This window comes from Silene latifolia, chromosome 3 (genome assembly GCF_048544455.1).
Source record: "Silene latifolia isolate original U9 population chromosome 3, ASM4854445v1, whole genome shotgun sequence".
In the NCBI taxonomy this organism is placed as follows: domain Eukaryota; kingdom Viridiplantae; phylum Streptophyta; class Magnoliopsida; order Caryophyllales; family Caryophyllaceae; genus Silene; species Silene latifolia.
In genome coordinates this window covers 48192031-48264119 of record NC_133528.1, presented here as the reverse complement: position 1 = coordinate 48264119, position 72089 = coordinate 48192031, and the positions used below count along the sequence as shown (strand labels likewise).

Here is a 72089-nt window from a genome sequence, read left to right as displayed (position 1 = left end):
CCTCGACTCCAGAACCCAAACAGACCTTCTGACCTCTAACATACTCGACCGAGCAGCCCGGCTACTAGATCGAGTGACCCCATACTCGATCGAGTGCCCAAGGTACTCGATCGATTGCCCAAAAACACGATTCTGGATTCAAAATCATCATATACCCACTCGATCGAGTTAAACCCACTCGACCGAGTATCTCACCTACTCGATCGAGTATCCCCCTACTCGATCGAGTCATGCTGACTCACATAAACTACCCGCATGTTATCTCACATCTCCCAACATACTAAGCAACATTATAAATGCAACATGTGATATAGCTAAGCATGCAATTCTACCAAGCTTTTCATATAATCAACGAAACAGTTATATCATATGATCAATTGCCACATAGTAAACATCCAACATGCTTCTTATTCCAACACAGTTCTATATGTCTCATCAATCTTTCATTCATATTCTCAACCTTCTACTCCAAGCATTCAACAATTACGACATACTTCATCACATCCACACACAAGCTGACAAACAACACATACGACTTGACATACATCCCCCCCCATGTGACCGGTTCAAAATTGTAGGGCGATTTCGCGACTTTAGGACGTCTCCCAAGCCTTTGCATTAGCTCCTACAACCTTTACCCCGGGTTCATTTTAATTGACTCCCTATATTCATTGGGTTCATTGGTTACAAGTTTCAGGATTGTCGCTCTGATACCATTTTGTAACACCCCCATACTCCAAGTGCCTTACCAGGACCACCCAGGTATAAGGATGTTACCATCTCGGTTACCCGAGGCAATGATGATCAAATAAACAATAAAGAAACAATGTTTAAATAGAAATACTTAGTGAAAGGTTACAATCTCGAAACCAAAACCAAAAGTACAAACACATGTTCTTAAACTGACTGTTTACTGATCTAACTAAAATGTTATGAAACTACTAAGCTACAGCGGAAGACTTCTATCATCATATCATGGCACATCCCAGCTATCCCAGTACTCATCTCATACCTGCTCAATATCTGCTCACCATCCCCGAATGGATCACCGCAGGTTTTAAAAACAATAAATCGGGGTCAGTACTCTTTACACAATTTATATAATCAACAGTACAGTAAACAACACAGCTCAAACAGTCACACGCAATCACCCACTCCAATCAACTCCGTCTCCGACTGTCCACTGGACCAGCCCTGCCAGTGGGGGACCGCAGCCGTTCCCACCTAAGCCCCGCTCATCATACCGAGCGATAACCCTGTCCCATTAATGTGCACATCCCCTCCCGTGGCGGGTTCCACGGAGGGCGAAACTAGGGCGTGAAGCCACTCCCGCAAGTGACTCCACTCAGCCGAGAACGCATCTCGAGAACCAGAGACAAACAATCACATCCATCAACAATAATCAATCAACAACCGTCACGAAACCAATCAACAAGCACTAATTACAGCACAATCACCACACATTATGTAACTAATACTGAGTAGGGAAACCCTACCTGGAAAGCACAACAACCAGACAATCTCACAGCTGATATCAAAAAGCTTCCTCTACGAATCCTCCTCCTAACATACACACATATAATCACTACCAAGCATAACATACTACAAAACCCCCAATTCCCAAATTAGGGTTTAACCAACTTTAAAGAAACATTATAAAAATGGTATATAGGTCTTACCCTTGACGCAAGGATCACAACGGTATAAAGAAAGGTGAAATCCGACCTTCCAAACTCCGGGATTTGCTAACAATGCAATTAAGGTGATGAACGTACTTTGCTTTCTCTCTTGACAGTAATTTAGGTTTTGAAAAGTGTTTAGAACAATGACGGAAAAGATTATATACCTTAATCGCATAATTAACAAAACCCGAGAAATAACTTCCCGTAAACCGGCTACTCGATCGAGTAGCTAAGGTACTCGATCGAGTATCATAGTTACTCGATCGAGCACCCAACAGGCCAGAAACTATTTTAAAACGCAACTCACCCTTACTCGACAGAGTAAGGCCTACTCGATAGAGTACCCAGAGACTTATAAATACGGAGTATTACAACTTCAAAGTTTTCAAATTAGAACTATGATTTTTTTAATTTAAAACCCAACAAGTTCAAAGTCAGAATAACTACTTATTTGTCATTTAAAATTCAAAGTGTATAATACCATCTCCCTAGTTGTCTTATTAAAACCAAAAATTGGTATTGTTAATGGTGGTGGATAATAAGTCGTAGAATTATGAAGAGGTGTTGTCGTTGGTTATCTAGCTGGGAAGTTGCAGACTGCAGCAAGTAGTTTTTCTTTTTAGGGTGTAATTTATTTGGGCTTTTATTAGTGGGCTGGTCTTATAGTAAAAGACTGTCTTACTTAACAATTTGTGAAATGTCATTATATGGTACACCTACCAACCCACAATTAAACCCACATTTACATGACCCATTTATTTTTTACCTATTTACCCCTCCTTTTTCTACCTTTTCTTAAATTCTGCATTTTTTTTCCTATGTTACATTTGGTCTATGTCGGAGGAAGTATAAAATAAAAACGGTCGGTGAATTTTATGGGTTAAAGAACTAATTGAGATGATTTTAATCTAGTCCATAAATTGAGAAAATGGAAGTCGTATGGCTATCCAAAATTGGGTGACTTACATTTTCTCATGAATTGTCAACTCCTCCATAACGAAGAAATTGAATTACCTAGCCCCCTACGTAATTGTAAATTTCGGCACGCATTTAATTCTATATGCCAACCAACCTCCTTTTGAGCAGTTCACATGAATTGTTCAATTCATATATATATATATATATATATATATATATATATATATATATATATATATATATATATATATATATATATATATATATATATATATATATATATATATATTCTAAATTTATGGGAGTTTAGTTCTCATATGACACCAAACGAGCACTAGATGATAATTTTTTGGGATTTTCTACCATATACCCTTGTGTTTTAAAATTTTCTACCATATACCCCTATTGTTTCTAACTTTCTACCTTATACCCCTCAACCTTCCAAATTTCTATCATATACCAATTTCACCAATTAACCCAACATTCATACTCCTCATCAACTTACAACCACAACCACCATTTGTGGTCCAGATTGGCCCCCTAACCACTCGAAATCACAGGCACTACTCCTTACCTACGCCACATCCACCCAAAACCACGACAAGCCAGGCTCCAACCTGATCACAACCCAACCATTGTGTCCAAGATTGTGTCATTGACGTTGTAAGAGCGCTGAAAACTCCCTCATCTGCCTTAAAAATCGGGTTGGGAGAGGTAGTTACGACGGTTGCTGGTGTTTGGATGGGCGGAGATTTTCATTTTTACTATTATTGATGTTGGCCTCAAAGATAAGGAAGTTTTTGGTGTGTTCAATGTGAGGTGGCGGTAGCTAGGCTGTGGCCTGGACTCGTCCATAGGGAGAGATCACGCGTTGCCGAGGGAATGTCAGCATTGCCGCATTGGTACTGGTCTGATTGTGGTAAAGGTGTTCGTCTCGGTTGTGTTTTAAGAAGTTGGGTGGTTTGTGGTGTTGGGATTCATTAATCTCATTTGTTTACATATCCAATATATGATAGTTTAATTTAGTCATAAAATTAAATCGGATCTTATGCATGCAAAACAAATACAAGAGTAAGGAGAAAATCGGTTCCTTACATTTGATATTTCGGATATATGTGCACTAGTAAGGTTGCCTACCTTAGCTACTTCTTGAGCTTTCCTTATGGATGAACAAGATTCAAGTGTAGAATCTCTCCCCAAGGATTGTACCAAGATAATACCCTTAATAGTTTAAATTAATATGAGACTAGTATTAATAAAAACTACCTTAAAAATTTACACAAAATAATTGTATTATACTCTTGAATATTTCGGTCAAGAGGGAGGATTTTGTGAGATTATTATTTTGTTCAACAACAAAAAACTAGAGAGATAAGTTAATCACCAAGTGAATTAACATATAAGAATGAAGTATCAAAAAAGAGAAGAGAAAACTCTCTTTTCTTTAGGGTGGGCGGTTGGTCTAGGGTAGAATGCCCAATACCTTTTAATGCTTGTTCTTCTCAAGAAGTAGGCATGCAAGCCTATCATTAGTAGGTTATAATTATGTTTCCTTTTAATTAAATAATCAAAACACAAGTAACCCCTAAACTTTCCATTAAATCGGCACACCCATATAAAATGGGTCCATTTTAAGTTTGTCAAAATGTCAATTTTTGTAATGTGACACATTGGACATGTTACTAGACATGTTAATTAAATAATGCATTTTTAACAAATTAAAAATCATTATTTTAACAAAATAAATCACATAAAAAAAATTAACTAGTAATTCACAATTACAATTACTTAAAATGGGTCATAGAATTATAAATCACAACTACTTGTATTTACAATAACCATTCATTCTAATACTAATTGTTTCATAAACAATAAATAAACCTAAGTAATAAAACAATTTAATTACTTAATACGAACCTTATATAATCGAATTACAATAAGATACGTAATATCACTCACAAAATCATTTGTTCAATTTTAAGGAATTAATTAACTCGTATCGTCATACAATTAATTAATTGATCAATTAAGAGCATTACCCTATAGGTATGACCTTAGGGGATCAATCTGTCACCACCGTCGATGACGTAATGTCAAACTCTAGTCAGCCAATCATTACCGATATGTGTGGACCAGTTGACTAAGAAGTATTACTTTCCCTCATGTATTCTTAATATGAGATTTAAACATGTGATCTCAATATGATCAACAATGTGATCGCATTATTATCGGGGACACTCCAACAATCTCCCACTTGTCCGCGACAAGTGTGCGTCACCAATTCTCTTGTCCTATTACTATCTCCCATTCAATGCAAGATGTCTTGCAGGTCATACTTGCATTTGATCATATCTAGAGTGGTTTCCTCGATCTGGAGAACAACTATCTGGCCGGAGTTATCTACCATAGATACCTTCCTAGCGTGGCCACGCATTTCCAGTTCATTACTCCTCGAGTGGCCCTGAGATATTGTTTTAACCCTAACAAGGGGGTGGACAATTCCTATCGCACTATTCCCTTCGACTAGCCACAGCTCATCATAACCCAAATAAGCCCTTTTAACCCCATTTACGAAGGTCGTAGGAATATAAATCAAAGTTACTCTGAAACTGTGCCACCTTGAGCGAACAGTCTTTAGTCAAAAGAATCGACTCATTATAATACTATAGTAGCTCTCGCCACGACCAGGCTATATAAATTTGCCAGAACTCTATAAGCGGTCATTAGCCCGACATAGTGTTCCAAACCGTCTGCCTATGTGATCGACTAGTCATCTCTTATGACTCTATGGCACTTGAACTTTCCATCAATCGCATCACACTCTAGTCACTTCGAGACGTCACCTCATACAAGTGACTATGGGCGAATACTATGTTAATCCTCATTCACTTTAATGGGGTTCAATCATTGTCTCTACAACCCATTTGGATGTAACAAAGTAATAAAAGTGTTTTTAAAGTAAAAACTCGGACGACAAATGTGATTATCACATATGAATAGTCAATACCTGATTACTACTTCATATTCTTATAATCTAATTTGATCATGTATGTAGTTGTACATCTCAATCCATTTGAAATGACATGACTCATCATGTTAAGCCTATGAGAAGGCTTTGGTTAGTAGGTTTTATCAACTTCTTGTACCTTACTTAACCTTACTACATACTCGTTTTCCTTTGTAATGTATACATTTGCATTACAAAACTTTCTGAGTACGTGTTTAGATCCAATCTAAACATAAGCTCTCTAGACTTAGAATAGCTCCCACTGTTTTCACAGTGTACGGGACCCAACCCTCTCGCACATCTCATGATTGCAAGTGTACTCAATTTCCATTGTAACTTGTAAGCATCTCTCATTGTTCTTTATTGCCTAGAACGATTCTAACAAATCCATTTCTTAAATAACATAGCCACAATGGTTCCTTAACCATCTTTAGGTGTTTTGAATACGGTTTTTGTCCGAAACCTTATACAATCTCAATAGTCATTAGTGTAAGCCTTTACACAAATTAGTGAATTATATCAAAAACACTTAACTTTACATCCTTAATGCTTCCTCAAGCACTTAAGGATAATCTATATGGCTACTAGGTAACTATTACTTAAATTCGATTTGAAACAGTTCATCATACTCAAAGTATATGAAGTGTTATACATCATTACTCATTTAATTAATCCGGCAGCGGAAGCAAATGGAATCAATCAAATATGTTCAACTCGATTGAACTAATCATGAATCTTATAACATAAGACTTCTTATTTGGCGCTAATATCATGTGGATTTATCTCCATAAATCCGGATATAAAAGATGTATTATATTACTCCAAAAGTCTTCCCAATGATCAATATGTCATCCACATATAATATTATTCAAAATTTCCGTAACTTCCACTAAACTTCATGTATAAACACAACTTCTCGACCCATCGAGAAAAGTTTTATAACATGATCAAAACATTGACTCCAACTCATTGATGTCCTACTTAAGACTATCTCTTAAGTTGCACATTGTCTTAGGATTGTAAGAATCTATAAAACACATGACATGTATCGAATACATTCCTTCTTTAAAGAAGAAATGGGTTTTAGATTCACTCGCTATATATATATCATCATAATGAAACACAATCCCTAAGATGATCCGAATAGTGCAAAACACTTTGCAACTAATCAAGCTTTGATATCTTTCTTTGATATCCAACAATTCCACTTGGAATTTATTTCAGATTTTCATGGCTCTAAGCCTTGTATTGAGTTGTGACTTAAACACTCTCATGTAAGTCATATGTTCATTACTTTCCAGAAGTAACTTGAATCAAACAATTTCTTTGTAAGTTGCAAGCTCTTTACTTTCTGAAAGTAACACGAATTTCTCATCTTCAACAAGTGATGAGTTCAACCTCCTAGGTTTCGAAGAAACAACGTCATGTAGCCAAGAAAGACCAGTTTCTTGCGACATACAATTTTTAACACAATTCTTTTGTGGCTCTTGAATATTTTCTCTCACTCTGTCTTCTAGAAATAAACTTGTATTCTAGAAAGACAGCTTCACGAGCCACAAACCCGTTGTACTCGTGATTATTGTAAGGAAAAATGAGCATTTGTTTCTTGTGAAAACTTACAAGCATGGTACCCTTCTTTTTCATATCTCATATGAATCGTTTTAGATTTAGTGGAAAAATAATTTAGACAAAATGATAAAATCCCCAAAAGGATCAAGTAACTCAAAGTAACTTGATTAAAGTCCAAACCATATCGAATAAGGTTTGATATCTTCATTTAACCACACATTATCCCATAATGCGTGCTAAGAGAGATTAACTTGTGATACTATATCACATTTCCTTTGGCTTATATCAAAGTCTTCACTTAGATAATCCCATCACGACTAAATCGTGATTCCTAGAACTCTTTGAACTTCTTCAAAGATTTCTCTTTTTACCTTATTAAGTGAACACATTAGTGTCAACTTAAATCGTTGGTAAAAGAAAATGATCAACCTATTCTGAATCAATGATTTATATCCTCGATCTCCTTTTCAACCAAAAGGCACGAGACATCTTGCTTTGAATACAAGATACGCATATACCATAAGATTAAAATTTAATGGTTCAAAGAGTACTCGCTAACTCTTTGTGTTCATCATTCCAGAATTTAAAGTTTAATCTTGGGTTACCAATTTGAGTCTTGCATCATCTACATGATATATCATTCTAGTTTGGTTTAGAATATAATCACCTTGATAATGGGCTAGCCATACATCAAATCGTGGTGTATAGGGTCACAAAAGTGAAACCTCTTTTGTATCTTAACAAGATTATATTCTTATTTAGAATTTATGCACTTAATAGTCATAATTAAGTACAACTTTAAACCCAAAAACTAGATTGAGTACACAATGACTCTATCTCTCGACATTATTTGATGCTAGTCGTCATATTATAATCATCTTATGTATCGAATACAATGATGAAATTCACCACCGGTTTCTAATATTGACGAAGTAGTACTAGTAAAATTTATATCAATCAAATAACCATTTAAAGAAGAAAGTCCCATTAGATGTCCCACATCTAACTTGTTGATTCTTCAATAATTTGGGGTAGTTTCCTTTCAGTGTCCAACCCTTCCAAAATGGAAACTTTATCGGTTGAGATTGATAGGTTTAGTATCGTTATTCTCAATAACATTACTTTTATCATTACCTTGTATCAATTCCATTCTAATTTTATTTCTTTGAACCTCGTCCTTTTCTTAACGGTTAAGAGAATGCTCCCACTCATTTTAATGAGTCTTTGCTTGGAGAAGCAAAATTTAATTTCATGAAGACTACTCTTCAATTCATTCGTTTAGTCTTAAAACTTCCATTGAAGTGGTTGCGGTATTTTGGTCAATTTCGATTTCTAACAAATCTAGTCACCAAAATGATTTAACGTTTCAAAGTACTTAACTTAATTAAGCACATGAGAAACAATCCATTGTAAGTAGATATGTCAGTCAAGAATTAAAAACCCTTTTGATCACGGATAACTTTTATCTATACTCTTCACAAGAGATCCTTGCAATGGTTAAAATGAGTTTTTAGAAGAAAATTCAATTTTTGTCTTTAGTTACGATGTTTTAATGGAGATTTGAACTAAAATCGAAATGATATCGTATATAATTTGAAGTAAAGAATTAGAACAATATGATAACGAAATAATGGAAAAATTAAACATTTATCGTTAAAATAATACTTGTAAACATTTTAAACACGTTTTAAGCATTTATATAGTGACCTCCAGCCAACTATTATAAATGAACTCGAGATCCAAATTCATATCAACTCAGGCACGGTGAGCCGATTCATCCCTTGTCAATATAACTCGGTGGATTAACTCTTTAATCGATTCTACTTCTAGAACTCTCGGTCGATAAAATTACTCTAATATTTATCTTTAGCCCGGAACACATGCGACTACGGTCACGAATACTTCCGTTGAGCTCAATCCAAATTTCGATGTAATAACATTTTACTACCCACTTACCCAACGTAACAAGGTTTGTATTACGGTGAAGCCAGATTAACTCCCTTATGAAATTGGGATTCATGGTTTCTACTATTTAGTAAGTGTAATACTACGGTTTTATGAGCCTCTGGGTACTCTATCGAGTAGGCCTTACTCTGTCGAGTAAGGGTGTGTTGCGTTTTAAAAATAGTTTCTGACCTGTTGGGTACTCGATCGAGTAACCTTGATACTCGATCGAGTACCTCAGCTACTCGATCGAGTAGCCCGGTTTACGGGTAATGTTTTGACAAGTTTTATTAATAATGCGGGAATGATATATAAGGCTTTCGTCACTTTTCTCAAAACACTTTTACAATCTAAAAACCTTCAAGAGAAGATTAGAAGTTACGTTGAATCATTCTCGCCGCATTATTAGCAAATCTCGGAGCTAGAAGTGTCGGATCCTGTCGTTCTTTATATCTTTGTGATCCTTGCGTCGAGGGTAAGATCTACGTACCGAATTTGTTATATCTAATTAAGTTTCGTTAAACCCTAATTTTGGGATTGGGGGTTTTCTGTGTTTATGTTGATGTGGTAGTGATTGTATGATTATGTGTATAGGAGAAGGGTTCGTAGAGGAAAGGTTTTGAGACAGCTGCTAGATCGTCTGATGATTGTTTTGCTTTCCAGGTAGGGTTTCCCTACTCAGTATTAGTCCCATAATGTGTTGTTGGTGCGTTGTGGTTGTTAAATATTATCGTATTCGTATTGTGACGGTTGTTGGTTTTGATTGCTGTCTAATGGTTGTGATTGTTTGTCTCTGGTTCTCGAGATGCGTTCTCGGCTGAGTGGAGTCACTTGCGGGAGTGGCTTCACGCCCTAGTTTCGCCCTCCGTGGAACCCGCCACGGGAGGGGATGTGCACATTAATGGGACAGGGTTATCGCTCGGTATGATGAGCGGGGCTTAGGTGGGAACGGCTGCGGTCCCCCACGGCGGCTGGTCCAAAGGACGGTCGGTCGGTGACGGAGATTGATTGGAGTGGGTGTGATTGTGTGTGTGACCGTTTGAGCCGCTTGTTTCTTGTGTTGTTGGTTATATAAATTGTGTGATTAGTATCGACCCGTTTAATGTTTTAAAAACGTGGTGATCCATTCGGGGTAGTGAGCGGTTATTGAGCAGGTATGATATGACGCGTATGGGATAGCTGGGATGAGTCATCACGTGGCAGTTAGAAGTCTTCCGCTGTGTCAGACGATGTTTTATAGCTTTGATAGTTTTAGCAGTAGACCGTCTGAGAGTCTTGTATTTCTTTTTATTAGTTTTGGAGTTGGTATGTAATCACTTTAAACATTATTTACTTTTAAGTATGTTTCGTTATTGTCTTATGATTATCATTGCCTCGAGAAACTGAGATGGTAGTACATCCATGCCTTAAGTGGTCCTGGTAAGGCACTTGGAGTATGGGGGTGTTACATAATGGTATCAGAGAATGAAAGGATTGAGAGTAAGGATGTGGATAGTGGCAACTTGAGATGTGTAAAGAATCATGGAGAGAGATGGTTAGGAGTCGTGTGGGTTAAGAATATACCTAGTGAAAGTTCGTTTTAAAGGGGTTGAGAAGAGTAGTATATAGTGAACTTTGTGGAGACATGTCGCGAGGTGGATTTGTAGATAGTGAGTTAGTTTGGGAGATTTGGTTTATTAAGAGATGAAACTACTGTGTGATTTCCTTGGGCAAATAATGGTACGAAAGGAATTCTGATTTCTAGAGAGGTACAAAGGAGATGCAATTGTTTGAACAGTGAACGTTGATTTTATGGATAGATTAGTGGCAAGTGTGAGTGATAGCATAATAAGAGAAGATCCATGGTAAGAAAGAGTGAGATGATATCGGTATAAAATAATGGAATTTGAGTTTTGGAGCAACGAAAGGGTAACTGGATTACTAAAGAGTTAGCTAGAAGGAATAAGGAGTTGAACTATTAATTGGTATTATTGAGTGTAAAGAGAAAAGAAGGATAAAAGTAAGCTGAGAAAAATGTTGACCAGAGTTATGTGATATAGAAGTAAGGAATTGTCGAGATGTACGATACTATCATGAGGATTTGAGTTTACAGTATATAGAAGTTCCAGGACAACATGATAATCATGAGTTTCGAGGAATTAAATAAAGTAAAAGTTGGGTAAAGAATTTGCACGATATGAGACTTTGGTGGTGAGTCAGGTGACTATATAATTAAGGATGGAACTGGAAATAGTGTTTAGGTGATTTTTGTTGATGTATGTGATGTTCGTTATTTGGGATGACAACCAAAGATAGGAAAGAAATCGTGATGTTTAGAGATGAGTGTAAGAGGTTTGATGTCCGGACAGTGGTAGTGTTGAGGTGTTATCACTAGTGGTTAAGGGTGATGATAAATAAGAAAGATAGCAATTCTGATGAGGTTGATTTTGTAGAGGCCGGATTGATATGTATGGTTGTAAGGAAGTATAAGATGTGGTTAGATGAGGCGGGTGCTAATAGTTGAATAGTAATGGTATGGTTATACTTGGCATGAGGTGATGGTTATGCGAATGGGGAATATGGTATGAGGGGCATATGAGTTAAGCTCGGGCGACAGGTAACCTTTATCGAGTGGTAACTTACGTGATCAGGACTGACTAATTGGATGTGATTACGGGTCTATGATGTGTATAAATGTTTGTGCGAGGTTCTGACCTCACGGGAAGTGGTATGGTGTGATAGTTATAAAGCTGTTATCTGAATGTTCTGTAATATATATTGGACACGGTAATTTAAGTGAATGATATTCAAAAAGGTAATAATTTGATTGATCTAGCATGACTGGTTATACTTGTATGTATTCATGATATATGTTATTCCGTGATATGGTAAGGGGATGATATTCATGAGGTTATTATCTGTTTAATTCATATAATATGTTGCATTCTGACTTAGTAAAGTGGATTTGAGTAAGTTTTTCTTGTCCGAGAAGTTATGTTGAATCAGTGTTTATGGGATTGTGTCTGTTGTGATGTCTATCGGTGTGGTTGTGGTGCCTTGGGTGGTGATCCGGGCACGGTACTTAGTGTTGAGATGTGGGTATTTTCGCACTGCGGTGTGGCTGTTGGTGGCGGTGTTGCGATGCCATCACCGGTTGTGGTGGAGTAGGCGAGATGATTATGATGCGAGTTTTCAAAAGTACATACCAGTTAAACATAGATTGTTGTTTTGTTTGCTGCTTTTCCTTGTGAGTTTTGGTTGAACGCGTAGACTGTTGTTTTGTTTGTTGATGTTTCTTACCAGTTTCAACTTGGGTGTGAGGGTAGAGTATGATATGAAAGAGAGTTGTATATGTTTTCGTTGTTGTCATGATATAGTGATATTCTGTTGATGGGACATAGTTGTGAGAAGTTGTTACAGTAATTTTGATCTTGTTTTAAGATGAGGCATCGGTAGTCATAGTCATGGCAAGTGATTCGTGGAACATGTGTTGTAATGATCTGAAAGCGGCAGGTAGTTCATAATCTTTGTTGAGATAGTGAGTGCAGGGTATTGGGAATTGGTGTCATGTTAAGTTATGTATGAGTTTTGCGGTAATGAAAGAAAAGAACTTGAGGATCTAGTGTGAGTGTACGTAACAAGTGTGGATCGTGAGTTATGCTTTGACGATGGGAGTTTTATATAGTTTATATAGAGAGGTATGTCCTGTTGCGGTAATGTGGAAGAGTTGAAGTTTTGGGTTAAGCTAAAGATTTTGAGGTATAGGTTAGGTGGTGTGACGAGTGAATTGAATTATGAGAATTGTTTAAGTAAGAAAGCCTTAGATATATGCATGGCGAGTGTTTCGAGTATAGGTGGTTAATTTTGACATGCGGTGGTGATGAGGATAAGGAGAAGATATAGTTAGGATTTAGTATTAGTGAGTTACGAGGACGTAACATTTGCCTTAAGAGGAGTAGGATGCGATAAAAGAGATTTTGATGGTTGTGCATATGGTAATATATTTGGAAGTTTGAGTCTTGATTAGAATAAAAGATTAATTCGTGTTGTGGGTGATTTTATTAAAGGTCATGACCGTGCTTGTAGTAGCGTGATGTTTAGGAGTGTGAGAATATTTCACTAGTGTTGACAGTTGGATGATGAGGTTATGAGTGTGAGTAAACTTTGAGGACGAAGTTCCTTTTAAGGGTGGTAGAATGTAACATTCCGTTTGATGTCTATGAGTGTCTTAATGTTGGATTTTGTAGTGGATGATATATTATGGAGCTAGCAGCGTTAGGGGATGGTAGTTGGTAGTGTATGGAATTAGTGTCGGGAGAGTTTATGATGTAGTTGATACGACATCGTGAGCGATGTGTGGAGGTAGGAATAGTTGGTAGAGTTGGTGTTAAGAGTTCATGAGTTATAGGGTGAGGTTTTGTTTTGAGTCTTAGTCATGTTGGTAGGTTTGTTTTTATGTATGGGTTGAACTTCGGGGACGAAGTTCTTTTTAAGGAGGGAAGACTGTAATACTACGGTTTTATGAGCCTCTGGGTACTCTATCGAGTAGGCCTTACTCTGTCGAGTAAGGGTGTGTTGCGTTTTAAAAATAGTTTCTGACCTGTTGGGTACTCGATCGAGTAACCTTGATACTCGATCGAGTAAGAGGGAACTCGATCGAGTACCTCAGCTACTCGATCGAGTAGCCCGGTTTACGGGTAATGTTTTGACGGGTTTTATTAATAATGCGGGAATGATATATAAGGCTTTCGTCACTTTTCTCAAAACACTTTTACAATCTAAAAACCTTCAAGAGAAGATTAGAAGTTACGTTGAATCATTCTCGCCGCATTATTAGCAAATCCCGGAGCTAGAAGTGTCGGATCCTGTCGTTCTTTATATCTTTGTGATCCTTGCGTTGAGGGTAAGATCTAGGTACCGAATTTGTTATATCTAATTAAGTTTCGTTAAACCCTAATTTTGGGATTGGGGGTTTTCTGTGTTTTTGTTGATGTGGTAGTGATTGTATGATTATGTGTATAGGAGAAGGGTTCGTAGAGGAAAGGTTTTGAGACAGCTGCTAGATCGTCTGATGATTGTTTTGCTTTCCAGGTAGGGTTTCCCTACTCAGTATTAGTCCCATAATGTGTTGTTGGTGTGTTGTGGTTGTTGAATATTATCGTATTCGTATTGTGACGGTTGTTGGTTTTGATTGCTGTCTAATGGTTGTGATTGCTTGTCTCTGGTTCTCGAGATGCGTTCTCGGCTGAGTGGAGTCACTTGCGGGAGTGGCTTCACGCCCTAGTTTCGCCCTCCGTGGAACCCGCCACGGGAGGGGATGTGCACATTAATGGGACAGGGTTATCGCTCGGTATGATGAGCGGGGCTTAGGTGGGAACGGCTGCGGTCCCCCACTGGCAGGGCCGGTCCAGTGGACAGTCGGTGACGGAGATTGATTGGAGTGGGTGTGATTGTGTGTGTGTTTTGAGCTTCTTGTTTACTGTGTTGTTGGTTATATAAATTGTGTGCTTAGTACTGACCCCGTTTAATGTTTTAAAAACTGTGGTGATCCATTCGCGGGTGGTGAGCAGTTATTGAGCAGGTATGATATGACGCGTATGGGATAGCTGGGATGAGTCATCACGTGGCAGTTAGAAGTCTTCCGTGTCGACGATGTTTTATAGCTTTGATAGTTTTAGCAGTAGACCGTCTGAGAGTCTTGTATTTCTTTTTATTAGTTTTGGAGTTGGTATGTAATCACTTTAAACATTATTTACTTTTAAGTATGTTTCGTTATTGTCTTATGATTATCATTGCCTCGGAAAACCGAGATGGTAGCACTTCCATGCCTTAAGTGGTCCTGGTAAGGCACTTGGAGTATGGGGTGTTACAGTAAGGCTAAATCTCAATTATTAATTTAGCTAGAGGTCATGTCAATTTATTATCTATCACATTTTGAGTGAACTAAAGCGGTGAACTACGATAATTATAATTGACACGGTCGATGACTCGATTAAAATAGAATGCATGTTTAGATATGACGATTTAGCGATGCATGCAAACATATAAATAAAATGCAAAGCATAAATATAAAATCCTAGTATGGCCTTCCTAAAAAAAATTTAATTAACTATTACAAATTCGGAAACCAACTCCATTGGTCCCTTGAACTTCACTTGGCACGCATTCCAAGGCAACACCATCTTGTCGGAACGCCTTTCCAAATGGCACCGTGTTCAAGGATCTCCGGAATTACAAGTAATAATTAAAAACTACATAATTTCATATTATATATTTGTAATAAAATAAATCTATTAAATTACAAAACGGTGATTCGAGATCGCAATAATTACAACCGAATCGATATTCCCATACATTCCGGGTAATACCAATTAAAAACTAAGGCCATACTAAGTAAAATTACATAATTCAAAAATTATATAAATAAAAAATATGACAATCATAAATAAAATGCAGCATTAAAATATGTATGAACATGCTTAATTTTATGCTAAATCACCTTTTAAGAGCCAATATCGTATATTTTATCGGTTTTTATGGATTTGCGTGATTTAACTTATTAAAATCACAATATGTTACATAAATTCATATTTATGTTCAAGTTAATTACCCTAACCATATTAGGACTCAAAACTTAGTCTTCACTAACATTTTGATAATAATTCAACTTGATTTCTTAATATTGTTCATAATGGACCCAAAAATACAATTTTATATTATAAACTCCAAATAAAATTATAATAATTTCAAATAATTTCAAAATTTGAAATTCAAACTCATGAACATTCTGGAAAAATACCATGACACTCATAATTTTCAAAACTTAGGTTAAAAATGTCGAAATTTTTTCGAGAAAAACATCGTTGCTGTTTATCGGTTTTATCAAATATGACCATTAAAATATGAGAAAATTAATTTTAATCAACTTTTCACTTTTAGATATGAAAATATGGGATAAAATGCAATATATGACGTTTTTCTTTAGTCATGAAATATGTTTTAGCATTATATACTAAATTAAATCACTATTTATTGAATGTTTACTCAAAAATTCATAAATCATGCAAAAGGAGTTCAATCCGGCTAAGATTTTTACACACACTGAGTAAAAATGCATATGACAACATATTAAATTTTCATGATCAGATTCTAAATTTAACTCATATTAACCTAATAAACCCTTTAAATTCGATTTTGACTTATAAAATCCATATTTTATGCAAAATAACTTAGTTTTTTTTTACGAAATTTAACATACAACCAATAGATAATATATGTGAAATCATATCCAAAAATCACTGAAAAATTCGAAGTTTAGCTATTTTTCGTCCAAAATTGACATTTTTCTCATAAAAATCACATTTTAATGCCAATAATATATATAATGAATAATAAAATCCATAAATCATCCCATATGACCTAAAATCCATTTAGGACCAGAAACTTTTAAAATGCAAAATTATATCTTGATTTATCTTCATAAATCCTAAATAACAAGTTTTATTTGTTAATTAATTAACTCGGAAAAACAAACCCGATTTTGCATGCAACAACCTTGTGCTCTAATACCACTTGTTGGGATTCATATTTGTTTACATATCCAATATAAGATAGTTTAATTTAGTCATAAAATTAAATCGAATCTTATGCATGCAAAACAAATACAAGAGTAAGGAGAAAATCGGTTCCGTACATTTGATATTTCGGATATATGGGCACTAGTAAGGTCGCCTACCTTAGCTAGTTCTTGAGCTTTCCTTATGGATGAACAAGATTCAAGTGTAGAATCTCTCCCCAAGGATTGTACCAAGATAATACCCTTAATAGTTTAAATTAATATGAGACTAGTATTAATAAAAACTACCTTAAAAATTGACACAAAATAATTGTATTATACCCTTGAGTATTTCGGTCAAGAGGGAGGATTTTGTGAGATTATTATTTTGTTCAACAACAAAAAACTAGAGAGATAAGTTAATTACCAAGTGAATTAACATATAAGAATGAATTATCAAAAAAGAGAAGAGAAAACTCTCTTTTCTTTAGGGTGGCCGGTTGGTCTAGGGTAGAATGCCCAATACCTTTTCATGCTTGTTCTTCTCAAGAAGTAGGCATGCAAGCCTATCATTAGTAGGTTATAATTATGTTTCCTTTTAATTAAATAATCAAAACACAACTAACCCCTAAACCCTCCATTAAATCGGCACACCCATATAAAATGGGTCCATTTTAAGTTTGTCAAAATGTCAATTTGTGTAATGTGATACATTGGACATGTTACTAGACATGTTAATTAAATAATGCATTTTTAACAAATTAAAAATCATTATTTTAACAAAATAAATCACATACAAAAATTAACTAGTAATTCATAATTACAATTACTTAAAATGGGTCATAGAATTATAAATCACAACTACTTGTATTTACAATAACCATTCATTCTAATTTTAATCGTTTCATAAACATCAAATAAACCTAAGTAATAAAACAATTTAATTACTTAATACGAACCTTATATAATCGAATTACAATAAGATACGTAATATCACTCACAAAATCATTTGTTCACTTTTAAGGAATTAATTAACTCGTATCGTCATACAATTAATTAATTGGTCAATTAAGAGCATTACCCTATAGGTATGACCTTAGAGGATCAACTGGTCACCACCGTCGTACGACAGTAATGTCAAACTCTAGTCAGCCCATCATTACCGATATGTGTGGGCCAGTTGACTAAGAAGTATTACTTTCCCTCATGTATTCTTAATATGAGATTTAAACTTGTGATCTCAATATGATAAACAATGTCATCGCATTATTGTCGGGGACACTCCAACATGTGGTTGCCGGGTTCAATTCGGTGGTAATGAGGAGGTCCGTGGTGAGGAGATGCTTATGTGCGGTGGTGGTGATGGAGGGTTGTCCATGGAAAAGAATCAAGGGGATGGAATAGGGTGTTATTAATGTGATGAGGGTAATTAATCAATGTCAAATAACATAACAATGTATAATAGGGTATGCGGTAGAAGCTTACAAAATTGGAGGATAAAATATAGAAAGCTAGAAAGAGTAAGGGTTTATGGTACAAATTTAAAAAACACAAGGGTATATAGTAGAAAATCCCTAAAGTTTTAAGGCTCTAAATATGAAGTGAAGAACCAAATAACAACCTTATACTCGTTTCATTACAATGAAATGTTTATATATGATTTATATAAAGACCAAGGTACAAAGGGAATAGAATTGCATATTTTTTTTAAGAAGTGGAAATAGAATTGCTTTTAATATTATTGTTCCGGGTGTAATTCCGGAGCAGGATTTGTTACCACGTAAGCTCGATGAATGATGTCTTTGCTTGACTCTTCCTTTCGGCCTCTCCTGAAACAATGAACAAACTGAGGGCTCGGCTTGGTACCGAGCGAACTCACTCCGACGCTCAAGTCAGTAAACTTAAAGAGATTAAGTTGTGTGTTACTTGGCAAAGTATATTGTACAGAGATAAGGGAGTTAATACCAGATGAATAGTAAGTTTATGGGTGAATTGTGGATTATTGGATCGTTTTCTCAATGAGGATTGAGGAGTATTTATAGACTTTCACCTTTTGTCACGTAGTGGCCAAGTGGCAGAGCAGGTGGAAAGACTGTTCTACCCTCGGCCGAGGGGACTTGGATGTGAGTACTCGGATATGTATCCCGGCTGGCTAGTTGCCTAGCCGAGACCCAAGTGACAGGCCGACAGGCTGCGTCGGTTAGGCTGTCTAATACGTTGACTTGCTGTGGATGTCCTTGACCTTGCTCAATATGTTGACTCGGTCAGCGGGTGCAGAATATGCCCCATCAATTTGCCCCCAGCGTAGTCTATGCCGTGGTATGGACCTTCGATGAGTGTTGAGCGTATTCTGCGCAAGAAAAATTTCTTCCCCGGCTTCTTCTTCCTTGGCTTGGTTCTGCCCAGGCCGTATCATATCCCCCCTCCACATGGATGTGTAATGGACATCAAATGTGGAAAAGAAAATGGCGCTGGCTAAGACCGAGGTTGTGAGTGTCGTGTGGTTTTGATTGCCCCCGAGACGGCGCTGCCAAGTTTGGTTGAACAGCGGGCCGGTTGGCAAGTAGATACCAAGGAGCGTGTTGAAGAAGATACGTCGATTGACATTCTTTCAAGGAGCGTGTCAAAGAAGATTTGTAACTGTATGTCGATTGACATTCCATGGCTGCATGCTTGACACGTGGCTCGGCATTGATTGGTTGACGCTTCATGGGCTTTGCCCTGATTGGTCCGTTTCATGGGCTTTGCTCTATAAATAGAGCAGTTAGCCCCTGATTTTGGCCACCAAAAATTCATTTTCTCAAAAAATTTTCTTCTCTCTAGCTTTCTTCGAAGAAACTTCTCTCTAGTCTTCAAAGCGTTACTCGGCGTAACACTTTTCCAAGGTAAACAAACAAATTTTTTCAACTTTTTGAACACCATTTCTCCTTCGGCAGGGAGTATAGAATTGTTATCCCTAAGGAGGGTCAGGCGGTCTGTTGCCCTCCCGAGGGTTGTATCGGCGTATATATCAGACACCTGGAGTATGGGCTCCGGTTTCCTCTGAATGAATACGTTGTTGCCATTATTAAAGCCATGAATGTCGCTATGGCCCAACTGCATCCGTTGGCCATCAGGATGATTGTTGGTTTTGTATGGTTGTGCCTTTTCAAAGGGGAGGCCCCAACGGTGAACCTATTTCGCCCGCTTCACCACCTTCGACAGAATTTTGTAGGTGGCACGGGGTGGTATAGCATCCAGACTGAGCCGGGTTATATCACCGTCTCTAAACTTACTTCTTGCAAGGACTGGAAGGGGCGGTGGGTATACGTTGAGGTTCCGGAGGACTATCCGCTGCCCCGATCCTTTCAGAGCCGCGTCAATTTGCGGTGTGAGAACCAAGGGGAGCATGACAAATATGTCTCCCGGAGTAAGCTTAAGATGGACGCCACCAGGGTCTATCTTAATGAGGATGAAAAACGGGCAATGAAGCTGTTTGAGGCTGAGAAGGATGGGACGCCGAAGGGATGGATGCCCCCGACGCAGATCATTCTTCAGGATGAGCTGCTCTGCCACGTCGGCCTCATACCTGCCCTCGAACGGGGTGAGTGGGGTCGGTGTAAGGCCCATCTTTGGTTTTTATGCTTCTGTTTTTGAACTTGTGTTATTTCTTTTGCTTAACTTCTGCTTTGTTTCTTTTGCAGACCGATTTGGCCCGGAACTGTCTGCCTCCGTCCTCGAGAGGTTGGGACTCGACGAGAACGGGAGAGTTGTTGAGTTGCATCCTAAGGCCGCGGCACGTGATCGCAGACCGGCCCCAAACGAACTTATGGATCAGCAGTTGAAGGCACTGGATGCGACGGCGGCTCAGGCGCGGATTGCCGGTAACGTGCCGCGCCGGAAACCAAAGACAACGTCCACGGTGGCAACGGCATCAACCCCAGCTCAATCTGCAATCCCCGTTGTCTAAAAGGAGCAGGTGGTCATTGTTGACGTTGAAGATGAGGTCACCGTTGCCCAGGGTCCTCCTCCTTCAAGCAAGAGGAAAGAGGCAACGCCTTCCGCCGCTGCCGTTACCGATGCCGGGAAAGAAAAGGGGTCAACCGGCCCTCCAACCAAGAAGGCCAAGGCTGGTACGGATCTAACCTACGGCTCGGATTTAGCGGGCTCTTTAGGCATTCCTGATGACAGGTTCTCTGACATGTCAATGAATGTTGATATGGATGCTTTGTCTGAATTTTTTGTAGATCAACCGACACCGGCTGCCGGTCCCACTGAACGGCAATTGGAGAAGCGGCCAGTGCAGACGGGCAATCAAAATGTCACTGTCGACTCCTCATCCCTGAAGGTTTCCCCCGCTCAGATTGTGGCGGAGGGCACAAGGTTGTGCAGGAAGCTGGCGAAGTGGAATGACATAGCCGGTGCTCACATTATGGAGCAAGAAAAGCTCATGGCTGAGGCGGCTCCTGCGCTTGAACGGCTTAGGCTTGAGCTTGCTGCTTCTAAGGAAGAGGCCGAGAAGGCGAAGAAGGACTTCCAGGCCGCCGAAAATGATTTCCTCGCTGAGCGAAAGCTCAGGGAGGATGCTGAGAAGGCGGTCCTAGCCGAGAGGGCCAAGGTTGAGGCTGTGGAAGCTGATGCCGCTAAGCTGCGGGAGGAACGGGACAAGCTTCAGGGTGCTTACGACGCTGCGGTTGAAAAGAGGGAAGAATGAAAGTCTTTGCATTCGGCTCAGGCGAAGGCGCACAAGAATACAAGGGCCATTCTTGCTCAGAGGGAGAAGGACATTGAGACGCTCCAAACTGCCGTTATCCCTGAGATGTGTGCCCGGTACCGGGACCAAGCTGAAGAGGCTACCAGGGAGGCAATCAAAGAGCTCGTTCCTGAAGGCTCCTTCCCGTGCCAAGAATTTGACCGGCTTCAGGATGAGAAGGCCGATGCTGCGGAGAAAGCGGCTGCGGAGAAGGCGGAGGAGGCGAAGGCTGCTCAGGAAGCTGAGGCTAAGGCGGCCCATGCTGCAAAGGTGAAGGAGGCCAGAGAGGAGGCTGAAAGGGCAAAGGCACGTGAAGCTGCCAAGCCTTCTTCTGGGCCGGCCACCAAAGATGATGTTGCTGCTGCTGGTAGCGAGCAGCAACAAGCATAGGGAGACGGGCGGTCGTCACCAGACTCACCTGGCCCTTCGGATAACTTCAGCTGTTCGGGGGCCAACTTTTGAGCCTTCTCTCCCTGCCATCCTTTTGGCGCTTCATTGTCTCAATGTGATACTTTTTGTTGTTCCTTCTTTTTTTTGTAAAACTTTGGTAGGTTGAGTTTAGGCTATCCTTATTGGGACGGTCGTCGACTTCGTTTTGTATCACCTGTAAACATGTTTAATAAAGTTTGTTTATTTGCCCTCGGCTTGGCCGGGGCTTTGATCACAATCCTTCATTCTGTTGTCTTCTTTCGTTATTAATTGAGCACTTTTTTTTTCGTTTTTACCTTCGACTTGGCCAGGGCAGTTAGAATGCGTATCTCAACTGTACTTAACGTTTTTAAACATGTTGGCATGTCGGTCGCTTCCTCTTTCACTCTCGGTCTGGCCGAGGCGTCAGATTTGCGCTTCCCAACCGCCGTTGTGAACATGTTAGCGTATCGGTCGTTGTGTCCCCGTCACTCTCGGTCTGGCCGAGGCAATCGGGGTTACGGCTCGACAGCGTTCGTATCTGTAGACGTGTTGATCGCTTCCTCTTTCACTCTCGGTCTGGCCGAGGCGTCCGATTTGCGTTTCTCAACCGTACTCATACGTTCCTAAGCATGTTGGTCGCTTTCGCGAGTATCAACTGCTGTTTGTTAATCGCGTTTCCCTCGTCACTCCCGGCTTTGGCCGGGGAATCCGAGTTTACGTTTCGACTACTTTTCCGTATCTATAGACATATTGATCGCTTCCTCCGCCACTCCCGGATTGGCCGGGGCAGCCGGATTTGCGTCTCAACTGTACTTATACGCTCTTATGCTTTGGTAGTGACTGCCCGGCTTTGGCCTCGGCGTCTACTTTGGTAGTGACTTCGGAGGGGACAAGCATTTTGATGGAAAACTTGTATCATTCTTTATAAGGTATAATCATGCGTTGGGGTGTCCACAATGGTCTCGGACACCTCCGTCGCTATATGAAATATTTCCTTAGGTTGTCGGTGTTCCAGTGACTCATTAGAGGCACTCCCTCCATGTCTGTCAGCCGGTATGTCCCCGGCCTCATTTCTTCAACCACTTTGTAGGGTCCTTCCCAGTTGGCCGTCATTTTACCATGGATGTTTCCTTTGTTGGTTGCGGCTGACTTTCTTAGGACTAGATCTCCTACTCTTAAGTCTCTTTTGTGGACCCTGCGGTTGTATGCTCTTCTCATCTGGTTTTGATATACTGCCAAGTTAAGCCGTGCCGTGTCTCGACTTTCTTCGACCAGGTCTAGGGAGGCTTTCAGGCCTTCCTCATTTTCGACTGGGTTAAAGGTTTTCGTTCTGAATGTTGGCACCGCTGCTTCAATTGGCAGGACGACCTCAGACCCATAGACAAGGTGGAATGGACTGTACCCCGTTGTTTCTTTCTCCGTGGTTCTAAGGGACCACAGGACACCGGGTAGTTCATCAGCCCACCTTCCCTTTAGATCTTCAACCTTCTTTTTTAGCCCGTTTAGGATTGTTTTATTGGCTGCTTCCGCCTGCCCGTTTCTTTGAGGGTGGCAGACGGAGGAGTATGCAAACTTGATACCGAGTTCTTCTAGCCAGTTCATCACCGTGTCACTCCAAAACTCTCGGCCGTGGTCAAATACCATGACTTGGGGTAACCCAAAACGAATTATGACGTTCTCTCAAATCACCTTTCTTACGGCCGCCGTGGTCTTTGCAGGTACCGCGACAGCCTCGACCCATTTGGTGAAGTAGTCAACGGCGACGATCAGGTACTTCCTTCCTCCGGAGGTCGTCGGAAATGGCCCTAATAAATCCATCCCCCACTGTGCAAATGGTAGGGGGTTGAGTACTAGTTGCAAGTCTCGGGAAGGTGCGTGTATCACCGGAGCATGCATCTGACAATTCTTGCACTTCTTGGTCTTAGCTCTGGAATCCTCAAGCATGGTAGGTCAGAAGTAGCCGGCTCGGAGAGCTTTGTGGGCTAGCGTTCTTGCCCCCATGTGATGTCCACAGATGCCTTCGTGAATCTCTGTCAGTATGAGCTCCGCGTCGGCTGGGCCGACACATTTCAAAAGTGGTCTTATCACAGACCTTCTGTATAGTTCCCCTTCGAACACCAAGTATCTTGCGGCGATCCTCTTTATCTTCTGAGAGAGACTGCGGTCCTCCGGTAACTCTTTTGTTAGTTTGTATTTCATTATCGGAGTCATCCACGTCATCTCGGCTTCGATGTCGCCCACCATGCCGACGGTCTCAGTGATGCTTTTATCATTCCTGATATCCACCAGCACGGTTCGACTGACATTCTTGACGCTTGAACTGGCAAGTTTTGAGAGAGCGTCGGCTCGGTTGTTCTCGGACCTGGGGATGCATTGTATTTGGAAAGATTTCAATTTTGCAGTGTCAGCTTTTACCCTTTCCAGGTACCTCACCATCCCGTCGTCTCGAGCCTCATATTCTCCTCTGATTTGGTTGGTCACTAGGAGTGAATCTGTCTTCAACACAATATGTTCCGCCCCGGCAGCTCTAGCTAACTCGACTCCGGTTATCACCGCCTCATATTCGGATTCGTTGTTTGAGGCCGAGAAGGTAAACTTCAAGGCGTATTCAAACTCGTCCCCGTTAGGGCTGGTGATAAGGATGCCGGCTCCTGAGCTGTTTGCCGTGGAGGACCCGTCGGTATATACTTCCCATACACCGGGATTTGATTCTTCTTGGTATGTGCACTCGGCTAGGAAGTCTGCAAGTGCTTGCCCCTTTATCGAAGGCCTTGGTTTGTACTGAATGCCGAAGCCGGATAGCTCCACTGCCCATTGGATAAGTCTGCCTGATTTTTCGAATTTTTCTAAGGCTTTCTCCAATGGCTGGTCGGTTAAGACCATCACGGGATGTGCGTCGAAGTAGGGTTTTAACTTCCTTGCGGCAACGACGACGGCGAAGGCCGCTTTTTCAATCAGTGGGTAGTTTCTTTCGGCGGGCAGCAGTGTATGGCTGATAAAGTAGATTGGGTGTTGCTGCTTGTTTTCTTCCCGGACAATTACGGCACTGACCGTGGCCGAGGTAACTGCTAAGTATAGATATAGCGTCTCCCCCAGCATCGGCCTGGACAGGGTCGGCAGTGTCAGAAGGTGAGCTTTCAGTTGCTTGAAAGCTGTGTTCTGTTGCTCGCCCCAATTAAAGTCTTTATTCCCTTTTAGCACTGTAAAGAACGGAGTGCTTTTGTCGGCCGACCGAGAGATGAAGCGGGCAAGAGTCGCCATTCTCCCGGTCAGCGTCATAACCTCTTTTCGATTCCTCCGCTCCGGTAGGTCCAGTATTGCTTGGACTTTCTCTGGATTGGCATCAATTCCCCTGGCGCTGACAAGCACGCCGAGGAACTTACCTGCCCGGACACCGAAGTTGCATTTCATTGGGTTAAGTTTCATCTTGTATTTCCTTAGTGAACAAAATGTTTCGCTCAAGTCGGCCAAGTGCTCTGATACCGTCGTTTAGTACCAAAATTAAATTTATAGTTCCAAACTAAAACTATAGCTAGCGATAGTAAGGGTCGAACCACAGAGAGACAAGGTTGATTTTGTTTTCTAATTTTCAGTCTATAAAAGTAACAATTAATTGGGGGTTTTGAAATTGGTTGGCTAACAGGCTAATTGCAAAAAATGAATATTCTTAACAAGATAAAGAGAGGATCGGGAATTTCGGTTCACCATGGCAAGAAACAGGTCAGTCAAGCAGCAGAGATCTCATAATACGGTCTCAGGGAAAATAAGCTAATCTTGCGATCAAAGCTCAACTAACCTCACGGTCTAAAATTTCCCTAGAATCTATCAAAGTTTTCACTCAAGAGAGATTCTAAATCTAGCGATAAATCAATTTACCAATCTTTCGACCTAGCAAAGAAGTCCATCAAAAGATAACAAGACCAATACGGAAGAACTCATGCTACACAACTATCCTAATTTAAAACCATGGCTCACCTCATTCCCAATCAAAGAATTACCTGCTCTTAATCATGACTACTCTAATTGCGAAATTAATAAATAAGAACAAATTCAACATGATGGAATCTAACTAGAACAAAGGAGAGAAATTCAATACTGAAATTAATTGATGAAACAAGAATTAAAATAACAAGCGAAATTAAGAAAAGGAAGAATTGCATAAAAGGCTTACTAATTGAATATCAAGAACAAAGCATTCGAATCAAAGGTTTCCGTCTCAAGCTAGATCTGAAAACTGCGTTTTTCCAGAATGAATAACATAACCTAAAAGTTGCTGCGTGCTACTGATAAAAAGATACTGAAAATTAATTACAAGTTGGGCTTTTAAAAGTCTAACACGGAAAAATTAAACATCAGCTCGAAGTCAGGTCGATCGACTGGTCTGCACGGTCGATCGACTGAACATGCGGAACAGTAACTTCTGTCTGAGCTCCAGTGGTCGATCGACTGAAAGGCTTAGTCGATCGACTGATAATGCTGTGCAGTGGCTCCTTGATGCTTCCAAAACGACTCTTCACTCCTTGCACGCATCTCAAGGTGAGTGAATGAACTCTCCTTCCTCTTAGCTTCCTTGAACTCGCTTCCGGAGGACGAACTTGGCTTGATTTAGCCTACTTCCACGCATTCTAACAATAAATCATAGAAAATGCAAAGTAAACCGTTTCGGGAGAAATAGTAGCCTTAAGCTATCAATTATGCATGAAAATACGTGCCAAAACCGCAGATAAAGTGTATAGAATATGCACGTATAAAATCTCCCCAAACCAAACCTTGCTTGTCCCCAAGCAAGCACTATGACCCGTATGAATCTAAATGAAAAGGAGTACATTTCAGAGCTAACTACAAGTCAATGCCAAACCATTTAATGCCCAAAGTCAACTACTGCGAAGCTTAAATCAAGCGAACAAATTTATGCATATCCTAGAATTAAGTCGGGCGTTCGACCTTGCAAGACTCATACAATCGGACTCTCCCGGATCGCTCTTCCCTCAGCAAAGCAAATGGTAAGATATTATGTAAAGAGAGGGAAGAAAAATATAGTCTCTCACCTAGACTGCGACCGACGAAACATGTATGCTTGACTAGCATGAATAACGATTCTAATTACCGTACATACGCATAACCACCGTCAAGGACTATCACATGCCGAACTATTGCAAAATTTGGAAATGTGAGGCTAAGTGGGAAAGAAGAGGCAAAACAATTATGGGAAAGTGAAGGTAAGAGCCAAGCTAGTACCTAACGAACCATCAGAAACCAAATCCCGTTCTTCCAACTCAACAAAAAGAACATACCTTTATTGACTAGGCAACTCACAAATCCAAACGGACGCCTCCAAATCAAGAGGTAAACACATGAGGCGTGTTTTATTTCACCCAAGACTTATTATTTTCAAGACTCTCTCTTTTTTTTTCATTTTTCTATTTCTGTTTCTTTCTTTTTCTTTTTTTTTTCTTTTTTTTTTCGAAATTTGAACTGGTGGTCGATCGACCAATGAGGGCTGTCGATCGACCGCCCTGCACACTACAGAACATTCTGCCAGGTAAACACCTCCTTTTTTCTTTCATTTTTTTCTGAATCTTTTTCTTTCTTCCTGTTTCCAGGCTAAAGTAAATTCTTCACTTCTCAAAAATACCCGCTCCAACATTACAAGAGCGAACCAAAACAACTTAAATCAACAAATTCCTCTACTACTTCCTAGCTTGGCACAATGGTAGGCTAAGTATGGGATGTAGTTGAGGGCAACTGGCAATTTTGGCTTATAGTGGAGTTAGTGGGGTAAAATGAGAAAGGGGAGGATGCAATAATTCTCCAAACATGCAATACCGACCACAAACCAATGCGTATAGGCAATAAGCAATCAAAACTCATACACGTGCAAAACATGAAATGAAGGGAGTAACTACTCTCAATCCTAAATTAACCGGTCATGAATGTCACCAGTTATAGGCTCTGTATCTCAGAAGGTATAAGTAGTTTGCCAAAAGTAATGAGTCAAGTCTAATTGCCCGAAATGGATTCCATAACGAAATTTGAGAGATCACTTTTAATTCTTGCTAAGCAGCTATGAAAGGGCAAGGAATGGCATTTGACTAATAGAGCAGAATCATCATTAAAAACTCCAATCCGACTCAACTATATGCAAAAGTAAACGTGATATTTTTGGTTTTTTTATGCATTTTTTCAATTTTTTTTTCTTTTTTTTGTTTTTTTTTTTTTTTTTTTTTTTTTTTTTTTTTTTTTTTTTTGAATGGTGAAAAATAAAACAAATGCAAACAGAAATGCACTAAACATGTGACTGAAATGCAATAAAACAAATGCAGATGCAAAACAAAAGGCATATGCAAATACCCTCCCCAAACCAAAATGCACAATGTCCCCATTGTGCTCAACAGCAAATCACCAGCAGATTAATGGGAGAATAAAAGCATAAAAGGTAAAAGGAAGCGAAAAGAGAAAGGAAAAACAACTCACAAAATACGACCTCCCCAAACCAGCCAAAAACGGGGAGGTCACCGGCATCTAATCTCCACCCTCGTAGGAGGGGTCACTGTCCTCGTCGGACCCCGACTCACTCTCCTCCTCCTCAGCGGCAGGTGTAGCTCTCCTGGAAACGGAGGGAGTGGCTCTCCTGGAAGTGGAGGGACCAAGTGGTGTGGTGGTGGTAGGAGGGGGTCTCTAGCGACTGAGGGTAGCCACCCTCAGGGGGAACAAAGTAAGAAGGGTGAGCCCAGTCACCCTTGGGAAGCATCCCCCCCTAGCTAGCTCGTCGTAGACCGGAAACAGGGCGATGGCCGTGTCCAATCTGTGCTCGTTGAAGCTCCTGCACAAATCACCCAAGACACGTGACATTGCCCTCTGGTCCATGACCAGAGGGACAACTAAAGGAGTGGGTGGTCGAAAAATAGCCGCACCAGCAGTAGGGGTGGTAGTGGAGGTAGGGGGTGCCTGTGAAGAGGAGGCACGAGCCCTCCTCGAAGTGCCAGCGGAAGGCGTGGCTGCCACCAAAGGAAGCCTGTAACTAGGCAAAGGTGGCCTAGCATCCCCCTCAACAGTGGTGAGGGGCAAGACAGGAGGGTAGCCGGTGACAGGGATGCGGTCACAGATGAAGGAGTCAATCTTCCACCGCATCCGTCTATCGACCCAATAGACACTCCTCGCGTAAGGGAGGTCCATAAAACGCAGCTCTGGGTCAATGGGATCCTCCTGTCGAGGGAAAAGTAAAACAAGACGGTTGGCGATACGTGTCACCAAACCGCCACAGGCTATGGTGGTCAAGGCGCCCGCACTTACAGTCTGAAAGTGGGCGGCGGTCAAGTAGGCAATGTTATAGATGCGGGCTCTCCGACGCTCAACGTTCAGATAACCCGTCAAAATTGAAAGCTCAATATTGTTGACATTATTCGACTCTTTACGGCCAAAAATGGTATTACCCATTAGCCGTAGAAAATAACGAAGAGGGGGCAAGTGAACGGAAGTGCCCGTTCTCCTCGACCCGTAAGTGTCACCAATGCAGGACCACATGGCCTGGTGAGTGTCAGAGGGGTCCGAGGTGCTACCCTCAAAGTACAGACCCAGAAAACCCGCAAAATTAGCAAGTGACAGAGAATAATTAACATTAAAAAGTCGAAATGAAATGCAGGGGTTGGTCTCATCAGCCTCAAAGGCTTTGGTATCAAAAGCGTAAGAGGAAAAGAATTCGAGGGTCATGACATAATATGTGAACTCAGACATGTCCACAAGACCCGTCATACCCGTCCCATTTAGCAGGGACACGACCACTCGCTAAAAATGTGACCTAGTTTCCCCAAAGTGTCTTTGTGGAGAAACCGGGTAGTGACCTTCTGACACAGAAGCAAAGAAAGAGAATTTAGCGCGGCTGAATAGGTTTTTCAAAGATAACTGCGGATAGTCGGGTAAACTATCCGTTGTGGTTTCTATCATCAGAGGCGGTCCACGCGGCCGCTTAGCAGGCCGTTGGCTCGACTGTCCCTCTTGCATTGGCGCTTTTCCCTTTGTCATTGTTATTCCTGCAAAAGAGTCGAATTAGCAACAACAACCAACTCAAGGTAAAAATTCCAGAAACCCGCATCAAAATCAGACCATCTACCCAAATTAGGGTTTCGAAATTTTTAGGGCAAACGGAATTAATCGCTCCTAGTTGCTAATTAGTGTCGAAAATCAAGGGGTAAAGGCTAGAATAAGCAATTAAAGCATGTAAATGAATAGAAATCACACCCTAAAATCATTTTCCCCAAATCGATTTTTTCGACTCAAGGGGTCAGTGCTCGAAAAATTAGCATGGATCTTCAGCAAAACTCGAACAAATAGCATAGAAATAAGTTTAGAAGCATACCTTGATGATTTCTTTGAAGATTAAAGCAAGAATGGCAGAGAATGAGGCGGATTTGCAAGAGAAAACGCGAAAAAGGGGAGGGAAAAGGGTTTGCTCTTTTTCGATTTTTTTAACAATGAAAGAATGAGGAAATAAGGGTTGAAACTTCCCTTATCGCAGACCTCGAACCAGCGATCTGGTCGATCGACCATTTACACGCGATCGACCCGATCCTTCATAATCCTGGCTTCGGACTCTCCGTGGTGGTCGATCGACTATGTGACCCGGTCGATCGACCACAAACCCATGCACACGAGCTCTCTCTCTCCTTTCTTCAGTCGATCGACTGAACCTTCTAGTCGATCGACCGTTTGAACTGGCAATTGGAATTAAAATCGTCAGAATTCAATTTGCCATCATAACTTCCTGCCTTCCTCTTGCAAAAATCCAGTAGACCACTTACGCACCTTTGCATAAAATAAATTCCTGCAGAGAGTATCAAAGGTGTACAATTTTCCCAAACCAAGAAATTGCAAATGCATGAAATGAACGGAAACAAAGCAAGAAAAACTTAAAATGCAAATTGAATGAAAAAACAAAATTGAAATCCTAAGTTACAAAATAACTACAACCTGGGTTGCCTCCCAGTTAGCGCTGGTTTAAGAGGCCCCGCACGACCTTGTTACCTCACTTCTCATCATCTGATAGCGGATCGAAGTACAAAACCTCGACCTTCCCAACATATGCATCTGATCCATGGTAGTGCTTCACATATTGGCCATTTACCTTGAACCTTTCTCCAGCAGAGGTCTCCAATTCAACAGATCCGAACTTTGTGACAGCTGTGACCGTATAGGGGCCGGTCCACCTGGATTTCAGCTTACCAGGAAATAAACGGATACGAGCGTTAAAGAGAAGTACCTTATCGCCAATATGGAACTCGCGCTTTATGATTCTCTTGTCGTGCCAGCGCTTTGATTTCTCCTTGTAGATCCTTGCATTGTCATAGGCCGGCACCTAAATTCCTCTAGCTCATTCAGTTGTGTCATGCGTTTCTCACGAGAGAGGTTAGGATCCAAATTCAAATCACAAATAGCCCACCAAGACTTACGCTCTAACTCAACAGGTAAATGACATGTCTTACCATAAATCAATCGGTACGGTGACATCCCGATTGGCGTTTTAAACGCAGTTCTATAAGCCCATAAGACATCAGCTAACTTGAGACTCCAGTCTTTCCGTGATTTAGAAACAACTTTAGCTAAGACTTCTTTCAATTCTCTGTTAGAAACCTCAACCTGACCACTAGTTTGGGGATGATACCCCAAACCTCTACGATGTTGGACACCGAATTTAGTCAATAAAGCACTAAGTTGTTTCTCTTTAAAATGCATTCCCCCATCGCTAATGACAACCCGAGGGACACCAAAACGAGGGAAAATAATCTTTTTAAACAATTTAATCACGGCTTTTGCATCGCAATGGGGAGTAGCAATAGCTTCTACCCACTTGGATACATAATCTACAGCTACGAGGATATATTTATTACCTTGACTGCTCGAAAAAGGTTCTTGATAATCGATGCCCCAGACATCGAAAATCTCGACCTCAAGAATGCCTACCTGTGGCATCTCATGTCTCTTGGAAATATTCCCCGATCTTTGACAAGCATCGCATTCAGCAACAAAACTGCGACAATCTGCATGCAAGGTTGGCCAATAGAAACCAGATTGGAGTACCTTAGCTACGGTCCTGGACGGACCGTGATGACCACCATAAGCAGAAGAGTGGCAAGCCTCTAGGATATCCTTCACCTCCCACTGAGGTACGCATCTCCGGATGAGACCGTCTGCGCATTCCTTGAAAACATAAGGATCATCCCAAAAATACTGTCTAGCATCATAGGCAAACCGCTTCTTCTGCTGCCATGAAAGCTCAGGTGGTATCCTACCTGTCACAGCAAAGTTAGCAAAATCAGCAAACCAAGGGGGTGGATAAGACCCTGAAGTAGTAATAGCTAACAAACTCTCATCAGGAAAGGAATCATTAATAGGCAAAGAATCCTCCCTTTACGTCGGTCACCGCAGACGAGATAAGTGGTCAACTACCACATTCTCTGCTCCTTTCTTATCTTTGATCTCCAAATCAAACTCCTGCAAAAGGAGTATCCACCTCAAAAGCCTCGGCTTCGCATCTTTCTTAATGAAGAGAGTCTTCAACGCTGCATGGTCAGTGTAAACAATAACTTTAGAACCTAACAAATAAGACCGAAATTTGTCTAAAGCAAAAACAACAGCTAGAAACTCTTTCTCAGTGGTAAAATAGTTGACTTGAGCCTCATCCAGAGTTCGGCTCGCATAGTATATGGCATTCAAAGCTTTATTCTTTCGCTGTCCCAGAACTGCACCGATAGCATAATCGCTGGCATCACACATGATCTCAAATGGGAGGTCCCAATCAGGCGGCTGAATGATTGGCGCAGAAACTAGGGCCTCCTTTAACCTTTGTTAAAAGCGACATGGCACTCATCGAAATTCAAAGACAACATCCTTAAGAAGCAATTGTGTAAGTGGTTTAGCAATTTTTGAAAAATCCCTAATGAAACGCCGGTAGAAACCAGCGTGACCTAGGAAACTCCTCACTCCTTTAACATTCACGGGAGGAGGTAATTGCTCAATCACCCGCACCTTTGCCTTGTCAACATGTATACCTTTATCGAAATCGATGCCCTAACACAACTCCCTCATTGACCATAAACTGACACTTTTCCCAATTTAAAACAAGATTAACATCTATACAACGCTGCATGACTTTATCAAGGTTAGCTAAACAACGATCAAAGTCACTGCCATAAACTGAGAAATCATCCATGAATACTTCCATAATATTCTCTGTATAATCAGAAAAAATCCCCATCATGCACCTCTGAAAGGTAGCAGGGGCATTACACAATCCGAAAGGCATTCTACGATAAGCAAAAACACCATGTGGACAGGTAAAAGTAGTCTTACTCTGATCGTCCGGATGAATAGAGATCTGAAAGAACCCTGAATATCCGTCTAGAAAACAGAAAAATTTGTTAGAAGCAAGTCTTTCAGTCATTTGGTCAACAAAAGGGAGGGGGAAATGGTCTTTCTTAGTGGCGGCATTTAATTGTCTATAATCAATGCACATCCGCCACCCTGTCACTACTCGAGTTGGTATTAATTCATTTTTATCATTTTTAACCACGGTAGTCCCTCCTTTCTTCGGGACTACCTGAACTGGGCTAACCCACTTGGAGTTGCCAACTGTATAAATAATACCTGCATCAAGTAGTTTCATCACCTCGGCCATAACAACTTCCTGCATCTTTGGGTTCAACTTGCGTTGACCCTGTCTATAAGGTTTGTGGCCTTCTTCCAACTCTATCCTGTGTATACAAACATCAGGGCCGATGCCCTTAATGTCATCCAAAGAGTAACCCAAAGCCTTCCTGTTTTTCTTAAGTACACACATCAAAGCGGCATACCGTGGTCATCGTTAAGCTTAGAGCTAACAATAGCTGGGTACTGCTCCGTATCATCTAGAAAAACATACTTAAGATTAGGGGGAAGTGGCTTACGCTCTGGTACCTTTACCTCTACAGCATAGACAGAATCAACTTCAATGGTGTAGCAAGTGTTCACCAAGTTATCGTTGGCCAGGCTCAAAAGCATCTCATCTTCTTCCTCATTGAGCTCGTAGCTCTCCATTGAGGCAACCAAAACGTCTAGCTCCTCAGCATTCTCCACTGTATTACCTGCACACTCATCTGAATGGGTTAGATCAGCTAAGGGATCCTTGGCTAAGGATTCCCTCCAATTACAAGTAACAACCCTGTCAACAATATCAATGGAATAACACGTATCTTCATCAGCAGATTCAGTTGCCTTGTGAGCAAGACTGAACTCAATGGTGTCATCCCCTACCTCTAAGGTGATGGTTCCGCGTTTGACATCTATCACAAACTTAAATTGTTGTATGTAAGAATGGTCTGCCTAAAATGATAGGTATCTGACTATCCTCTGCAATGTCCAAAACAACGAAATCGACAGGAATAAAAAACTTACCCACTCGAACGGGTACATCCTCTAGAACACCTATAGGTCTCTGAGTCGATCTATTTGCCATTTGAACGGTAATATCGGTCACCTTAAGTCTACCAATGTTTAACCTTTCGCAAACAGAATACGGCATGACACTAACGCTGGCCCCTAAGTCACAAAGGGCCTTTCCAATTACGTGGTTACCTATAGTGCAAGGAATTGAAAAACTACCCGGGTCCTTTAATTTAGGTGGCACATTAACTTGTGAAAGAACATTACATTCCTCTACAAAAGCAACATTACCATTATCACGAAAATTTCTCTTACGATTCAAAATATCTTTCATAAATTTAGCGTAAGAGGGCACTGGTAATTAAATCGGTGAAAGGAACCGTTACCTCGAGATTCTCGGACCATCTCCGAGAAACTTACCAAACTTACGCTCCAGCTTGGTAGCCTTCAAACGCTCCGGATACGGGACTGCAACACTGGCCGTAGGATCAGTAACCTTCGGCTTCCGTAGGTTTAAAACCCCCGTCAAACCATCAATGAGTGATGAATCATGCAAACTAGTTGACGGATTTGCATCCTCGCTCGAGATCCATCGATCGATCGTATGGGTGGTCGATCGACCATGTAGCCGGGCGTGAAGCAGTTCTGTTCGTAATTATCGTCATCAGTGTCTCGATCGATCGACCGAGGATGTTGGTCGATCGACTGGATGTCTTTGGTGTGAATAGTTTCGACCGAAACTATTTCGTCACAGATTGATCGATCGATCGAATGCGGTCGATCGACCAGATGCGGCATTCGACTCGTTTTTGCATCAGAATTCAAACGAGCTTCTTCATCATTTCCCGAGTCTTCCTTTGGCTTATCGGGACTTTCATAAGAAAGGCCACTTCTGAGATTGATGGCATTGATCGTCTCAACCGGCCCTTCACATTTAATTGAAGAATTAGCGGCTTGCTTAGCCTCCATATTCTCCAATTGTTTCACAAAGTTCTGTGAGGACTCAATCCCGGCTGCTTCCATATTCGCCACTTGAACCAAAAGGAGTTGGACCATCTCCCTTAACTTCTCGATCTCATCTGAGTTTTGAATAGGAACTTCGACTTTCCCTTTGGAAGCTTCAGAAGTCTCGAGTTTCTCGAGACGGGTAGAAATGGAAGTTATAAGTGACACAACAGCAGTCATGTCTTCACTTTGCTTTCGTGACTTACCACGTGAACTTCCAAACTCAGCTTTATGGACTGCCATCTCCTCAATGGTGTTCCAACCTTTACTTTGACCGGTATTATTTTGGAACCTACCATTAGCAGCTGCATCCAAAATAACTTTGTAATCATCATATAAAGCATTGTAAAATAGATTGCAAAGATACCATTGCTGGAAACCATGATGGGGGACAGCTCGGACCAAACTTTTAAAACGTCCCCATGCTTCACAAAAATCTTCGTCGGCTCCTTGCTGAAAACTCGTGATTTTACTCTTCAAGGCATCGATCTTGAAGGCGGGAAGTACTTCTTGTAGAAGGCTAGTGCTAAAGATGTCCAATCGGTGACTCAGTGCTACTCTATCGAGGTAGCGATACCAATCTCGCGCCGAATCCTTCAAGGAGTATAAGAACATGAACCCCTTTACTTCATCTTGAGTTACCCCCTCCGGTATAGGTATTGAACAGCAATAGTCCGTGAAAATTTCCATATGTTTCAAGGGGTCTTCATCTGGTAGACCCGCGAACTGATTCCGTTCCACTAAATCAATATAAGAGGAACGAAACTCGAATTTACCGGTAGAAGGGGTAGGTAACTGTTGCCCCTTTGGAAGGTGGTGCTCCTTTGGCTGAAAATTATCATATATCGTAGCCATAACTTCCAAAATGAGAGTACTCAAGTCTTCCTCTCAAAAACATGTCCTCTAACTGTGCAAAAGCAAAACTAGAAGCAAAGGTAAGCAACGGCCTCAAGGAACAAAAGTTCCCTGAGACAAGGAAAATAAACTAAAATAAAGCAAACAGAATTACACCGTCTCCCCGGCAACGGCGCCAAAATTTGATACCCGTCGTTGTGAGTACCAAAGATAAAATTTATAATCTCCTATTAAGACTAACCTAGGCTAGTGGTAACAGGGTCGAACCACAAGGAGGCAGTTGTAAACTTTAGTTGATTTATGTTCAGTCTGAGGTAACTATTATGGGGGTTGAATTGAATTGGTCTATAGCTAATAACAATAAGAAGAAAATAAACTAAAAATACGAATTAAACAGATAAAAGAAGGGTACTAGGATGGTCGGGTCATTATAGCTTCGGCGGCAGCAAACTAAGTCGGTCTGAATCAAACACAGGTAAGGCGGGAAATAAGAGGTCCTCTCGGTCCACTCCTAACAAATAGCATCTCTCGATCTCGCTATAGGTCCCTAATGTCACTAATACTAACTTTCGTCCTGAAAAGTGACTAATGGTCTAAACTATACCTATCTTTCGATCTTAGTAGCACTAATGATTTAGCTACTCATGCTAAGGGTAACAACAATAACATCAATGATAAATCTAACTATTGAATTCATGTTTTAAACGGCGGAAGAAACAATTAACATAAAACAACAGTTCGGCTTTGGGGAAACTGATCTAGCAATTCTAACACTATAAGCAAAATACTGAAATAGAAACAGTAGAATACCGTGTAGAATTGTGAAGGAAAAGAACAAGGCCGAATTATCCAAGCAAATTGTATTCAAAACCGAAGCAAACCTTGAACCCTAATTATTCTAAACTGAATGTAAAACTTGATATGTAATTCGATAAAAGCTTGATAAAAACTAGATGCTATTCTGATGTTTCTAGGTTACGTTATATAGCAAACTAACGTAACAATTATTTCCTAAACCTAAACTTCCCGGGCTTCAAGTTTCTCAATCTTTTAATTCTCGTCTGAAGCAGCGATGTGGTCGATCGACTAAGCATGGAGGTCGATCGACTGGATCTCAGCAACAGTAGCTTCTGGATCCCGATAGTTGGTCGATCGACTGATGGGACTAGTCGATCGACTGATTGAGCTGCTATTTGACTTCTTTAAACTCGTGGACTCGTCCTTTGGGCCTTGGATTGCGCACCAAGCTCGTTCCTTAAGCAATTCCTTTACGTCATTTGCAATGCAGATTACTCGGGGGCGGATTTGGCTTGATTTCCCGCTGAATTCTTCACATTTCTGCAATAAAGTACAAAATACGGAAGTAGACGGAAATAGGGAGAAATGTAGCATAAACTAAACAAATGAGCTCTGAAATGCGTGTAAAAAGAGGTGTAAAACATCATATAAATGACACGCATCAAATCTCCCCAAACCAAACCTTGCTTGTCCCCAAGCAAGAACTAGACTCGATCTAATGACCTAATGGAACGAGTTCAATCTCAGAGCGAAATGCAAACTGTAGGGCCTAAACCAATTTAATGCACAACCAACAATCAATTAGTAATGTGAATCATGCAAACGAATTATAAAGTCGTTAAAAGGCTACTGAACCGTTGACTGTAAAGACTTATCAAACTGGACTCTCACGGGTCACTCAAATCACTCAATAAGCGCAGGTGATATTAATGTAAGATAGAAAGAAGTAAATTTTGTACAGACTCTCACCTAACTGCGACCTATGAAAACATGCCAGCAATAAATTATGAAGATGACCTCTACGACCGTACATATGCATTCCAACCAAACAGATGACCATTGACACATGCCGAGGTATAATTATGGAAATGTGAGGTATGGGTAAGAAGAGGCAAAACATTTTATGGTGAAGTGGAGGTATAGGTGATCAAGCTAGTACCAAAACAGAACCAAAGGACAACATCCAACTTCTTGCTCATAATCAAACTAAACGGTGCTATAGCAAGCACAAATCTCTCAAATCTCCAAACTAACAAATCAATAAACTCCCCATAAAATATGAATAAAACATGGGAGCAAAAATCGCCAAAAGATAAGGATTGAATTATGCGAATTGACTTTTTTTTCTTTTTCTCTTTCTTTCGTCCGTCAGTCGATCGACTATATTGGGCAGTCGATCGACTGCTTTGAACAGTACAGAACCTCTCTTTTTTTTTTCTTTTTTCTCGTTTTTTTTTTCATTTCTTTTTTTTTTCGAAATTTTTTTTTCTTTATTTCTTTTCATTTTCCCAACAACATCTCAATCGAGCAAATACCACCAAAAACGAGTAACAACCCCAAGAACGCAGACTACTAGCTTGACAAAGGATAGGCTAAATATAGGATGTAGTAATTGGGACAAAAAGGATATTTTTGGCAGTGTGAAGCTTATGGGTAAAATGAGAAAAAGGAAACCTCTACCACATGTGTCAACTAACCACAAACCGAATGCATACAGGTATTAAGTAGATCAAATTCATAATTATGCAAATTAAGGAAACATGTCTCATAAGGAGTACTACTCACATTCCTAAATAAACCGGTCATGAATGTCACCAGTTATAGGCTCTAAATCTCAGAAATATGATGTAGGTTGCCAAAATTCTAAGTCAAGTCTCAAGCTCAGCAAAATATTAACGAAAACTCGTAGATATGCATATACGATTCTACTAATAACATGTTAATCAAGCAAGGCTCATGCAAAACAGGTGCAAATGCAAAATCATCATAGAAATACTACCGTTCCGACTCGACTTATATGCAAAAATAAACGTGCATTTTATGGAAATTTTTGAAATTTTTCAATTTTTTTTTTTTTTTTGAATTTTTCTGTATATATAGGAAATAAACGAGCAATGCAAAACTGAAATGTAAACGTGAATGCAAGCAAATGAAATGCGACGCAAAACCCTTCCCCAAACCAAATCGCACAATGTCCCCATTGTGCAAAATCATGTAATGAAGAAAAATGGAAAACGGGAATTTGCGAGAATATAAAATAAAACATAATGACATAAAGTAAAGACTTGGGAACTCACAAGACTTTAAGCGCAGCAAAGGAAACCTCCCCAAACCAGCGTGAGCTAGGAGGTTTCAGTAGCCAGCAGTGCTACCAATAAGAGTACCTGAAAGACAGAAAATACCACGCATAAGACCGAAGAAAGCAATTTTGAAACATAAAAATTGTGCATAAATGAGAAAATAGAAGAAATAGACAATTTAACGGAACATAAAGTGGAGTAGAAGACTCCCTTAGGTCCGCATATCGACCAAACACAGCAGGGGAGAGGTCGTAAACGAATATAGCAGCAGCAGTGGTCGATCGACCACTAAGGTCGATCGATCGACCAAGTGGACGTGAAATGAGCTCCCGTAAACCTGCAATTCAGATCGATCGACCAATGGTACCAGTCGATCGACTGAAAACACTGCTGCAGTGTCTTATTTCTTCGTAATTGCTCAATGATTTGAGCTAATAAGCTCTAAATACCTGCAAAAGCACAATAGTACGCGCCAAAAATTGCGCAAAACCCAGAAGAATGTCGAAAGTGCATAAAAATCCTAAGCAAAAAGAATAAAAGCGAAGTTCTCGCGCACACAAAAGCAATAAAAAAAATGTCTTAACGAAATCAAAATGAAGTTTATAACGCATTTGATCAACTTAATAGTTGATCAAGAAGGACCACGGTATGGCCCACTTCGTCGGCTTTTGGCTACTAGAGGTAGCCTCAATGGTGCTCATCTTATCAGTTGCACCCTTCTTAGCTTCGACAGACGGAGAACTCAGCTGATCAGCTTCGTCATCTCCCCAATCAAGGATTTCCTTGGAATCGTCAGACTCCAAATCAGACCATCTCACCTTGGCTGGCTCATCTTCCACTTCCTCATCGGTCCCATAGCTCAGGCATCCAAGACCTCCTCTTTGAATGATAGGCTTTGTCGCAGCTGGAGCATCCAACGACTCTTCCTTCCCCAAACCAGCTCCTGCATTATCTAAAACAACAAATTCTTCCTCCTTCTTGCTCCCAATCCGGGGCGGAGGGGTTAACACAGCAGTAGTAATAGGGACAGGTAATTCAAGGAGCACAAAGTACGATCTCTTTTCAGAGACCGTATTACAAGTAACAGGCCACATAGGATCCTTTTTCTTAGCCGGCTGGGCAAAGACAATAGAATGTTTCCCAACTTTGAAGGTCAAGGTTCCTAAACCGACGTCAATAACCGCACCAGCAGTGTGCAGAAATGGCCTACCCAAAATGATGGGAATATGGTCATCCTCAGGCATATCAAGGACAACAAAGTCAACAGGGAAGAAAAACTTCCCTATTTGGACGGGTATGTCCTCTAGGACTCCTATGGGCTCGACCGCAGATCGGTCAGCCATCTGGACTGTCATTTCAGTAATGGCAAACCTAGTCAGTTTAAGCTTCCTAGCTAGACTCAAGGGCATGACACTTATGCTAGCTCCTAAATCACATAAAGCCTTTTCGATGGAAAAGGTACCTATGCTGCAAGGAACGGAAAAACTGCCCGGGTCTTCTAACTTATGGGGCGCAGTGTGAGACAAGTAGGAGCAAGACTCTTTAGTTAATGCAACAGTATGAACATGTTCAAGCGATTTTTTCTTTGACAATAACTGTTTCATAAACTTAGTGTATGTTGGCACTTGGTTAACTAACTCAAGGAAAGGGACTTGTACATTTAGACTACGGATAACTTTCTCAAACTTACTGAAAGATACCTGTTCCTTGGTTGGCACGAGTCTCTCCGGATATGGGGCTGTAAGGAGTACCTTAGCCCTTTCCTCTAATTCGCGCGCGCCGGCGTCCTTGGACTTTGGCTGGAAGTCCGTCACCTTTTCTTTGTTGAAGCTAGACCCCTCCTCAGACCGTCTCAAATGAGACCCATTAACCGTCATCGGATCGAACTTCGGAGCCGGGACTGACCCATCAGCACTCGGGTCTGCCCCCAAAATTTTCGGGACCGTGGTTCCCCGAAACAAGTGGTCTCGTAGATTATTTGGCATTAAAGGACGAAACTCTTCAACATCAGCAGTGATATTGGTCGATCGACCAACCTCCTCGATCGATCGATCAAGGGTTGCACAGATTCCGAAGCTCTCAGAACCCGCAATTGATCGATCGACTAGGTACTTCGATCGATCGACCGAAATACCCGGTGACGGCATTTTTTTTGATTTATTCGTTACAGCTTTGTTTGGACTCGGATTTGCCTCATTCTTCTCAACAGCTTTCTCGACCATGGCAGGACCCTCAAGTGTGGACCCGCTCCTCAAAGTGATGGCATGTAGGGTCTCCTTTTGTTCGGGTTGAGTGGGTAAGTGTCCGGGAGCTCGAGTGTTACTTTTGCTAGCCAACTGAGCTATTTGGCTCTCTAGTAACTTCATCACGGCCTCTCTTGCTTGGGACTCCTTCAGCAACATATTCTTCAGCTCGGAGAATTCAGAATTTTGTGTTTGTTCTTTGCTGCGGCTTTACATAAGGAGGCTTTTGATATTCTTTGTTGCTTTTGATGCGGAGGCACATATGGTCTGCTTCTTTGTGGCGGAGGTTGAGTTGGATTCAAAACATTCGACTTCTCCAACTCAAGTTTGGATCTTTGTGGCTCGTAGTAGGTGTTGTTACGCCTATAGTGTTGAAAGGCGGACAAGATTCAAAGGGACTAGGGCAGTTCTTCGAGACATGGCCCTCAACTCCACACCTTTCACAAAGGAAGGGACCGTCTGACACAGCGTTGACTTGGTATATCCCACCCTTAGAGGCTCCTCCTAGCTCATACTTATCAAATCTCGCGGTGAGAGCCTCAAGTGCAGCAACAGAGGAAGATTCAGCAGCTCTCCTCTGGTTCCCTCTCGAATTCCCATACTCGGCCTTGTGGGTAGCTAGATCATCAATGATCTTCCACCCCTTGGTTGCTCCCAAATTTTCAAATCTTCCATTGGGCTGCAAAGATCCAAAATGGCCCTCTGATCGTCGTACAACCCATTGTAGAAATGATTGCACAAACTCCACTTTTCGAACCCATGGTGCGGTATGGTTCGCACCAACTTCTTGAATCGGACCCATGCCTCGTGGAAATTCTCATCTGGCCCTTGTTTAAAGCCCGTGATTTGAGCTCTAATAGCGATCGTCCTTGAAGCAGAAAAGTACTTCTTGTAGAACGCCAAGGCCAATGTATTCCAATCAGTGATCTCCTGAGCGGTCCGGTCCAAATCTCTATACCACTCCCTTGCGGCATCACGAAGGGAGAAGATGAACATGGTCTCTTTGATTTGATCCTGGTCACGCCCGGTGGTGGGGAATGGAGCAGCAGAGTCAATAAAGATCTCCATATGCCTTGCTTTGCATCTTCATTTGCAGCTCCCAAACCGATTTCTCTCGACCATAGTAATGTAAGCGAGGCTTTGGTTCGAATTTCCCAGCATCTCCCGGTAACTCGAACCCCTTGTATAAATTATCTACTGTGTCGGCTCGGAAAAACTAGCTATACTTGCTTCCTCGGCCATGACTGGAATTTCCGAGAAGTAATGTCTCGGGTGAAGAAGTGGAAACGGGTGAAGATCGTGGGTCTTCTTGAACAGTTCGTTCTCGTGATAGCTTGACAGAGTACTCAGCTCTTCCTCTGTCGGTAATACTCTTCGTGTTCGCCTCAACTCGCGCAAGGATCTCTCAATCTCAGGGTTCAATGGTACTAATTCTCCACCCTGTGACCTGCGCATAAGAAGAAACTACAAAAAGAATATAAGAAAAGTTTAAGGAACGGATGTCCCTTAAACTGAGAAAAACTAAAAATAAAAACAACTAAAATTAGGACTATTGCCTCCCCGGCAACGGCGCCAAAATTTGATACCGTCGTTTAGTACCAAAATTAAATTTATAGTTCCAAACTAAAACTATAGCTAGCGATAGTAAGGGTCGAACCACAGAGAGACAAGGTTGATTTTGTTTGCTAATTTTCAGTCTATAAAAGTAACAATTAATTGGGGGTTTTGAAATTGGTTGGCTAACAGGCTAATTGCAAAAAATGAATATTCTTAACAAGATAAAGAGAGGATCGGGAATTTCGGTTCACCATGGCAAGAAACAGGTCAGTCAAGTAGCAGAGATCTCATAATACGGTCTCAGGGAAAATAAGCTAATCTTGCGATCAAAGCTCAACTAACCTCACGGTCTAAAATTTCCCTAGAATCTATCAAAGTTTTCACTCAAGAGAGATTCTAAATCTAGCGATAAATCAATTTACCAATCTTTCGACCTAGCAAAGAAGTCCATCAAAAGATAACAAGACCAATACGGAAGAACTCATGCTACACAACTATCCTAATTTAAAACCATGGCTCACCTCATTCCCAATCAAAGAATTACCTGCTCTTAATCATGACTACTCTAATTGCGAAATTAATAAATAAGAACAAATTCAACATGATGGAATCTAACTAGAACAAAGGAGAGAAATTCAATACTGAAATTAATTGATGAAACAAGAATTAAAATAACAAGCGAAATTAAGAAAAGGAAGAATTGCATAAAAGGCTTACTAATTGAATATCAAGAACAAAGCATTCGAATCAAAGATTTCCGTCTCAAGCTAGATCTGAAAACTGCGTTTTTCCAGAATGAATAACATAACCTAAAAGTTGCTGCGTGCTACTGATAAAAAGATACTGAAAATTAATTACAAGTTGGGCTTTTAAAAGTCTAACACGGAAAAATTAAACATCAGCTCGAAGTCAGGTCGATCGACTGGTCTGCACGGTCGATCGACTGAACATGCGGAACAGTAACTTCTGTCTGAGCTCCAGTGGTCGATCGACTGAAAGGCTTAGTCGATCGACTGATAATGCTGTGCAGTGGCTCCTTGATGCTTCCAAAACGACTCTTCACTCCTTGCACGCATCTCAAGGTGAGTGAATGAACTCTCCTTCCTCTTAGCTTCCTTGAACTCGCTTCCGGAGAACGAACTTGGCTTGATTTAGCCTACTTCCACGCATTCCTACAATAAATCATAGAAAATGCAAAGTAAACCGTTTCGGGAGAAATAGTAGCCTTAAGCTATCAATTATGCATGAAAATACGTGCCAAAACCGCAGATAAAGTGTATAGAATATGCACGTATCATGCTCGCTGTCAGACTTGCTTTTTACAATAGCATCGTCGACGTAAGCCTCGATGTTTCGCCCTTTCTGATCTTGAAACACTTTGTCCACTAGCCTAGTGTAAGTTGCGCCAGCGTTTTTCAAACCGAACGGCATCATTTTATACATATACGTGCCGTTACCGGTGATGAATGCGCACTTAGGCATGTCTTCTTCGGCCATAAACACCTGATGATACCCTGAGAAGGCGTCTAGCAGGCTCAGCATGGTGTAGCCTGCCGTTGCATCAATTAAACTATCTATTCGAGGCAAGGGATAACCATCTTTAGGGCATGCTTTATTAAGATTGGTAAAATCTACACACATCCTCCATGCCCCTGATGACTTCCTCACCATTACAACATTTGCTAGCCACTCAGGGTAAGTACAAGGCATGATAAAGCCTGCCTCTAACAATTTGTCTACCTCGGCCTTGATGGCCTCATCCTTCTCGGCCGAGGAGTTCCTCATCTTCTCGCTTGACAGGCGGCGGTGGAGAGTACGTTCGGCTTGTGAACGATCACCTCCCGGCTCACACCGGCATCTCGGTGGCCGAGTACGCGAAGACGTCTTTGTTCTTCCCGAGGAGGTTTACGAGATCGGCTTTGAATTTTGGCTCCGGCCGACACCGATAGTTACGGTGCGTCCCGGGTCAATTTCCACTTCCTCGGTCTCGGCTCCCTCGACCATGCCGATGTTGTTGGTGCTCATCGGATCACCCTCCCGTCGTAAGGATGGGCTCTTCCCTTTCTCGACTTCTTCGCCACTTTGAGGGATTGCATGTTGCACCCTCCGCGGATATTTGGACGTTGAAAATTTCGTCTCTTTCGTCCTTTGAGACGAGCTTTTGCGCTTCCCCGGTCCGAGACATACATCAATGTCGGGGCCCGATGGACATCATCGCATCGGCCTCGCTCAAAGTGACTCGGCCTATGAGAACATTGTAGGCGGACGAACCATCAATGACCACGAACTCGGACCAAACGTTCTTGGCCGCATCGGCTTGGCCAAACATCACCTAGCAGTTTGATTGACCCCGGGGGACTAGGCCGGCCCGGAGAAGTCAGTATAGCGGGTGGGTGCAGGGGCTTAGGTCTTCAACCTTCAGGCCGAGATTGAGATAGCACTCCCTGAACATGATGTTTGTGTAGGCGTCTGTGTCAATCAGGCACCTCTTGACCAAGTGGTTGGCTATGTCTAGGTGGACTACAAGCGGGTCGCTGTGCGGGGCAACGACTCCTTCGTAGTCCTTCTTTCCGATGGTTATATCGGGGACGGTGGAAGCGGGGATCGCTGTTTTGGGCACAAAGTTGATGGCCTGATATAACTCGTTCAGGTGCCGTTTGTGCCCATTAGCTGACCCACCGTTCTCGTTTCCTCCGATTACAACCTGGATCACTCCCATTCGCTGGAATACTGATTTTCTATTCGCCCCGTCGGAGCTTGTTTATGGGCCTCTAGCTACGTACTTGCTGAGGGCCCCCTTTTGGATCAGCTCCTCGATAGCGTTCTTCAGATGCCGACAGTTGTCGGTCTTATGGCCGGCATGGCCGTGGTAGTCATAAAACTGGTCCATGTCGCCGTCCCCCCTTGCCATGAGGGGCCTCGCCCATTTCTGCCCTTCGCTCTTGCTTAGGGCAAAGACCTCGGCCGGTGATTTGACCAGGGGGTGAGACTGTTGTACCGCTTCTGGGAGTATGGTCCCGAACTCCCCCCGGCGCCCGCCGAGTTCTGCTTCTTGTTAAATCTCTCAGGCCGTGACCGATTACTGTCACGGCGACCTTCATCAGCATTCTCCCGGCGGCTCCTCCTTTTTGGGTGCCCAGCTTCACTGTGGCCTACCCAGGTCTTGTGGTAATCCTCCACCTTTACGGCTCGGTCCGCCATCTTTCTGGCGGAGTCCAGGTTGAGGTCCTCGCACTTGATCAGCTCATTTTTGAGCTTGCCTTTCAGGAGGCCTTTCATCAGTGCGAAGGCCACCAGCTCGGTGTTCAGCTCACGGATCTGCTGAGCTTTTGCGTCGAACCTCTTCACATAGCTTCGTAGAGACTCGTTCTCCCCCTGTCGGATAGTGAGGAGATCCGATGTCTCCACGGCCCTTCTCTTGTTGCAGGCGTACTTGGCTATGAAGTTATCCCTTAGGTCGGCGTAGCAGTATACCGAACCATTAGGCAGCCCCTTGTACCAACTCTGGGCCATCCCATGCAGGGTTGTTGGGAAGACTCGGCACCATACCTCATCGGGCTGCTCCCATACCGACATGTACGACTCGAAAGCCTCGGCATGGTCGGTTGGGTCGCTATCCCCTTTGTATGATAGGGACGGCAGCTTTAGTTTGGTTGGCACGGAGACTCCGAGGACGTAGGCACTGAGGGGCTGTCTGACCACGTGTCGAATGACGCGTGGCGATCGGCTCCTCGCAACCCTAGTCCGGCTTCTCTCCTCGTAGCGGGAAGGGCTTCTTGTTGTCCGACTTTGGAAAGTCGGACATCTTTCTTCATTTCTTCGGGGGTGGCCTCGTTGTTGTCGCGGCGACGCTGTCCTCCCGCGAGTGGGGGAAGGACTTTGGTCTGCCACTGGCAGCACGGGCTCCGCCGGCGTCCTAGTATGCATGGCTCCTTGTATCGCCCCGGACAAGTTGTTCGGGGTCACTTTATGGGCCCTGGTCTCCTGTGGGTGCGCTGCCGTCACCGTCGTTGCGGCGGGGGTGATCGGCGTACTACCCATCAGGTCCAGGAATAGCTTCAATTTGGCTGCATCGACCACATGTCCCATGACAAATGACTTGGCGTGGGCGGCGGTGTTTACAGTAGTATGGGCATCCCGAACGCCGGTTGAATGACTCGGCCGGTAGGGGACTGCCCAATCTCAGAATTAGGGAATGTGTCATCTTGGTAGAATGCGGTTTCGTCGCTCACAACTACTTCTTGTTGTTTTGACATCTTCTTAGCTCTTTGAGTGGGTTTGGTTTTGTTTTTTTTTTTTTTGTAAGGGAGGTGACTAGCTTTTAGTATCTATCCCCACAGACGGCGCCAATTGTTCCGGGTGTAATTCCGGAGCAGGATTTGTTACCACGTAAGCTCGATGAATGATGTCTTTGCTTGACTCTTCCTTTCGGCCTCTCCTGAAACAATGAACAAACTGAGGGCTCGGCTTGGTACCAAGCGAACTCACTCCGACGCTCAAGTCAGTAAACTTAAAGAGATTAAGTTGTGTGTTACTTGGCAAAGTATATTGTAGAGAGATAAGGGAGTTAATACCAGATGAATAGTAAGTTTATGGGTGAATTGTGGATTATTGGATCGTTTTCTCAATGAGGATTGAGGAGTATTTATAGACTTTCACCTTTTGTCACGTAGTGGCCAAGTGGCCAAGTGGCAGAGCAGGTGGAAAGACTGTTCTACCCTCGGCCGAGGGGACTTGGATGTGAGTACGCGGATATGTATCCCGACTGGCTAGTTGCCTAGCCGAGACCCAAGTGACAGGCCGACAGGCTGCGTCGGTTAGGCTGTCTAATACGTTGACTTGCTGTGGATGTCCTTGACCTTGCTCAATATGTTGACTCGGTCAGCGGGTGCAGAATATGCCCCATCAATTATAAAAAGATAAAGTAGAGAGTCATATCTAAAACAGATACGTAAACTATTAACTGAACACAAATCCTTGTTTACAACCGTTGTAAATAAGAATAATTTAAAACTAGTTTTTGAACCCGTGCACTGCACGGGTGGAAACGGAAAGTATTATTAAAAGTAACAACTTACATATTTTTTGGATTTAGTAAATTATTAAATTTTAGAAATTTTCACTTTGTCTACTACCCATACACTTTTGTTACTATGATTTTTTTATTCGAAATACTATGATTTTTTTCTCGACTTTTGATAAGTTATTGGCAAATAGTCGAAGTAGGCGGCTGAGGTAACTTAGACTTGTCCAAATTGAGTGAATCCGAATAACCCGACTTGACACCCAAATTCAGGGCCAAAGCTTGATCTGAACCCGAATTGTGTAAAACAATGGATAAGTAACTCCTTATATGAAACTCCCTTTGTCCCACTCATTTGTTTGCATATTCCATTTTGGGTTGTCTCAAACAATTGTGTGCCTTTATATTTTAGGAATGCCTTTGATAAGCAATTTGATACTCCACACTCAATTTGATTAACTTGTTATTTAATAATTGACCCCCTCTTCTTTTCTTGCCATTTGTGTCCAAACCAAAGGCAAACGAATGAATGATCGGGACGAAAGGACTTAAGGGAGTATGAAACTTCATATTTTATTTACCGAATTGTTATTACACAAACTGGAACTATTGCAATGCGACACATGTTATTTTCCTACCCTGTTGACGTATCAATGTTTACGTTCTCATACGCATTTAAGTAAAGATGTATAAAATGGTTTTCGTACCATGTTGGCATATCAATGTTTATGTTCTAAATTCTAATACCTCGTCTTAAACTTAAAACGGATCAAATAAAACACATAGGACAAAAGCATAATATCTAGGGATTAATAATAAACTTGTCTGATCTGTCCAAGTACGGTGTTATTTAACCCCATCTTAAGAAATACCAACTATGCATTTATAATGTGAAGTATCAAAATGGTGGTAAATACAACCATAACCGTTGTGAATTTCTACGTCATTGGTTAATGTTGTATTGTCACTTGTGTAAAATTATATGGTAGATATATATTTTTAAATCAACCTTAATTAGAGTAACTGCAAGTTAAAAGAAGTATTGTGAAGAGTATATTAGAGCACAAAAAAAAAAGATGAATCAAAGGATGATTTATTTAACATATCAATTTATACGAATTCAATATTAACCTCTATCTAACTCGTCTCCAATAAATTGTTCAATCAATTTGTGTTAGTTACATTTCTTGAAATTAAAGATACTCTCTTCGTCCAATTCATTTATTTTTGTACATTTAAATAAAAGACCTCTCACAAAGAATATCAAAGATAAACAAATGATTTTGACGGAGGGAGTAATATGGAGTACTCCAATCCAATCTACTCATTGGATTATTAATGGGAAATGAATCCATTTTTGAAATTAATGAGGATAATCATAATTGGAATAATCATAATCCAAATCATTTTAAATGAATTTGGCCAAATTAATATATATGCCAATTTTCTAATTGGAATAATAACACGGGTGATATGAAAAGTATCATTAAAAGTAAAAAACTTACGTATTTTCTTATTTAGTACGGAGTAAATAACTAAACTTTAGAAAAATTAATCACCTTTATTTGTCACACACTGTTTATAAGTTTATATATGTTGCTTAATTTTATTCGAAGTACTCTGTATTTTTCCTTTGATTTTTTAACTTATGAGAGGTAAAATATGAAAAAAAATGAATATAAAATTAGTGTTGATTTCATTTATGTTTATCACGCAATATACATTTAATTATACTCATTATTGTACTCACTCGGTTATTTTGATACATAGGGAGATAGTCATCTCAATTAAAAGTCTTAGTTATTGGTTATGATCGAATTAACAAAATTACATCTCAAATAATAATATATTCAATTTAATTTGACTAACAAATGCCAAAATTTAAAAAATAAAACCACATGAATTGATCGAGTCTAAATTATTACAAATAACCGATATTTAATAATCATAATTTATTAAAAGTTATTTCTTATATTAAAAACTCCAACAATTATCAACTCCATAATTATTTAATATTGATTTGTAACTCACTTGACCAATTTTTTTATATCAGACTATTTCTTTCAATGAATGAATGACGATGCTCAAGCCTCCCTTAGATTCCACCTTTGTCTCGAGACGATGAAGTGTCAGGTCACAGTGTATATCTATAATTTACCTGTCAGCAAAAATGTTATGTCAATGAATAAAATTGATCGATGTTTCTGGTTCAATAGACAATATATAAAGTAAACAAATGATTGAGATAAATAATATAAAAAAAATTAAATCTTCAAAAGCCATTACACGTACAATCATCTTAGCCTCAAACTCGACTCTCAAACTACAACCCATACACTCGTAAATTAATCTACGAAGCAGCAATCGAATCGTCAAGTCCCTAGAAAGTCGGATTATAAAGTAGATATTAGATGAAATATTTCAATCTACGAAGCAGCAATAGAATTGTCAAGTCCCTAGAAAATCGAATTATAAAGCAAATATTAGACGGAATATTTTAAAATAAAGTACGTAGTATTAAAATCAATAAAAATCATTTACCAAAGGGAAGAAGATAGGGGGTTGAGATATTCTATAGTAGAAGGTAGGTTAATAGATTAATTATATGCAAATTCCTTTACGCCTAAGATTGTAAATATTTGACCACATCTGGTTAAACTGGGTACTCATTTTAATTTTGAAAAGATTGATTTTATACTTTCCATGAATGACGGCTTAAATCTTGGATTTATTTATTATTTACATTTTTAAATAATTTTAACTAAAGATTTGTTATAACTGCTATAAATAGATTAAGTATTCAATGTAACTATTAAACTCGGAGTTGACATGTGGCAAAATTTCTCAGCAAATGACATGTGCCAGACTGATTTCTGCTTTAATATAATATATGATGATATGACGAGAGTATAAATCCACCCAAACCAACCCCTTTTTGAGGGTGATGGTGCTTTCCATCCTTTCATTATAATTTACAACTATTATAAACAAGACTAACTGCCGACTGAAACACTCACAAAAGAAAAGTATAAATTATTGCCGAGGCGGAGGAAGTATATTATATTTATATCGAGTATTCCATTATAGATAATTGACATTTGTTTAACTGCAACGTATCAAGGCTAGGGCTGAGCAAAAAATCCGATTATCCAAACTGATCCGATATCTGATTCGAATCCGATCCGAATTTTTTGATATCCGATCCGAAAGTTAAGTTTGGTTTGGATATCTGATACGAAATCTTTGGTTTTGGTTTGGATATAGATATTTGAATTAAAACATTTCGATATCCGATCTGATCCGAAACTATAGTTTTCTAGTATAATTTCGAGAAAATAAAATTTTATTTGATACAACAACTTAATTAATGTTTAAAATATTAGAAAAATATCTAGGTGGTACTTAACTTTTATAGCGAGAACATTGAAATAAGAATACGAAAGAAAATATCATGTAAAACTATGAATATAATCGTGTTTCAAACTTAATTTTAAAGTAAATTCAAAAGTATGGATATCCGCATCCGATCCGATTATTTTGGATACCCGAACATTGGATATCCGAGAGATTTGGTTTGGATATTGGATATCTAACTTCAGGATTTCTAATATGGATATCCGATCCGAACTAGCACTTTGGATCAAATACCCGATCCGTACTCTACCCTAATCAAGGCAGCCTTTTATTTATTTCTTGAACGTTTATCATTCATTACGTTAGACTTCAAACGTATTTTGAAAATAGTTCAAATAAAGGCAATTTTAATTCTCTTAATCTCGATGTGAAAACTAACTTTTAACACATTTTAATTTAATTGATCCACTTGTTACTTCTATAAAATTATATAAAAAAATTGTATTAATGCGACCAAACTTATCATATATTTATTATCTTTTGATTGCACTCTATTAGCAAATATTGACATAAATTATCTTAATAATATATATCCCAAATTCATTCAAATTTATCTCATTTAAAATTCCCACTATCCTAATTCCTACCTTAACAAATCACACGCAATGACGCAACAATCCCCTTTTCTAGAAACATAATTATTTTAAATCAAAAAGATTTGATTTTATTGGAAATATATACAAAAGGCAAATTAATTTTCTTTTCAAAAAAAAGTTAAAAGAATTAATTGTTATAATAACCACAGATCATGTGAATGAATTATTATTAAATATCATATCACAAAATTCAAAACGTAAAGTTAACCTACCATACACCAATATTTAAAATAATAAATATAATAATAATTTCCCAAAATCCCCCAATAAAAGATCTTCACTATATTTATAAAATAAAATAAAAATAAAAATAATAAATTTACTGGTAAAAAATAGCAACAATAGAGTGCTCTGCTCTGCTTTACTTCTCCTTCTCCATTTTTGTTCTTCCCTTACTTCTTCATCTCTTTGTGGCGCCACTCTTTCTCCCTCCTCCATTTCAAAACTTCAAAAAATTCACCGTCAAAAAATCAAAACAGTAAAAAATCAGAGTTTAATTTTTTTTTTTTTTAAATACAATGATGGAAGAAAAAGAGAGCACTATTTCCGGGTCACCTGATAACACAGAAAGCGGGTCACCAACGCCGATCAGTTTCGTTGGCAGCGGCGCTATTAGCACGCTTCCTTTTCCGTCCGACACGCAAACGTCCACCGTTACCGGCGTCATCGGCGGGGGTGGCGGTGGTGGTAGTATTGGTGATGGTATGATTGATTCGAGGAAGAAGAGAGGGAGGCCGAGGAAATACGACGCGGAGGGTAACTTAAGTCCTTTGTACGCCGCATCCGCTGCGAGAAGAGCTGCGGCGGCGGCCACGGCTGCAGCTACAGCGGCAGCTACGGCGGCGACAACAGCAATGATGTCGCAGCCGCCTGGTTTTAGCTTGACAACGTCGAGTGTGATGAGTCCAAAATCAACAACGACGTCGTACGAGATTAGTGGGCCCAAAAAAGGGCGTGGGAGAGTGACAGCTTCTAATTGGCAACCACAACAACCACCGCCACAAGTTGCTCCTCCCTCCCCATTGGGTGAGAGCTCTTTTTTAATCACTTATTTTAATCTAATATAAGGGGCATTTTAGTAATTTCCATTACATATAACGCAGCTACGTTTAAAAATGATTAGGTTCCGCTAACATATACGGAGTACTTCCGTGATTTTGGGGTGATGGTTTGGGGTAGAGCCAAACATTAGTGAAAATTCAAAGATTAAATGTTTTTTTTTTTTTTTTTTTTTTTTTGGTTTAATGTGGGACAGTTACGTACTATTTTTGTTTGTTATTAGTTGAATGTGGACATGTGGTCATGGTTAATTTGCTTTTGTCATCACACTATGACCTAATTGGCTGTTCTTTTGAATTTTGTAATTTTTTTAATTTTGATTTTACCTTTTAATAACAATGTTGGTAGGTTTTGATTTGAAGGTTGTGTAGGTCTTTGTTTAAAAGGAATCTAGATGTAGCATATGCCTTTGTGCAAGAAATTCAAATTTGATTATTTTTTTTGTAAGTGGGTAAGATATTGTTTTCCTAATTCAATTTTAATATGTGGGTATTTCCGAGAAATCTCTTTTGATTGAATTCTTTATTGGAGAAATTTCCCCTTTAATTTAATAAAGGACCACATTAAAATTCGGGTTGAGACTTAATCATGAAATCGGCTTTTACGGTCTAATCTCGGAATATAGACAGCCAGTAATACATAACAATGCAGTTGCGGTACCAGAATTTGACGAGAACTAACAGGTTGTTACATATTGTTTGGGAATGAAGGTGAATTATTTGCAGAAACGGCAGGAGCTGACTTCACTCCACATGTCATTACAGTACACTCAGGAGAGGTAAGAATTGCTTGTACAACGTTGTTAATATATATAGATATGTGTTCTGTTTTCTCAAGTATTTTTAGGACAATAGTTGTGCTTTTCTGTTTTAGTCAACTTACTTCATGGTCGTACTGAACTGGCAACAGAAAGTTGGAAATAGATTATTCTAGATATGCTGCATGCTCACTTACCTTTTGACTACCAGAATTATTTTAGGCCTAGTCAGTGGTGGAGCTAGGGGGGGCTAGCAGGGGCGGTCCCCCCCCGGCAGATGAAATTTTCGAAGTTTTTAGTTAAATTTTTCGAAATTTTTTTGGGGTGCCTTATGAAATTAGTCGTTCGCCCCCCCTAAAATTTTTCGCCCCCCCTAAGTTCAAATCCTGGCTCCGCCACTGGGCCTAGTGCAACTGTCCGGCGTGTACTGACCTACTTAGGATGTAAAGGGTAGTATTAAAACTCGGTGTCAGTCACAGTCACCAGTGGTGAAGCGAGGGGGGCTAGCAGGGTGCTCTCCCCCACTGAAAAATGAAAAATCCAAATAATTGAAATTTTGAAATTTTTTCAAGTTAATCTTGTATGGCATTACTCATTCGCTCCCGTTGAAATTATTCCCCCTAGCCACAAATCCTGGCTCCGTCACGTGCCACTGTGTCTGCGCATTGAGTTTTGAGGTATAATAGAACAATTGCGTTTTGAGGTGTTGATAGGATTATCATAAGAAGTGAGTAAGTGAGCATTCTTTTTTTTTTCAAGCAGAGTGAGCGAGCATTCTTGCTTTTTGTCTATAAACTTCTACCTTTCTCGGCAGGATGTCGCAGCCAAAATTCATTCAGTTGGTCCGAAGGGGCCACGAGGGATTTGTGTTCTTTCCGCTAATGGAACCATATCTAATGTTACTATTCGGCAGCCCGGATCCTCTGGTGGCCTATTAACTTATGAGGTGATACATTTTATTAGTTGAGATCATTAAGAGCCCCTGAATTGCTATATTAAAATCATTTACTGAATGCAGATGAATGAGTTCTGTTGGCTCAATCGAGTGTACACTTAGCCTCATTTTACGTTTGATTTAGCTTATATTTAATACTTTACGGACTTGTTTTGTATGCGAGTAACTGTTAATAGGTTAAGAGGGGGCAAATTAATGGAAAATAAGAGAGAAAGTATGTTAAACGGAGGTCATGGAGATGGTGACGGATCTATTACCCCTGTTTGGGGTAATGCATTACTCTAGGATAGAGGCGTGTAACTATTTCCTTCTCTTCCTACCTTATTACCTGCCATGACTACTTGTTTTTAAATTTTAACCTCTACCACCCGTTTATCCTCGTTCCGAGAAAGAGCTAAGTCCTCTAGATTGTCTCCCTTAGTGCACTACTCTGAATTTGTTTTTCTTTTTATTTTTCTCTACTTTTTTAGTGATATAGGTTTCTTAGTATTGGTGTTGAATCTTATCTACTTATATAAGTCGCAAGCTTTGAACTGAAATGAGTTGAGGTATCGATATATGAATTAAGGTTTGGCCAGGTAGTCTCTGACTGTTTATTCAAGACCGAATCTTGTAGCTAGCACATCCATCAATCCACATTGGCACATTTGTTCTTATGAACTTATTTCTTTTAAGTCTTGACTCTTGATGCAATAAGCTACCTAGTCAATGCTGATAATGGACATCTGATTCCAATGTCGAAAATCTCTGATTCAAGTGGCAGTAGCTTATAACCTATAATAATCAGACTCGAGACAAGGGTGCACATCAAAGTATTAGATTCATCTATTTTTTAAAAGTTTTATGTTTTTTGCTTAAAACAAAGTGTCCTACTGTCGAGTGTTGGACACGTATACACGGGAATATGACGAATTGGCACAATAACGAGACATAGCTTATATAACTCACACTTTGCACTACTAGTAGATTGGTTGCTGTTTTTCATTCTGATAGAGCTGCACTTGAATCCAACAAATGATAATTTCTGCAGGGCCGGTTTGAGATATTGTCGTTAAGTGGATCATTTACAGTTAGTGAAGCTAATGGGATAACAAGCAAGACCGGTGGACTAAGCATCACGCTAGCTGGTCCTGATGGTCGTGTGGTTGGTGGTGGTGTAGCTGGCTGGATTATAGCTGCTAACCCTATTCAAGTAAGGCTTTATATCTGACGTTATGATCTAAGTTTGAAAAATAGTTATAATTTTCGGCAATCTATATACTTCCAATTTATTCATTGCTTTATTTCATGTCAGTCTATTTCTAATGAACAGAAGATAGATAGTTATATTGTGGCTTTTAAGATAATACGAGTAATGGACAAAATCAAAATAGCTCTTGGAACCCTCTATACTTCTTATTCCATGAATTAGTAGATGATTGTCTCGCTTTCAGTTATCCGGTACTTGGAAACAACCAATCTGTTATTGCAAGGGAGCGGATGAGTACTTCCAAGTACCCTTCTTTTAGTTGGAGCCTCGTTATATGCACTGGGGTAACACCGTAGCAGTAATGATGAAAGAATGATTTATTTCATATTGACCGTTTCAGTTGATGATTAATGCTACCCCAGTCCCAAATCATTTTCGGACTACAGCCTTGTTGCTATAATCTTCCATTGACATATGGTTAACTTTCACTCTTTTACGAGTATTTGTTTTTCAGGTGGTGGTTGGTACCTTTGTGCCAGTTGGAAATAAAGCCCAGAAGAGAAAGTATAATCGTGAATCACATGCAACTTCTATGACGCCTGGTCATCCCGACACAACACCAGCAGAATTTGCAAACACACAACCTATGCCCCATTATCATGAAGCGGGGCCACCAGCGGTGTCCCCAGTGCCAGCTCACAGTCAAAGTGAAGCAGATGATAGTATAGGCAGTGGGCACAACCTCAATGTGGTTTCTTCACATGATACGCTCGAATGGAACAATGGCTCAGAACCACACCGGCTTTACCCTGACATCAATGTTTCTGTGCCGGGTGTATAAGGTTACAACAGCTCTCTGTTGGTCTTTTTTTAGTCCTCCAGAATTATTTTAACTTAATTTTTAACCGTGTTTGGAAATCATGATGAGTAGGTCGTAGACCAGGTTTAGAATTTAGACGTAGAATGATTTCTATTTTAATTGCTTGTGACATTATAGTTAGTTTATCAGTGTTAGACATTAGTATTTCATGTAGGTTTTATTTCATGGGAGTAATGGTTTGGCATTCAGATGCTTTTGATTTCGTGTCAATTTAATGTTTTCCCTGATTTAGGACTCAAAGAAGAGACAGTAAAAAAACAGTGAAACATTAAGGCATCATTGACTCATTGTACCTAGGCCACGGTATTATACTTGTGCCTAACTCATCAGTCATACTTTCAGAAATGTGAATCACTGTAGTCCGTAGTACTATGGGAAGTACTGATGCTTGATGCAGGTGAATGTTGCAATTTATACCCTTGTTTGGTATCCACATTAGTTACACACGGAGCATTATCCTATACAATAGCAAAGAATAAATTATTTACGTCACCCATTTTGTGAGGATATAGATTAATCATTTTATCTAATTTAAATATAAAAATGATCGAGAAATTCGGTATATTTTTAAGTGGTGTTATAACCACCCTTCTATAACTTACCGAAATTAGTCAAATACACATGGACATGCATGGCCATTTTTAGGAGATGCGTGGTTCATCCGCCCCCTTGTCATCGTACAAATAATACGTTGAAGTAAAATAAAGTTATGGAATATGGTTATTTTATCGGAATAATCCATCCTATATGTGACCTACTTAAATTAATTCATCCTTTAAGTAATCCGAATTAAATCTCTCTTATTTCCCCTTCCATCCCAGAACAAATCTGCTTGTTTTTTTTACCTGCTATAGTAGGTGAAAAATGACGTGGCCACTAATATTTAATACTAGGTGTTCCGGGCGTAATTCCAGAGCAAGTATTGTTACCACCCGTGGCTTGTAGAATAATGTCTTGAGTTGAATCCTTCTTTCCTTAATTGTTCCTCTCGGCCTCTCCTGCAACAATGAACGAACTGAGGGCTTGGCTTTGAGCCAAGCGTACTCACTCCGACGCTCAAGTCAGTAAACTTAAAGGATTAAGTTGTGTTACTTGGCTAAGTATGTATTGTAGAGAGATAAGGAAGATGTTACCAGATGAATAGTGTATTTAGGTTAAGTTGTGGATACTTTCCTCAATGAAGGTTGATGAGTATTTATAGACTTTCACCTTTTGTCACGTAGTGGCCAAGTGGCCAAGTGGCTAGCAGGTGGAAAGACTGATCTACCCCTCGGCCGAGGGACCTATGGCAGGCCGGCGGGCCCTGTTGACTCACCGCCGAGGGGTCTTGGATATGAGTACGCGGATATGTGCCCCGGCTGGCAGGTTGCCATGCCGAGACCCAGCCGACAGCCGATGGGTCAGACGGCTAGGGTTGTCTAAGTCGTTGACTTGCTGTGGATATCTTTGACCTTGCTCAATATGTTGACTTGGTCAGCGGTGCAGAATATGCCCCATCAATTTGCCCCCAGCGTAGTCTATGCCGTGGTATGGGCTCCGATGTACGTTTGAGCGTATATTCTGCGGAAGTAATTTGTTAAAAATTTTCTGCATCGGCTTCTTCCGCGGCGGCTTCTTTTACCTCGGCCTGGTCTTTCTTAGGCCGTACCATATCCCCCCTCCACATGGATGTGTAGAGGGCATCCGATGTGGAAAAGAAAGTGACGCTGGCCGAGACCAGGGTTGAGAGTGCCGGTTGTTTTTGATTGCCCCCGGCCGGCGCTACTTAGCTTGGTTGATCATGTGGCCGGCGGAGAACAGATGCTTGAGAATTTGTTGAGGAAGGTGAATAGGCGGAGAGATGTGAATGGGCGTGTTGAAAACGCTTGGTCACTGTTGCGTTGATTGACGTCTAACTGTTGCAACGATTGACATCCCGTGGTTGCATGTCCGACACGTGTCTGTTCGCTGATTGGATGACGCTTCATGGGCTGTTCTCTGATTGGTCCTTCTTCATGGGCTTTTCCCTATAAATAGGGCAGTTATTCCGTGAAATTGGCCACCAATTTCATTCTCCAAAATTTTTCTTCTCTCTAAACTTTCAAGGGCTTCTTTGTCTTCTAATTTTCAGAGTTTTTACTCCGGCGAGTGTTTTTCTTCAAGGTAAACAAACAAACTTCCCAACTTCTTAACTTTCTAAGTTTTTATTGTAAACATGTCTTCTACTGATGCCGGGCCTAGTAAACCGGCGCCGGGTGGTTCCCCGTCGCGTCTTGATGAGGAGGAGAAGTTGGACGCCCTCCTGATAAGGCCTGGGGGCCCTAGGTCTCCTTCGCCTGAAGTCGATCCTCGAATTTTGGAGGAATGGGAGGATGACTCTGATGTCGATGATGACGCAGACGATTTTGGTGATGATGCTGAAAAGGCTCGTCCCAAAGAGGGGAGGCAGTACGTTATGGATCACGGTGACGTCTGTAAGGTACGCGTTGACCGAGCTTGGACCCATAAGTTGGCCAGTTGTTCCGGTGAGAAATTTTTCGAGGGCCATTTCTTCTTTGGCAGGGGATACAAGATTGTTATCCCTGAGGAGGGTCAGGCCGTCTGTTGCCCTCCACCGGGCCATACCGGTGTATACATGCGACACTTGGAGTACGGGCTCCGGTTTTCGCTGAACGAGTACGTCATGGCTATTATCAAAGCTATGAACGTCGCTGTGGCCCAACTGCATCCGTTGGCCATGAGGACGATAGTCGGCTTTGTGTGGCTTTGCCTCTTCAAGGGGGAGGCCCCGACGGTGAATTTATTCCGCCGGCTTCATTATCTCCAGCCGTCAATCTCTGGCCGCGTCGGTTGGTACAGTGTGCACATGGAGAAGGGTTATGTCTCTGTTGACAAACTTACTTCTTGCAAAGACTGGAGAGATCGGTGGGTGTATGTTAAGGTGCCGGATGACTATCCGCGCCCATTGCTTTCAAAGACCAAGTTAACTTGCGGTGTGAGACTAAGGCGGAACATGACGATGGGTCACCCGGAAAAAACTCAAGATGGATGCCGCAGGTCCCTCTTAGAGAGGATGAGAGGTCAAGGCGATGAGGCTCTTTGAGGCGGACAAGAGTGGGGTGCCGAAAAGATGGATTCCCCAACGCAGATCATTCTTCGGATGAGCCGCTCGCCATGTCGGCCTCATACCGGCCTTAGCACAGGGTGAGTGGGGTCGGTATGAGGCCCATCACCGCTGTCAATGTTCCTGTTCATCGAACTTCGATTTAATTCCTCTACTTAATTCTTGCTTTGTTTCCTTCGCAGACTACTTTAGACCGGATTTGTCTGAGGATATCCTCCGGAGAATGGGGCTGCACAAAGACAAAACCGTTGCTAACTTGCATCCCAAGGCTCTGACCCATGACCGCAGGACGTCGCCGAATGATCTTATGGACCAGCAGCTGAGAAGCTTGAATGTGGTGGAGGCCCAGGCGAAGGTCGTTAGTAACATGCCGCGCCATACGCGAAAAACAAAGCCTTCGGCGGTGATGGCGTCGACTTCGGCTCCGCCTTCCATCCCCCCTGTTCAGAAGGAGACGGTGGAGATCGTTTATATCTCCAATGGGGATGACTCCGATGAGGAGGAAGGGTCGCCCCTTGTCCGTAAAAGAAAGCAGACAGCCTTTACTGCTGCCGTTGCTTCTGCTGCTGACGAGGAAATGCGCCCTTCGGCCAAGAAGGCCAAGCACGGTATTGATTTATCCTGTGGCTCAGACTTAGCCGGATTATTAGGCGCTGCCGGTGACAGGCTCTCCGGCATGTCTATGTACGTTGATACTGATGCTTATTTTAAATTTTGTAGATCAGCCGCAGTCGGCCGCCGCTCTTGTTGAGCAGCAGGTGGAGGAGAACCCCGCGCAGGCTGGTGATCATAACGTCGCCATTGACTCTTCATCCCAGAAGGTTTCCCCCTCTCAGCTTGTAGCGGAAAGCGCGAGGTTGATCAAGAGGCTGGCGAGGTGGAACGAGCTGACCGGTGCTCGTATCATGGAGCAGGAGAAAGCCGTGGCTCAATCCGCTTTTGAGCTCAATGCCACTAAGAAGGTGGCCGCGAAGGCGAAGCTGGATCTTCTCAATGAGCAGAGGCTTAGGGGGGAGGCCGAGAAGGCGCTCTTGGCTGAGAGAAAGCTCAGGGAGGACGCTGAAAAGGAGGTCCTTGCTGAGAGAGCCAAGGCCGAGACTGCTGCGGCCGAAGTTGAAAAGCTGCTGGCGAAGTGTGGCCTCGTTCAGAGGCACGCCGACCTCTATTTCCAGCAGAGGAATGAATTCAGGGAACGGTTTCAGATCCAGGGGAAGGTGATTCGGAGCAAAGAGGCCATCATCAGGCAAAAGGAGGACGACATTGAGATGCTCCAAACCAAAATGCTCCCTGACATGTGCTCCGAATTCGGGATCCGCCGGCAAACGCCAGGGAAGTAATTGAGGAGCTCTTCCCTCTTGAAGGTTCCTTTCCGTGGAGCAAATTCGACGAGCTGTTTGACGACAAGCTCGAAGCTAAGGAGAAGGCCGTGGAGGAGAAGGCCAAGAAGGCGGTGAGGGTGAAGATAGAGCAGGAGGCGGCCGAGGAGGCGGCAGCTTTTGCTGAGAAAGCTAAGACGGCCAATGAGGAGGCCAAGAGAATGAGGGAAGCTGAGGCTGCCGAGGCGAAGGCTGAGGCCGCTGAAGCTGAGGCTGCCAGGAAAATCGCTGGGTTGCCTATCGAAGGAGATGCTGCTACCGCTGCTGATGGCGAGCAGCAACAGACATAGGGAGATGGTATCTGTACCCTTTTGCCTTTCTGCCTCTGTATTTTGTACAACTTTTGTAGGTTGTCTTTTGGCTGACCCTTATGGGGACGGCCGTCGTTTGTATTTCTTGTAATTTGTTGAACATATTTAATAAGAGCTCGTTTCTTCTGCCTCCGGCTTGGCCGAGGTCTTTACCTCATTCCTTCTTCTTGTGCTAATAGTTGAGCGTCTCAATCTGTACTTAACGTTTTCATTTTGTCTCTGGCTCGGCCGAGGTCTTTTCTCGTCCTTGTCTGAGTTTTTCTCATGTTATTAATTGGGCGCCTCCTTTGTTTCCGCCTTGGCTTGGCCGAGGCAGTCTAGAGTGTGCTCCCTAACTGTGTAACGCTTCTAAGGCGTTTTGATCGCTTTGCGAGTATCAACTGCGCTGGTCGTGACCGTCGAGGTGTTTGTTTCCTGAGGGTGATTGCCATTCTTGCCGGTTTGACGGTGTCAGCCGGCGAGTGCTCCTTGTTATTTGACTGCCGTGGCGTCTACCATTTGGAGTGACTGTGACGGCGTCAAACCTCTTGATGGAGACTGCCGTGCCGTCTACCACTTGGGGTGACTGCGACGGCGCCTACTTCTTGATGGAGACTGTCGTGGCGTCGACCACTTGGAGTGACTGCGACGGCGTCACACCTCTTGGGGTGACTGCCGTGGCGTCTACTACTTGGGGTGACTGCGACGGCGCCTACTTCTTGATGGAGACTGCCGTGGCGTCTACCACTTGGAGGATGCGACGGCGTCACACCTCTTGGGGTGATCGCTAGTGGCGTCTACTACTTGGGGTGACTGCGACGGCGCCTACTTCTTGATGGAGACTCGCTGCGTGGCGTCGACCACTGAGGATGACGACGGCGTCACACCTCTTGGGGTGACCGCCGTGGCGTCTACTACTTGGGGTGACTGCGACGGCGCCTACTTCTTGATGGAGACTGCCGTGGCGTCTACCACTTGGAGGATCGCGACGGCGTCACACCTCTTGGGGTGACTGCCGTGGCGTCTACTACTTGGGGTGACTGCGACGGCGCCTACTTCTTGATGGAGACTGCCGTGGCGTCTACCACTTGGAGTGACTGCGACGGCGTCACACCTCTTGGGGTGACTGCCGTGGCGTCTACTACTTGGGGTGACTGCGACGGCGCCTACTTCTTGATGGAGACTGCCGTGGCGTCTACCACTTGGAGTGACTGCGACGGCGTCACACCTCTTGGGGTGACTGCCGTGGCGTCTACTACTTGGGGTGACTTCGACGGCGCCTACTTCTTGACAGAGACTGCCGCTCTTGTCGGTATGACAGTGTGAGCCGACGTCTGCTTACTGACAGAGACTGCCGCTCTTGTCGGTATGACAGTGCGAGCCGGCGTCTGCTGCTTCCTAGTGACTATGGGAAAATGAACATTTTGATGGAAGACTTGGACGATTTTTCATTAGATAAAAACATGCGTCGGGATGCCCACAGCTGTTTTGGACACCTCCGCCGCTACACAGAATTTTCCTGAGATTACCAGTGTCCTAACGGTTTATCAAAGACACACCTTCCCGGTCAGCCGCTAGCTATATCCATGAGGTCGCCCTCCTGTTGTAAGGATAGACTTTTCCCTTTCTCTGATTTCTTTGCTACTTTGAGGGATTGCATGTTGCATCCTCTGGCAGCTATCTGGACGTTGACCACCTCGTCATTCTCGTCTTTGGAGACGAGCTTATGCGCTTCCCCCCGGTCCGAGACATACATTAGTGTTAGGGCCCGGATGGACATCACTGCGTCAGCCTCGCTCAGGGTGACTCGGCCTATGAGAACGTTGTAGGCGGACGAGCCGTCGATGACCACGAACTCAGCTAGGACATTCTTAGCCGCATTCTTTTCGCCGAACGTCACCGGAGTCCGATTGATCCCGGTGGTACCAGGCCGGCCCCGGAGAAGTCGTATAGTGGGTTGGTGCAGGGGCTCAAGTCCTTGACTTTCAGGCCGAGGCTGAGGAAGCACTCCCTGAACATGATGTTCGTGTACGCGCCTGTGTCAATCAGGCACCTCTTGACCAGGTGGTTGGATATGTCCAAATTGACTACAAGTGGGTCGCTGTGAGGGGCGATGACTCCTTCGTAGTCCTTCCTTCCAATGGTTATATCGGGGATGTTGGAAGCGGGGATCGCTGTGTTGGGCACAAAGTTGATGGCCTGATATAGTTCGTTCAGGTGCCGTTTGTGCCCATGAGCGGACCCTCCGTTCTCGTTGCCCCCGATGACAACATGGATCACTCCTATCCGCTCGAAGACGGATTTCTTACCCGAATCGCTTCGGCGTCGGTCTTTTGGCCTTTGGCAACGTACTTGCCGAGGCTCCCCTTCCGGATCGCTCTTCAATGGCATTCTTCGGATGCCTGGCGCGTTGGTTAAATGGCCGGTGTGGCCGTGGTACTCGCAAAGATCGGCTCGTGTCACCGTCACTTTTTGGCTTGGGGGTCTCTCCCACTTCGGCCCTCGTTTTGCTCGGGCGAAGACCTCGGCGGCGATACGACGAGAGGGGTTTTATCATTATACCGCCTCTGGTGGTACGTTCCTGAACTCCACCCGGCGCCCGTCGAGTCCTGTTTCCTGGCAGATTTGTCCGACCGTGACCTATTATTCTCACGGCGTCTTTCATCGGACCGTGACTCGTTGTTATCACGGCGTCTTTCATCCGGGTTGTCCTCCCGGCGGCTCTTCTTTTCTGAGTGTTCGGCCTCGCTGGGTCCTACCCAGGTCTTGTGATAGTCTTCTATCTTGATTGCTTGGTCAGCCATCTTCCTGGCGGCATCCAAGCCCAGGCCTCCGCACATGATGAGCTCATTTTTTAAGTCTCCCCTTGGGAGGCCCTTCATCAGCGCGAAGGCCGCCAGTTCGGGATTAATTTCTCGAATCTGCTGGACCTTTCCATCGAACCTCTTCACGTAGCTCTGTAGAGACTCGCCCCCCTCCTGTTTGATAGTTAGGAGGTCCGATGTCTCCACGGCCCTTCTCTTGTTACAAGAGTACTGGGCTAGAAAGGCGTCCCTTAGGTCGGCGTAATAGTATACCGAGCCGTCGGGGAGCCCCTTGTACCAACTTTGAGCCATCCCATGCAAAGTTGTTGGGAAAACTCTGCACCAGACCTCATCGGGTTGCTCCCATACCGACATGTAAGACTCGAAAGCCTCGGCGTGGTCGACTGGATCATTATCTCCTTTGTATGATAGAGGTGGCAACTTGAGCTTAGTTGGCACCGGACTTCTAGGACGTAGGCGCCGAGGGGTCGTCGACCACGTGTCGAACGACACGCGGCGATCGGCTTCTCGCATTCCTAATCCGGCTCCTCCCCTCGTAGCGGGAAGGGCTCCTTCTTCGACTCGGACTTCTTCTCCAACTCTGCTGAGTCGGACTCCTCTGGCTCCTTTGGGGTAAGCCTCGTTCGTGCTGCGGGGACGCTGTCCTCCCATGAGTACGGGAAGGACTTAGGTCTACCACGCCCACTTTGGGCTCCCCCGGCGACTTGACTGGGTCAGCTTCTCCTAGTGCTCCGTTCAAATTTCTCGGAGTCACATTTCGGCCCCGGTCTCATCGGACGGTTTCCGCCCGCTCTTGTCGGCGTGACAAAGTGTGAGCAAAGGCGTATTACTAATTAGGTCCGGGAGCATTTTCGGTTTGCTACGTCAACCACATGTCCCATGATGGTGACCTGGTTGGTTTGGCAAAATGCGCGCGTGTCTGGTATTATTGGCATCCCGAACTCCGGTTGGATTACTCCGCCGGTGGAGGGCTGCACGACCCCAGAATTTTTGAAGGTATCATCTTGGTAGAATGCGGTTTCGTCGGTCACGACTGCGTCTTGTTGTTTCGACATCTTCTTAGCTTTTCGGGTGGGTTTTTGTGTTTTTTTTTTGTTTGGGAATGAATGTGACTAGCTTCTAGTAGCGATTTCCCCACAGACGGCGCCAATTGTTCCGGGCGTAATTCCAGAGCAAGTATTGTTACCACCCGTGGCTTGTAGAATAATGTCTTGAGTTGAATCCTTCTTTCCTTAATTGTTCCTCTCGGCCTCTCCTGCAACAATGAACGAACTGAGGGCTTGGCTTTGAGCCAAGGGTACTCACTCCGACGCTCAAGTCAGTAAACTTAAAGGATTAAGTTGTGTTACTTGGCTAAGTATGTATTGTAGAGAGATAAGGAAGATGTTACCAGATGAATAGTGTATTTAGGTTAAGTTGTGGATACTTTCCTCAATGAAGGTTGAGGAGTATTTATAGACTTTCACCTTTTGTCACGTAGTGGCCAAGTGGCCAAGTGGCTAGCAGGTGGAAAGACTGATCTACCCCTCGGCCGAGGGACCTATGGCAGGCCGGCGGGCCCTGTTGACTCACCGCCGAGGGGTCTTGGATATGAGTACGCGGATATGTGCCCCGGCTGGCAGATTGCCATGCCGAGACCCAGGCTGACAGGCCGATGGGCTGTATCGGCTAGGCTGTCTAAGTTGTTGACTTGCTGTGGATATCTTTGACCTTGCTCAATATGTTGACTTGGTCAGCGGTGCAGAATATGCCCCATCACTAGGAATAGTCCATCTTATGGATGACCTGCTTAAATTACTCCATCTTTTAATCCATCCTATCACCATCATGTTAGGATTCATTTAATCTCAAATGTTAACATATTCATAATAAGGTAGTTTAATTTAGTTATAAAATTAAATCGGATCTTATGCATGTAAAACAATTACAAGTATAAGGAGAAAATCAATTCTTACATTGATGATTTCGGAATATGGGCACTAGTAAGTTCACCTTCTTACTAGTTCTTGAGCTTTCCAAAGGTGGAAGAACAAGATTCAAGTGGAGAATCTCTCCTAAGGAATTATACCCAAAGTAACACCCTTAATAATAATAATAATAATAATAATAATAATAATAATAATTAATATGATCTAGTATTAATTAAAATCTTACTTAAACTTGACACAAAAATTGGATTTTTGTTCTCTTCTTTTTCGGTTAAGAGGAGAGGATTTTATGAGTGTTTCTTTCTCTAAAATATTTCACAAATTGTAGAGAGTTCTTAATTTTTCTTACACTACTAAATTATGTAGTGAATGGTTGAATAATAAGAGAAAAATCCTTGGCCTTTCTTATGTAAAAACCGGGTGGAGGGAAGGGTAGAGGGCCAATGCACGAGCTTCACATTTGATGTGACCATAATTGGCGCATATTTAGCCCCCGAATTACCATTGTTTCCATGCTTTTTAGTGCCTATTTGGGTCATTTCTTATCTTTAGTTCTTTGTTTTGCATATTCTTTGAGATTTTGATCCCTTGGTAGGAAAGGAGTAAGAATCTTGCATTTTCGTGGCAAAACGAGGCTAAATTGATTGTATTCAATGACCAAGCATCAAGGAGAGACAAGACTAGAAGGCCTTTGTACATATTATAGTAGAAGAGCAATGTTGAGAAAGGATCCTTGAGTCCCCAAGGAAATCCCCAAGGAATTCATGAAGAAAAGGGAAGAAAGGAAGAAGAATTGACGCTGCCAGACAATCCGAACGGATTGTATACAATCCGCCCGTCCGTCCAGCCCAATCCGAGCGTCCCTCAAAGGAATCCGCTCGGATTCCCCTCGCCAATCCGAGCGTCTTGCCCAAGAATCCGCTCGGATTCTCCAGGCCAGATCCGGCCGTCCCGACTCCCATCCGCACGGATTTCGATGACAAAGACGTTTTCATTCTTCAAGCTACGATTAGAGAAGCCCTTCTCTCAGAAAATACCGGAGTCTCCTTGCTCAACTTAAAAAGTGTAATTACTAGTTTAGCCCTTAGTTAACCCTAATGCATCCTCCCTAATTTTCACTATAAATACCCCATTAGTCTAATTAGAGGAGCATGTTCTTATTATCAATAATTAGTGTAGTTAATATCAATCAAATCTCTCTTCAATATTGTAATCAAGTATTAATCAAGTTTTAATCCAAGTTTTAGTTCTTTAATCTCTCTCTTGTTCTTCCTTTATTTTGGGTAATTGAAGATTATTTGGGTTATTATTGGGAGATTGACAACCTCTCAATCTAGGATTCAAGTACTTCTATTATTCTTGCTTTATTATTGGAATCATTAGTAGGTATAATCTCTTAATCCCTTTTTAATTATTGCTAATTACTTTCATTTATTCATCATGTTTCATTATGTTAGTATGATTGACAACCTTTCTAGCATGATCAATATGATAATGAGTGAGTAGTCTCTTAGCTAGGGTTTAATGGGTGATTAGGGAAACCAACATGGGGAATGATTCATGCTTAAATCAATATGCTTTCATATCTTATTTGCTTGCTTGTTTTGATCTTAATACATGCACATGTTATATTTGATGAAATGCTAAGCCTATGAATCCTTGCATTTACTATCATCTTCTATCCTTTCAACTTGACTTGTAAGACATAACCCAACTCGAGTCTTGTTAGACCATGCATGTGTTGAGTAGGAAAGATTAAGTCGACTTGTAGGTGTTGTACAATCTAATCGATTCGGCTCCGGGACCCAAACTTTCCTAGGATTGTAAGATATAACCCAACTCAATCCATCACAACAATAATTGCTTGCTTATAATTTGAGAACATGTTTGTATGATCATATCCCATGATTCCCCTATGAACCCATGACACCCTAGTGCCTTTAATCAATTGTTTACACCCCTTATTTTATTCATCTTGCTAGTTTATTTTCATTGCTATTTTAGTTTAGTAACCTTCTACACCAACTCAATTTGTGACACCCCTTAGACACTACTAGTTACAATAGAATTCTCATTTCAATACCCGTCCCTTGGGATCCGACCTTTACTTGCCTCTTTACTAATTGTAGAGTTGTTTGTGAAGTATAAATTGTGTTTTGTATCGACCATTGACCAACGACCACATATGCTTAATTGTGAACACGAGATGGACTCGATCAAAAATGGCGCCGTTGCCGGGGACGGTGTTTAATTGATTTAAGATTTCTTTTATTGTTTTTAGTTGTGTCTTTTTCACCTTGGGGAAGTAAAACTCCTCAAGGTTCGTTCTAATTGTTTTCAAGTTGTTTGATATTTTGCATGTCTAGAAGGTTACAAAGAGATTTGTTACCTTTTGACCGTGAAATCGAAAGAACCTTGACGAATAATAGAAGACTTGTTAGGAGGAATTTGGGAGGTGTTGGTGAAGTTGTTCAACCCACTAGTGAGTTTGTCAATCCTTTCGCAATAGAAGGAGAAGAAAACCCATTAAACAATACCACACAAAATCCACCTACAATGCCTAAATTCTCGTCACACTCTATACCCACCGAGGAGGATCTACCAAATGGTACTCCTACCCCACAACATCTTACCGGAAATTTTATTGCCAAGTCCGCCTTCATCCAACTAGTTGAGAGGAGCCAATTCGGGGGAATGCCTAGTGAGGACCCTCATTCTCATATGGAAACCTTTTGCGACTATTGTGAAGCTATCTCTCAAACGGGCGTGACTCAAGACCAAATAAGATGGGTCTTATTTCCTTTTTCATTAATCGGCACCGCAAAGCAATGGTTGAAGGGCCTTGATAAGGCCACCCTTGGAATAGATTCTTGGAAGAAGTTAGCTCTAGCTTTCTACAAAAAATTCTACCCACCGGAAAAGACTAACATGCTAAGAGCTCAAATTACGGGTTTTAAGCAAAGGGATGAAGAATCTTTGTATGAAGCTTGGGAGCGGTTCAAAGGTATTTGTCGCTCATGTCCTCACCATGGACTTAGCGAATGGTTTTTAGTGCAACAATTTTGGAATGGTTTATATGAAGATTCAAGGAACATTCTCAATATGGGATCAAATGGAATGTTCACCGAAGTTGATGACAATCAAACATGGAACAAGATTGAGGAAATGGCGGTCCATAATTCACAATATAGTAGACCTCGCAAGGCTACTAGAGGAGGAAAGTATGAAGTGGACTCCGTTACTCAATTGGGTGCTCAACTTAGTGCTCACATTGACACAATCAACTTGAAGTTTGAACAAGCTATGGCTAGACTTGAGGAAAACTCAAAAACATCAAAGCATCATGTCAATGCCATGACGGCATCCTCATCAATCCCAAGTGGGATATGTGAGAATTGTGGAACCTTGGGTCATGACTCAAGTGAATGTAGGGGAACAACCGAACAAGTTAATGCTTTCCAAGCTTACAAAAGTGGTACCCCTTATTCAAATTTTTACAATGAAAACACCAAGTTCCATCCAAATCTCTCATACAAAAGCCAAAATGTTCAAAACCCTCAAACAACATACACTCCACCACCCATGAGAAATCAAAATCAAAGACCCTTTTACAATCAAAACCAAGGCTACCAAAATCAAAATCCATACAATCACCACAATGACCAAGGTTTTGATGTCCAAAAAGCGGTCCTCCAAATGCAAAAGAATCAACAAGAATTTTTCACTCAAATGCAAAAAGATAGCCAAGCAAAAGACACCACCATCAACAACATTCTAGCTCACACCAAGATGTTGGAAACACAATTGACCCAACTAGCATCTTCAAGCTCACAAAGACAAAAGGGGCAATTACCACCTCAAAGTAATCCCCCTAGACATGAAACGGTTAGTGCCATTCACTTGAGAAGTGGTACAAGATATGAGGCACCGAAGGAGCAAGTTGAGAATGAAGTTGTGAAAGCTAGTGAAAAGGAAGAAAGTGTGCAAAGCCCCAAAGAAGGGGAATCATCAAAAGAAGAAAGTTCAAAGAAAAATGAAGACAAAGCCAAAGAGAAGGAGCCCATTGTGATTAGACTTCCTTTTCCAAGTCGTCAAGCCAAGCCCAAATTTGATGACCAACTTGGAAAGTTCATGGAAATTGTGAAGAACTTAGAAGTCTCAATTCCTTTCACGGAATTAATCAATCACGTACCGGCCTATGCAAAGTACATGAAAGATATCCTCACAAAGAAGAAGTCGATCCGGAAACTTGAGACTATCGCCTTCACTAAGGTGAGTAGTGCAATACTTCAAGGGAGTTCACCTCCAAAGTTAAAGGATCCGGGAAGCTTCTCAATACCGTGTACCATTGGCGACACGACGATCAACAAAGCCTTATGTGATCTAGGGGCTAGTGTGAGTGTCATGCCGTACTCGGTGAGTAAAAGGTTGGGAATGGGAGAGCTTAAATGCACCAATATCACTCTTCAAATGGCCGATAGATCGACGAAGACACCATTAGGGATATGGGAAGATGTCCCCGTGCGAATTGGGAAGTTTTTCATCCCGGTAGACTTTGTCATTGTTGATATGGAGGAAGATTCCAACATTCCAATCATCTTAGGAAGACCTTTCCTACACACCGCGGGTGCGGTGATTGATGTGAAACATGGAGAGCTCACTCTAGAAGTAGGAGATGAAAGCATAACTTTTAATCTTGACAAGACCATGAGAGCTCCTCGTTTACATGAGCCATGTTTTATGATTGACCATTATAGCCGAAAAGATGAAAGGAAGAAATCGGAACTCCAATGGAGGAAGAAAGTTGAAGATGCTCCATTCAAAGAGCAAGTGAATTGTGACAAGGAGAGCTTGCAAAGCTCATCAAAATCAACCAAGGAAGAAGATGATGGCCTCATTGGCGAAGAGAAGAAATTGGGAGAGTTGTCTCCATCTAAGCAAGAGATTTTCAATGATCAACTCAATGAAGTTTGTGGTCTTTGGGACGACGAATTTGAAGGGATCTTTAATCCCTACATTGGGCATGCCATCGATCATGATCAACAACAAGGGCCACGGTCTATTGAGGACCTCTACCATAACAATGAACAAGCTTTTGATTACTTCTTTAAGGTGTTGAGCAACATCAACAACACCTTGAACATGCCCCCTTGACATCTCACCAAGAATGAGAGTTTGGTGGAGTCCTCCCTAAACCACCACTTGTAAATATTTCTAACTCCCTAACTTACTTTTCAATTTTTGTATTGCATTTTTGTCATTTTTGGATTTTATTTACTTTGATCAAAATAATTGTCATGAAAAGAGAGAAGTGAGGGAGGGATTAACAATTTTAATTGATGTGTAGTTCTTTACCTTAGTGTGGGGATGGCAATTGCCTAGGCTATTCATGCCTTAGTAGTGCCCCCACAATGAAGAACACAAGATTTGAAAGAAAGAAAGAAAGAATGATAAGGGAATGCGTTTGTGCACGAATGAAGTGAATCCGGGTACAACAGAGAAGAATCCGAGCGGATTCCTGAGAATCCGCCCGTTTGAAGAAGATCCGAGCGTCCTGCTGAGAAGACGCCCGTCCTGGGCTGAGCTGAAATTGCAATTTTCTTGACTGTCAAAGAATCCGAGCGGATTTCTGGAAAGACGCCCGTCTCACAGAATCCGTCCGTCTTTTAAACAAGACGCCCGTCTCGAAGCTGAAGAAAACAAAGAAAAATCTCTGGACTAGAAT

The 72089-nt window shown here is 41.8% G+C and overlaps 1 protein-coding gene and 2 non-coding genes across 4 annotated transcripts; 2 read left to right on the top strand and 1 right to left on the bottom strand.

The window, feature by feature from the left end:
• Positions 1–35592: 35592 nt before the first annotated feature.
• Positions 35593–35701, top strand: LOC141650334 (small nucleolar RNA R71). Its single transcript, XR_012546374.1, has one exon. It is a non-coding gene; the product is annotated as a small nucleolar RNA R71 (small nucleolar RNA).
• Positions 35702–52207: 16506 nt separating this feature from the next.
• LOC141647625 (AT-hook motif nuclear-localized protein 7-like) lies at positions 52208–57050 on the top strand. 2 transcript variants are annotated; one of them, XM_074455898.1, is made up of 5 exons: positions 52208–53028; positions 53772–53839; positions 54633–54764; positions 55804–55965; positions 56477–57050. In XM_074455898.1, the coding sequence occupies exons 1-5, from the start codon at positions 52521–52523 to the stop codon at positions 56801–56803; spliced, it is 1197 nt and encodes a 398-aa protein (XP_074311999.1). In that variant the 5' UTR covers positions 52208–52520; the 3' UTR covers positions 56804–57050. The 2 variants fall into 2 exon arrangements, with proteins under 2 accessions (XP_074311999.1, XP_074312000.1); XM_074455899.1 differs by lacking the exon at positions 54633–54764 and having other exon boundaries at positions 52379–53028.
• A 12242-nt stretch (positions 57051–69292) lies between these two features.
• LOC141650568 (small nucleolar RNA R71) lies at positions 69293–69399 on the bottom strand. Its single transcript, XR_012546593.1, has one exon. It is a non-coding gene; the product is annotated as a small nucleolar RNA R71 (small nucleolar RNA).
• Positions 69400–72089: the final 2690 nt, after the last annotated feature.

Coding starts and splice junctions, on each gene's coding strand:
- LOC141647625 (XM_074455898.1), top strand. CDS start 52,521: ATGATGGAAGAAAAAGAGAGCACTATTTCCGGGTCACCTGATAACACA. Junction 53,029..53,771: donor TGCTCCTCCCTCCCCATTGG/GTGAGAGCTCTT, acceptor TTGGGAATGAAG/GTGAATTATTTGCAGAAACG. Junction 55,966..56,476: donor TAGCTGCTAACCCTATTCAA/GTAAGGCTTTAT, acceptor TTTGTTTTTCAG/GTGGTGGTTGGTACCTTTGT.